At 45.9% G+C, this 71057-nt stretch overlaps 6 long non-coding RNA genes across 8 annotated transcripts in view; all 6 read right to left on the reverse strand.

Moving 5' to 3' along the window:
* Window positions 1-13487: 13487 nt before the first annotated feature.
* On the reverse strand, window positions 13488-16104 carry LOC148378408 (uncharacterized). The gene is made up of 3 exons (XR_015855894.1): window positions 15669-16104; window positions 15244-15487; window positions 13488-13679 (listed from the first exon to the last, which is right to left on the reverse strand). It is a non-coding gene; the product is annotated as an uncharacterized LOC148378408 (long non-coding RNA).
* A 9871-nt stretch (window positions 16105-25975) lies between these two features.
* On the reverse strand, window positions 25976-34795 carry LOC148378409 (uncharacterized). The gene is made up of 4 exons (XR_015855910.1): window positions 34717-34795; window positions 32784-32872; window positions 26330-26359; window positions 25976-26139 (listed from the first exon to the last, which is right to left on the reverse strand). It is a non-coding gene; the product is annotated as an uncharacterized LOC148378409 (long non-coding RNA).
* A 2118-nt stretch (window positions 34796-36913) lies between these two features.
* On the reverse strand, window positions 36914-39448 carry LOC148378410 (uncharacterized). Its single transcript, XR_015855892.1, has 3 exons — window positions 39014-39448; window positions 38589-38832; window positions 36914-37024 (listed from the first exon to the last, which is right to left on the reverse strand). It is a non-coding gene; the product is annotated as an uncharacterized LOC148378410 (long non-coding RNA).
* Window positions 39449-49321: 9873 nt separating this feature from the next.
* Window positions 49322-56489, reverse strand: LOC148378411 (uncharacterized). The gene is made up of 4 exons (XR_015855904.1): window positions 56123-56489; window positions 54190-54278; window positions 49676-49705; window positions 49322-49485 (listed from the first exon to the last, which is right to left on the reverse strand). It is a non-coding gene; the product is annotated as an uncharacterized LOC148378411 (long non-coding RNA).
* Window positions 56490-57891: 1402 nt separating this feature from the next.
* Window positions 57892-60842, reverse strand: LOC148378412 (uncharacterized). 3 transcript variants are annotated; one of them, XR_015855903.1, is made up of 4 exons: window positions 60428-60842; window positions 60204-60246; window positions 60003-60080; window positions 57892-58438 (listed from the first exon to the last, which is right to left on the reverse strand). It is a non-coding gene; the product is annotated as an uncharacterized LOC148378412 (long non-coding RNA). The 3 variants fall into 3 exon arrangements; XR_015855902.1 differs by lacking the exon at window positions 60204-60246 and having other exon boundaries at window positions 60428-60832; XR_015855901.1 differs by lacking the exon at window positions 60428-60842 and having other exon boundaries at window positions 60204-60412.
* Window positions 60843-70749: 9907 nt separating this feature from the next.
* LOC148378413 (uncharacterized) overlaps window positions 70750-71057 on the reverse strand; it is an 8960-nt gene continuing 8652 nt past the window's right edge. Inside the window, exon 4 of the long non-coding RNA XR_015855909.1 lies at window positions 70750-70913. This is a non-coding gene — a long non-coding RNA (uncharacterized LOC148378413). The remainder of the gene's footprint in view (window positions 70914-71057) is intronic.

A 71057-nucleotide genomic window follows, 5' to 3' on the forward strand; every position in this document is an offset into this window, starting at 1 on the left:
CTTCAAAACTGCATCACGCAACATAGCGTGACCGAGACGGCCGTTATCCACCTGCGTGAAGTTATTTGGTGAAATGAATGAGATGTTTAAGACACCATCGTTCTGTCTCTATGTAGATGAAGGTAAATAATCGATTGCTGAAGGTCCAAAGGTGTTGTGATAAACAAATAAACATATTAGTGATTAGTGACATATTTGTGATAAACATATTAGGCAGGATAATCACATATGTTAACGTGACTGCCCACACTGTATTTATTTATGGTTATTTGTTAAATCGAGTACTGTTAGACATGAAATAGGAAGTGTTTAACATAAATGGAAGACGAAAGGGGTACTCACCATTGTAGCTCCTGCTGGTCAATGATACGAGCCTCTTCTTGCAGTGGAAAACATACAGCCAACAAACACCGTGGAACCTAAAGGAATGAAATTAAACATTAACATTTAGCCTCAACCAACATTCACAGATACAACGCAACGCAAACTACACAAACGTAAATCTTTTTAAACACAATGAGTTGTACTTACCGTGTACGCTCTAGACGGTCCACTTGCAAGCGGAAAATAAAGATATTTCTGTTGATAATCGTCGTGTTTGTATCCGGTGTCTCGCTCAAGGCCATTGCGCCCACAGATTTGAATTTTGGCGAGAGTTCAGCCTATTGACGTCATTTCCGCGGTGTAATACCCGCATATCTGAAACGGCAAAGTTAAGAGTAGAGTTAAATAAAGTTTTTAGTCAACGCAATAATTTACAACCGTTGACCAGTCGAAATAATCGTCGAAATTTGGCGTCTGTGGCTGGAAGCAGACGCCGAGTTCGACATTCCTCCCAAACGCCACACTCCCTCGCTTTTCAGGGCTAAAAAAAAACAGTTGTAATTACCTTGTACGCTCTAGACGGTCAAGTTGCAAGCTGAAAACAAAAATATTTGCCTTGTTAGTCATCGTGTTACTAACAGCTGTGTCTTGTTTGCCAGAACTGCCGCTTTCCTACTTCCTGTTGCAAGCCACGCCCACGGATTATAATTTTGCCGTGAGTTCCGCCTATTGACGTCATGTCCGCGTCACATGACTGCGACGTAATATTATCTAAAACTGTTTGTGCGGTATTGTGTTGTTCTGTGCGGTATTGTGTTATTCTGTGCGGCGTCGTGTTGTTCTGTGCGGCGTCGTGTTGTTCAGTGCGACGTCGTGTTGTTCAGTGCGGCATGGTGTTGTTCAGTGCGGCATGGTGTTGTTCAGTGCGGCATGGTGTTGTTCAGTGCGGCATAATGTTGTTCAGTGCGGCATAATGTTGTTCAGTGCGGCATGGTGTTGTTCAGTGCGGCATGGTGTTGTTCAGTGCGGCATGGTGTTGTTCAGTGCGGCATAATGTTGTTCAGTGCGCCATAATGTTGTTCAGTGCGGCATGGTGTTGTTCAGTGCGGGATGGTGTTGTTCAGTGCAGGATGGTGTTGTTCAGTGCGGCATGGTGTTGTTCAATGCGGCATGGTGTTGTTCAGTGCGGGATGGTGTTGTTCAGTGCGGCATGGTGTTGTTCAATGCGGCATGGTGTTGTTCAGTGCGGGATGGTGTTGTTCAGTGCAGGATGGTGTTGTTCAGTGCGGCATGGTGTTGTTCAGTGCGGAATGGTGTTGTTCAGTGCGGCATGGTGTTGTTCAGTGCGGCATGGTGTTGTTCAGTGCAGGATGGTGTTGTTCAATGCGGGATCGTGTTGTTCAGTGCGGCATGGTGTTGTTCAGTGCGGCATGGTGTTGTTCAGTGCGGCATAATGTTGTTCAGTGCGGCATGGTGTTGTTCAGTGCGGCATGGTGTTGTTCAGTGCGGCATGGTGTTGTTCAGTGCGGCATGGTGTTGTTCAGTGCGGCATAATGTTGTCCAGTGCGCCATAATGTTGTTCAGTGCGGCATGGTGTTGTTTAGTGCGGGATGGTGTTGTTCAGTGCAGGATGGTGTTGTTCAGTGCGGCATGGTGTTGTTCAATGCGGCATGGTGTTGTTCAGTGCGGGATGGTGTTGTTCAGTGCGGCATGGTGTTGTTCAGTGCGGCATAATGTTGTTCAGTGCGGCATGGTGTTGTTCAGTGCAGCATGGTGTTGTTCAGTGCGGCATGGTGTTGTTCAGTGCGGCATGGTGTTGTTCAGTGCGGAATGGTGTTGTTCAGTGCGGCATGGTGTTGTTCAGTGCGGGATGGTGTTGTTCAATGCGGGATCGTGTTGTTCAGTGCGGGGTGGTGTTGTTCAGTGCAGGATGGTGTTGTTGAGTGCAGGATGGTGTTGTTCAGTGCGGCATGGTGTTGTTCAATGCAGGATCGTGTTGTTCAGTGCAGCATAATGTTGTTCAGTGCAGCATGGTGTTGTTCAGTGCGGCATGGTGTTGTTCAATGCGGCATGGTGTTGTTCAGTGCGGGATGGTGTTGTTCAGTGCGGCATGGTGTTTTTCAGTGCGGCATAATGTTGTTCAGTGCGGCATGGTGTTGTTCAGTGCGGCATGGTGTTGTTCAGTGCGGCATGGTGTTGTTCAGTGCGGCATGGTGTTGTTCAGTGCAGGATCGTGTTGTTCAATGCAGCATAATGTTGTTCAGTGCAGCATGGTGTTGTTCAGTGCGGCATGGTGTTGTTCAATGCGGCATGGTGTTGTTCACTGCGGGATGGTGTTGTTCAATGCGGGATCGTGTTGTTCAGTGCGGCATAATGTTGTTCAGTGCAGCATAATGTTGTTCAGTGCGGCATGGTGTTGTTCAGTGCGGCATGGTGTTGTTCAGTGCGGCATGGTGTTGTTCAGTGCAGGATGGTGTTGTTCAGTGCGGCATGGTGTTGTTTAATGCGGCATGGTGTTGTTCAGTGCGGGATGGTGTTGTTCAGTGCAGGATGGTGTCGTTCAGTGCGGCATGGTGTTGTTCAGTGCGGAATGGTGTTGTTCAGTGCGGCATGGTGTTGTTCAGTGCGGCATGGTGTTGTTCAGTGCAGGATGGTGTTGTTCAATGCGGGATCGTGTTGTTCAGTGCGGCATGGTGTTGTTCAGTGCGGCATGGTGTTGTTCAGTGCGGCATAATGTTGTTCAGTGCGGCATGGTGTTGTTCAGTGCGGCATGGTGTTGTTCAGTGCGGCATGGTGTTGTTCAGTGCGGCATAATGTTGTCCAGTGCGCCATAATGTTGTTCAGTGCGGCATGGTGTTGTTTAGTGCGGGATGGTGTTGTTCAGTGCGGGATGGTGTTGTTCAGTGCAGGATGGTGTTGTTCAGTGCGGCATGGTGTTGTTCAATGCGGCATGGTGTTGTTCAGTGCGGGATGGTGTTGTTCAGTGCGGCATGGTGTTGTTCAGTGCGGCATAATGTTGTTCAGTGCGGCATGGTGTTGTTCAGTGCGGCATGGTGTTGTTCAGTGCGGCATGGTGTTGTTCAGTGCGGCATGGTGTTGTTCAGTGCGGAATGGTGTTGTTCAGTGCGGCATGGTGTTGTTCAGTGCGGGATGGTGTTCAATGCGGGATCGTGTTGTTCAGTGCGGGGTGGTGTTGTTCAGTGCAGGATGGTGTTGTTCAGTGCAGGATGGTGTTGTTCAGTGCGGCATGGTGTTGTTCAATGCAGGATCGTGTTGTTCAGTGCAGCATAATGTTGTTCAGTGCAGCATGGTGTTGTTCAGTGCGGCATGGTGTTGTTCAATGCGGCATGGTGTTGTTCAGTGCGGGATGGTGTTGTTCAGTGCGGCATGGTGTTTTTCAGTGCGGCATAATGTTGTTCAGTGCGGCATGGTGTTGTTCAGTGCGGCATGGTGTTGTTCAGTGCGACATAATGTTGTTCAGTGCGGCATAATGTTGTTCAGTGCGGCATGGTGTTGTTCAGTGCGGCATGGTGTTGTTCAGTGCGGCATGGTGTTGTTCAGTGCGGCATGGTGTTGTTCAGTGCGGCATGGTGTTGTTCAGTGCAGGATGGTGTTGTTCAATGCGGCATGGTGTTGTTCAGTGCGGGATGGTGTTGTTCAGTGCAGGATGGTGTTGTTCAGTGCGGCATGGTGTTGTTCAGTGCGGCATGGTGTTGTTCAGTGCAGCGTAATGTTGTTCAGTGCGGCATGGTGTTGTTCAGTGCGGAATGGTGTTGTTCAGTGCGGCATGGTGTTGTTCAGTGCAGGATGGTGTTGTTCAGTGCGGCATGGTGTTGCTCAGTGCGGCATGGTGTTGTTCAGTGCGGGATGGTGTTGTTCATTGCGGCATGGTGTTGTTCAGTGCGGCATGGTGTTGTTCAGTGCGGCATGGTGTTGTTCAGTGCGGCATAATGTTGTTCAGTGCGCCATAATGTTGTTCAGTGCGGCATGGTGTTGTTCAGTGCGGGATGGTGTTGTTCAGTGCAGGATGGTGTTGTTCAGTGCGGCATGGTGTTGTTCAGTGCGGCATAATGTTGTTCAGTGCGGCATAATGTTGTTCAGTGCGGCATAATGTTGTTCAGTGCGGGATGGTGTTGTTCACTGCGGCATGGTGTTGTTCAGTGCGGCATGGTGTTGTTCAGTGCGGCATGGTGTTGTTCAGTGCGGGATGGTGTTGTTCAGTGCAGGATGGTGTTGTTCAGTGCGGCATGGTGTTGTTCAGTGCGGCATGGTGTTGTTCATTTCGGCATAATGTTGTTCAGTGCGGCATAATGTTGTTTAGTGCGGCATGGTGTTGTTCAGTGCGGGATGGTGTTGTTCAGTGCGTTATAATGTTGTTCAGTGCGGCATGGTGTTGTTCAGTGCGGCATGGTGTTGTTCAGTGCGGCATGGTGTTGTTCAGTGCGGCATAATGTTGTTCAGTGCGGCATAATGTTGTTCAGTGCGGCATGGTGTTGTTCAGTGCGGGATGGTGTTGTTCAGTGCGGGATGGTGTTGTTCAGTGCGGCATGGTGTTCAATGCGGAATGGTGTTGTTCAGTGCAGGATGGTGTTGTTCAGTGCGGCATGGTGTTGTTCAGTGCGGCATAATGTTGTTCAGTGCGGCATGGTGTTGTTCAGTGCGGCATGGTGTTGTTCAGTGCGGCATGGTGTTGTTCAGTGCGGCATAATGTTGTTCAGTGCGGCATGGTGTTGGTCAGTGCGGCATGGTGTTGTTCAGTGCGGCATAATGTTCAGTGCGGCATAATGTTGTTCAGTGCGGCATGGTGTTGTTCAGTGCGGGATGGTGTTGTTCAGTGCAGGATGGTGTTGTTCAGTGCGGCATGGTGTTCAGTGCGGGATGGTGTCTTTCAGTGCGGCATGGTGTCGTTCAGTGCGGCATGGTGTCTTTCAGTGCGGCATGGTGTCGTTCAGTGAGGCATGGTGTTGTTCAGTGCGGCATGGTGTTGTTTAGTGCGGCATGGTGTTGTTCAGTGCGGGATGGTGTTGTTCAGTGTGGCATGGTGTTCAGTGCGGCATGGTGTTGTTCAGTGCGGTATCCTGTTGTTCAGTGCGGTATCGTGTTTCTCAGTGCGGTATCGTGTTGTTCAGTGCAGTATCGTTGTGTTGTTCGTATTGTGTTTAACACTTAGCCTCTAACACTTAGCCTCTAACACTTAGCCTCTAGCATCTAGAAGGTAAATAAATAGGAAGGAAGGACTCACCGGTGACGTCTTCGCCCACGTCCAAGCGTTGTACTTTGTATTTTCATCCTTCTGACAGTGGAAAACATAGCCAACAAACACCGTGGAACCTAAACGAATGAAAGAAAACTATCATTTGGCCACAACCAACATTCACAGATACAACACAATGTGACGTGCGGGGTTGAGGTTAAAGGTTGAGTGAAGGGCCCTCGTTTTAAACTACTTTTTTGAAAAGGATTGGGAACAAGTAAGACGTATTTAATTTATTTAATGGGAAGTAGTAAGAGCTATTGAATTTAATCTATGTATTATATTCTATTGTATTGTATTCTGTTGTATTCTTTTGGATTGTATTCACACTAACCCCACTAAAACTTCAGCCCACAAAAACTCGCCTCTGGCGCCTAGCCTCTGGCACTTAGCCTCTAACACTTAGCCTTTAACACTTAGCCTTTAACACTTAGCCTTTAACACTTAGCCTAGAAGGTGAATAAATAGGGTTAAAGGTTGAGTGAAGGGACCTCGTTTTAAACTACTTTTTTGTAAAGGAGTGGGAACAAGTAAGACGTATTTAATTTATTTAATGGGAAGTAGTAAGACTTATTAAATTTATTTAATCTACTTTTCTTCCCAGGCAAAATTTGATGTGCTGCAATTCCAAATTTCCAAAGTGAATGAAGGAATGAAGTCCTTTAAATTATGATTTTGTATAAATACTAGGCATTAACACAAAATCGACGGCACAAAATGGGCAGACTTTACTTGTTTGAAAAGGACTGGTTACAAGACAGACTTTTTTAATTTATTTAATGGGAAGAAGACTTATTTAGTTTAATTGATCTATTTTTGTTCCCTGGCAAAATTCGATTTGCTGCAATTCCAAATTTCCAAAGTGAATGAAGGAAAGAAGTCGTTTAAATTATGATTTTGTTTAAATACTAGGCATAGACACAAAATCTACGGCACAAAATGGGCAGACTTTACTTGTTTGAAGAGGACTGGTTACAAGACAGACTTTTCTGATTTATTTAATGGGAAGAAGACTTATTTAGTTTATTTAATCTATTTTTGTTCCCTGGCAAAATTGGATTTGCTGAAATTGTATTTTGCCAAATCTTGCCTTGAGACCTGATAGGAAGTATTAAACGCTTAGTTAAATCAATACAAGTTGGTAATAAGAGCGAGTAATGTTGGTTGAACCGATGAATGAAGGTTGAAAGCAATTTAAATTATGACTTTGTATAAATACTAGATATTAACAGAACATCTACTGCGCGAAATGGGCAGAGTTTACTTGTTTGAGAAGGAGTGGCTTATTCAAAACTAAGATTTATTTAATCTGTTTGTTCCCAGGCAAAATTGGATGTGATGCAATTCCAAATTTCACCACATGATGGTGCCCAATTTTGACTTCATAGGACATATTAAACACTTAGCTTGTTATTATGTTCAAGGTAATCAGATTTGTTTATTATTCTAATGGCCTCTTCAAAACTATTCTGGATTACTACTTTGGATCTATTCTACATTACTTGGCAACAACATACTCTGTAACAGATTAGGCAGTATAATCATATCTGTTAACTTGAGAGTGCCCACACTCAATCTACTTATCGTGATGTGTTAAATCAATTACTGTTAGACATTATTTGTCTGATAATCTACCAAATCTTTGAATTGAAGAATTTGTGATTTAATTAATAGCTTGTTGTTATGTTAAGGGTAATCAGACTTGTATATAATTCTAATGGCCTTCTTTTGAAAACTATTCTGAATTACAACTTTGGATCTTATATTACTTTGCAACAATCTACTCCGTGACAGATTAGGCAGTATAATCACATATGTTAACTTCAGTGCCCACACTGTATTTATTTATGGTTATTTGTTAAATCAAGTACTGTTAGACATGAAATAGGAAGTGTTTAACATAAATGTTATGGCTACTCACCATTGTAGCTCGCTCCTGGTCAATGATACGAGCCTCTTCTTGCAGTGGAAAACTTGCAGCCAACAAACACCGTGGAACCTAAAGGAATGAAATTAAACATTAACATTTCGCCTCGACCAATTTTCACACGTACAACGCAACGCGGCTACACTTCTGCTATTACAAACGTAAATCTCCTTAAACACAATGAGTGTTACTTACCGTGTACGCTCTAGACGGTCCAGTTGCAAGCAGAAAATAAAGATATTTCTGTTGATAATCGTCGCTGCTCAGTGGCTCACGGCCATCGCGCCAACAGATTTGAATTTTGGCGGAGGTTCGGGCAATTACGTCATATCCACGGCACATGACTGCGACGTAATACCCGCTTATCTGAAACGGCAGTTAAAAGTAGAGTTACATCAAGTTTTCTTGGAACCTAAACGAATGAAAGAAAACTATCATTTGGCCACAACCAACATTCACAGATACAACACAACGTGCGGGGTTGGGGTTAAAGATTGAGTGAAGGGCCCTCGTTTTAAACTACTGTTTTGAAAAGGAGTGGGAACAAGTAAGACGTATTTAATTTATTTAATGGGAAGTAGTAAGACTTATTAAATTTATTTAATCTACTTTTCTTCCCAGGCAAAATTTGATGTGCTGCAATTCCAAATTTCCAAAGTGAATGAAGGAATGAAGTCCTTTAAATTATGATTTTGTATAAATACTAGGCATTAACACAAAATCGACGGCACAAAATGGGCAGACTTTACTTGTTTGAAAAGGACTGGTTACAAGACAGACTTTTTTAATTTATTTAATGGGAAGAAGACTTATTTAGTTTAATTGATCTATTTTTGTTCCCTGCCAAAATTCGATTTGCTGCAATTCCAAATTTCCAAAGTGAATGAAGGAAAGAAGTCGTTTAAATTATGATTTTGTTTAAATACTAGGCATAGACACAAAATCTACGGCACAAAATGGGCAGACTTTACTTGTTTGAAGAGGACTGGTTACAAGACAGACTTTTCTGATTTATTTAATGGGAAGAGGACTTATTTAGTTTATTTAATCTATTTTTGTTCCCTGCCAAAATTCGATTTGCTGAAATTGTATTTTGCCAAATCTCGATTTGAGACCTGATAGGAAGTATTAAACGCTTAGTTAAATCAATACAAGTTGGTAATAAGAGCGAGTAATGTTGGTTGAACCGATGAATGAAGGTTGAAAGCAATTTAAATTATGACTTTGTATAAATACTAGATATTAACAGAACATCTACTGCGCAAAATGGGCAGAGTTTACTTGTTTGAGAAGGAGTGGCTTATTCAAAACTAAGATTTATGTAATCTGTTTGTTCCCAGGCAAAATTGGATGTGATGCAATTCCAAATTTCACCACATGATGGTGCCCAATTTTGACTTCATAGGACATATTAAACACTTAGCTTGTTATTATGTTCAAGGTAATCAGATTTGTTTATCATTCTAATGGCCTCTTCAAAACTATTCTGGATTACTACTTTGGATCTATTCTACATTACTTGGCAACAACATACTCTGTAACAGATTAGGCAGTATAATCACATATGTTAACTTGAGAGTGCCCACACTCAATCTACTTATCGTGATGTGTTAAATCAATTACTGTTAGACATTATTTGTCTGATAATCTACCAAATCTTTGAATTGAAGAATTTGTGATTTAATTAATAGCTTGTTCAGGGTAATCAGACTTGTATATAATTCTAATGGCCTTCTTTTGAAAACTATTCTGAATTACAACTTTGGATCTTATATTACTTTGCAACAATCTACTCCGTGACAGATTAGGCAGTATAATCACATATGTTAACTTCAGTGCCCACACTGTATTTATTTATGGTTATTTGTTAAATCAAGTACTGTTAGACATGAAATAGGAAGTGTTTAACATAAATGTTATGGCTACTCACCATTGTAGCTCGCTCCTGGTCAATGATACGAGCCTCTTCTTGCAGTGGAAAACTTGCAGCCAACAAACACCGTGGAACCTAAAGGAATGAAATTAAACATTAACATTTCGCCTCGACCAATTTTCACACGTACAACGCAACGCGGCTACACTTCTGCTATTACAAACGTAAATCTCCTTAAACACAATGAGTGTTACTTACCGTGTACGCTCTAGACGGTCCAGTTGCAAGCAGAAAATAAAGATATTTCTGTTGATAATCGTCGCTGCTCAGTGGCTCACGGCCATCGCGCCAACAGATTTGAATTTTGGCGGAGGTTCGGGCAATTACGTCATATCCGCGGCATTTGACTGCGACGTAATACCCGCTTATCTGAAACGGCAGTTAAAAGTAGAGTTACATCAAGTTTTCTTGGAACCTAAACGAATGAAAGAAAACTATCATTTGGCCACAACCAACATTCACAGATACAACACAACGTGCGGGGTTGAGGTTAAAGATTGAGTGAAGGGCCCTCGTTTTAAACTACTGTTTTGTAAAGGAGTGGGAACAAGTAAGACGTATTTAATTTATTTAATGGGAAGTAGTAAGACTTATTAAATTTATTTAATCTACTTTTCTTCCCAGGCAAAATTTGATGTGCTGCAATTCCAAATTTCCAAAGTGAATGAAGGAATGAAGTCCTTTAAATTATGATTTTGTATAAATACTAGGCATTAACACAAAATCGACGGCACAAAATGGGCAGACTTTACTTGTTTGAAAAGGACTGGTTACAAGACAGACTTTTTTAATTTATTTAATGGGAAGAAGACTTATTTAGTTTAATTGATCTATTTTTGTTCCCTGCCAAAATTCGATTTGCTGCAATTCCAAATTTCCAAAGTGAATGAAGGAAAGAAGTCGTTTAAATTATGATTTTGTTTAAATACTAGGCATAGACACAAAATCTACGGCACAAAATGGGCAGACTTTACTTGTTTGAAGAGGACTGGTTACAAGACAGACTTTTCTGATTTATTTAATGGGAAGAGGACTTATTTAGTTTATTTAATCTATTTTTGTTCCCTGCCAAAATTCGATTTGCTGAAATTGTATTTTGCCAAATCTCGATTTGAGACCTGATAGGAAGTATTAAACGCTTAGTTAAATCAATACAAGTTGGTAATAAGAGCGAGTAATGTTGGTTGAACCGATGAATGAAGGTTGAAAGCAATTTAAATTATGACTTTGTATAAATACTAGATATTAACAGAACATCTACTGCGCAAAATGGGCAGAGTTTACTTGTTTGAGAAGGAGTGGCTTATTCAAAACTAAGATTTATGTAATCTGTTTGTTCCCAGGCAAAATTGGATGTGATGCAATTCCAAATTTCACCACATGATGGTGCCCAATTTTGACTTCATAGGACATATTAAACACTTAGCTTGTTATTATGTTCAAGGTAATCAGATTTGTTTATCATTCTAATGGCCTCTTCAAAACTATTCTGGATTACTACTTTGGATCTATTCTACATTACTTGGCAACAACATACTCTGTAACAGATTAGGCAGTATAATCACATATGTTAACTTGAGAGTGCCCACACTCAATCTACTTATCGTGATGTGTTAAATCAATTACTGTTAGACATTATTTGTCTGATAATCTACCAAATCTTTGAATTGAAGAATTTGTGATTTAATTAATAGCTTGTTCAGGGTAATCAGACTTGTATATAATTCTAATGGCCTTCTTTTGAAAACTATTCTGAATTACAACTTTGGATCTTATATTACTTTGCAACAATCTACTCCGTGACAGATTAGGCAGTATAATCACATATGTTAACTTCAGTGCCCACACTGTATTTATTTATGGTTATTTGTTAAATCAAGTACTGTTAGACATGAAATAGGAAGTGTTTAACATAAATGTTATGGCTACTCACCATTGTAGCTCGCTCCTGGTCAATGATACGAGCCTCTTCTTGCAGTGGAAAACTTGCAGCCAACAAACACCGTGGAACCTAAAGGAATGAAATTAAACATTAACATTTCGCCTCGACCAATTTTCACACGTACAACGCAACGCGGCTACACTTCTGCTATTACAAACGTAAATCTCCTTAAACACAATGAGTGTTACTTACCGTGTACGCTCTAGACGGTCCAGTTGCAAGCAGAAAATAAAGATATTTCTGTTGATAATCGTCGCTGCTCAGTGGCTCACGGCCATCGCGCCAACAGATTTGAATTTTGGCGGAGGTTCGGGCAATTACGTCATATCCGCGGCATTTGACTGCGACGTAATACCCGCTTATCTGAAACGGCAGTTAAAAGTAGAGTTACATCAAGTTTTCTTGGAACCTAAACGAATGAAAGAAAACTATCATTTGGCCACAACCAACATTCACAGATACAACACAACGTGCGGGGTTGAGGTTAAAGATTGAGTGAAGGGCCCTCGTTTTAAACTACTGTTTTGAAAAGGAGTGGGAACAAGTAAGACGTATTTAATTTATTTAATGGGAAGTAGTAAGACTTATTAAATTTATTTAATCTACTTTTCTTCCCAGGCAAAATTTGATGTGCTGCAATTCCAAATTTCCAAAGTGAATGAAGGAATGAAGTCCTTTAAATTATGATTTTGTATAAATACTAGGCATTAACACAAAATCGACGGCACAAAATGGGCAGACTTTACTTGTTTGAAAAGGACTGGTTACAAGACAGACTTTTTTAATTTATTTAATGGGAAGAAGACTTATTTAGTTTAATTGATCTATTTTTGTTCCCTGCCAAAATTCGATTTGCTGCAATTCCAAATTTCCAAAGTGAATGAAGGAAAGAAGTCGTTTAAATTATGATTTTGTTTAAATACTAGGCATAGACACAAAATCTACGGCACAAAATGGGCAGACTTTACTTGTTTGAAGAGGACTGGTTACAAGACAGACTTTTCTGATTTATTTAATGGGAAGAGGACTTATTTAGTTTATTTAATCTATTTTTGTTCCCTGGCAAAATTGGATTTGCTGAAATTGTATTTTGCCAAATCTCGATTTGAGACCTGATAGGAAGTATTAAACGCTTAGTTAAATCAATACAAGTTGGTAATAAGAGCGAGTAATGTTGGTTGAACCGATGAATGAAGGTTGAAAGCAATTTAAATTATGACTTTGTATAAATACTAGATATTAACAGAACATCTACTGCGCAAAATGGGCAGAGTTTACTTGTTTGAGAAGGAGTGGCTTATTCAAAACTAAGATTTATGTAATCTGTTTGTTCCCAGGCAAAATTGGATGTGATGCAATTCCAAATTTCACCACATGATGGTGCCCAATTTTGACTTCATAGGACATATTAAACACTTAGCTTGTTATTATGTTCAAGGTAATCAGATTTGTTTATCATTCTAATGGCCTCTTCAAAACTATTCTGGATTACTACTTTGGATCTATTCTACATTACTTGGCAACAACATACTCTGTAACAGATTAGGCAGTATAATCACATATGTTAACTTGAGAGTGCCCACACTCAATCTACTTATCGTGATGTGTTAAATCAATTACTGTTAGACATTATTTGTCTGATAATCTACCAAATCTTTGAATTGAAGAATTTGTGATTTAATTAATAGCTTGTTCAGGGTAATCAGACTTGTATATAATTCTAATGGCCTTCTTTTGAAAACTATTCTGAATTACAACTTTGGATCTTATATTACTTTGCAACAATCTACTCCGTGACAGATTAGGCAGTATAATCACATATGTTAACTTCAGTGCCCACACTGTATTTATTTATGGTTATTTGTTAAATCAAGTACTGTTAGACATGAAATAGGAAGTGTTTAACATAAATGTTATGGCTACTCACCATTGTAGCTCGCTCCTGGTCAATGATACGAGCCTCTTCTTGCAGTGGAAAACTTGCAGCCAACAAACACCGTGGAACCTAAAGGAATGAAATTAAACATTAACATTTCGCCTCGACCAATTTTCACACGTACAACGCAACGCGGCTACACTTCTGCTATTACAAACGTAAATCTCCTTAAACACAATGAGTGTTACTTACCGTGTACGCTCTAGACGGTCCAGTTGCAAGCAGAAAATAAAGATATTTCTGTTGATAATCGTCGCTGCTCAGTGGCTCACGGCCATCGCGCCAACAGATTTGAATTTTGGCGGAGGTTCGGGCAATTACGTCATATCCGCGGCATTTGACTGCGACGTAATACCCGCTTATCTGAAACGGCAGTTAAAAGTAGAGTTACATCAAGTTTTCTTGGAACCTAAACGAATGAAAGAAAACTATCATTTGGCCACAACCAACATTCACAGATACAACACAACGTGCGGGGTTGAGGTTAAAGATTGAGTGAAGGGCCCTCGTTTTAAACTACTGTTTTGAAAAGGAGTGGGAACAAGTAAGACGTATTTAATTTATTTAATGGGAAGTAGTAAGACTTATTAAATTTATTTAATCTACTTTTCTTCCCAGGCAAAATTTGATGTGCTGCAATTCCAAATTTCCAAAGTGAATGAAGGAATGAAGTCCTTTAAATTATGATTTTGTATAAATACTAGGCATTAACACAAAATCGACGGCACAAAATGGGCAGACTTTACTTGTTTGAAAAGGACTGGTTACAAGACAGACTTTTTTAATTTATTTAATGGGAAGAAGACTTATTTAGTTTAATTGATCTATTTTTGTTCCCTGCCAAAATTCGATTTGCTGCAATTCCAAATTTCCAAAGTGAATGAAGGAAAGAAGTCGTTTAAATTATGATTTTGTTTAAATACTAGGCATAGACACAAAATCTACGGCACAAAATGGGCAGACTTTACTTGTTTGAAGAGGACTGGTTACAAGACAGACTTTTCTGATTTATTTAATGGGAAGAGGACTTATTTAGTTTATTTAATCTATTTTTGTTCCCTGGCAAAATTGGATTTGCTGAAATTGTATTTTGCCAAATCTCGATTTGAGACCTGATAGGAAGTATTAAACGCTTAGTTAAATCAATACAAGTTGGTAATAAGAGCGAGTAATGTTGGTTGAACCGATGAATGAAGGTTGAAAGCAATTTAAATTATGACTTTGTATAAATACTAGATATTAACAGAACATCTACTGCGCAAAATGGGCAGAGTTTACTTGTTTGAGAAGGAGTGGCTTATTCAAAACTAAGATTTATGTAATCTGTTTGTTCCCAGGCAAAATTGGATGTGATGCAATTCCAAATTTCACCACATGATGGTGCCCAATTTTGACTTCATAGGACACATTAAACACTTAGCTTGTTATTATGTTCAAGGTAATCAGATTTGTTTATTATTCTAATGGCCTCTTCAAAACTATTCTGGATTACTACTTTGGATCTATTCTACATTACTTGGCAACAACATACTCTGTAACAGATTAGGCAGTATAATCACATATGTTAACTTGAGAGTGCCCACACTCAATCTACTTATCGTGATGTGTTAAATCAATTACTGTTAGACATTATTTGTCTGATAATCTACCAAATCTTTGAATTGAAGAATTTGTGATTTAATTAATAGCTTGTTCAGGGTAATCAGACTTGTATATAATTCTAATGGCCTTCTTTTGAAAACTATTCTGAATTACAACTTTGGATCTTATATTACTTTGCAACAATCTACTCGGTGACAGATTAGGCAGTATAATCACATATGTTAACTTCAGTGCCCACACTGTATTTATTTATGGTTATTTGTTAAATCAAGTACTGTTAGACATGAAATAGGAAGTGTTTAACATAAATGTTATGGCTACTCACCATTGTAGCTCGCTCCTGGTCAATGATATGAGCCTCTTCTTGCAGTGGAAAACTTGCAGCCAACAAACACCGTGGAACCTAAAGGAATGAAATTAAACATTAACATTTCGCCCGGACCAACATTCACACGTACAACGCAACGCGGCTACACTTCTGCTATTACAAACGTAAATCTCCTTAAACACAACGAGTGTTACTTACCGTGTACGCTCTAGGCAAAATTGGATGTGATGCAATTCCAAATCTATCTGAAACGGCAGTTAAAAGTAGAGTTACATCAAGTTTTCTTTTTTAATCAACACAATCATTTACAACCGTTGACCAGAAAGAATCGTCGAAATTCGACGTCCCCCACAAACGCCACGCTCACTCGCTTTTCAGGGCAACAAAAGTACTTCTTTTTAAAAACGATGAGTTGTACTTACCGTGTACGCTCTGGACGGTCCAGTTGCAAGCAGAAAATAAAAATATTTCTCTTGTTAGTCGTATGTTACCATCCGCTGTGTCTTTGTCAACATCGCCGCCATTTTCCTACTTCCTGCTGCGAGCCACGCCCACGGATTTAAATTTGGGCGGAAGCTCTTTCCATTGGCGTCGTTTTCGCGTATAGCAAATCCGATTGGTTGGGAAGGGGGCACGGTTATGCAGCCGAGGAGTCCTGTGATCGGTGGGATGTAAAGTAGGCGTCGACGTCACGTCCGCGTCACGTGACCACGACGTGGCAGACGTCAAATAGCAACCGCTGTTTTGTTTAGTAGACTTACAGTTGTTATGCATTGACATAATGGCGCACACACCAAATAGATTTAAATAAATTAAATAATTCTTCTGCCCACTCTCTTTTAAACAAGTTAACTCTCCCCGCGGATTTGAATTCCGGCGAAAGTTACGCCCATCGACGTCACGTATGTCACGTGACCACGACGTGGCAGATGTCATATAGCAACCGCTGTTTTGTTTAGTAGATTTACAGTTGTTATGCATTGGCATAATGGTGTGCACTCAAAATAGATTTAAATAAATTAAATATTTCTTCTGCCTACTCCCTTTTAAACAAGTTAACTCTGCCCACGTCCATTGACGTCTTGTCTGCGTCACGTGACCACGACGTAGCGACGTCATATAGTAACCGCTGTTTTGACCAGTAGACTTAGTTATTATGCGTTGACATAATGGCGCACTGGTTAGCATGGCCACCTCTTAAGCATGATGATGCGGGTTCGACGCCTGATCAATGTTAGCATGGAGTGAGCTGAAGTGCATGGCGCTGAAGATTTGAATCTTTGAAATGCGCTGAGGTCTGACATATCAGGCAGAATGGTTTGCCATCACGTTCAACAAAAAATAGAAACTTTCCCACTCTGATTAAAACGTCCTGTGTTCATCTACGTATTTTCGTTTTGCTGTGCATCTTTTCCCTGCCATTTCGAGAGCCCAATTGACACTCATAGTTTAAAGAAATGTGTTTGCCCATCCTACTTTGTGGAATTTCACCACATGCGCTTTTGACCAAAATACCAAATTGAACTCAAGTGAAGCCAACACGCACAACCCCCCCCCACACACACACACACACACAAATGTTGATATGAACATAAAAGAGCCGCATGCGGTTCGGGAGTTGCGGCTTGGCCAAACCTGTACTATACAACTTTATTTGTATAAAATTTTCACAACAGCTGTCACACAAACAAAGCGGGAAAAACCGAAGACGTGCGTGTTCCGCCCACGCTGGATTTATTTGCACCTTTGAAAAGACACCGTATTGCCGCAGATGTGGCAAAGAGTACTTTTGGGCATCTGAGACGGAAGGATGTCCAAAGCATCACGTCACCTGCTCTGGTAGGCATGGTGGTGGGACGTTGAGGTCAACCGCTTTGGGGTTGGCTGACTCTTTGATCGCAGGATGCCACACACTTGAAGACAGAAGCAGAAAAGCAGAGCTAAATGCAAAATGTACTCACCGGTGACTCCAATTTTTTTCCCCCCTGAAGAAACAGCTGGACGGGTGGCCCCGGCTGGCCAGTGGGACTCTTGTTATTCTGACCCTTTTTAGTGCGCGTTTGGGGCAACAACCGTTTTTTGTGGCGCTCTCTTCTGGTTCAAAAGTGCCCTGCATGTGAATTTGCTTTTCCTGCCTTCTGATTGGATGAGCGCCGGTGTGACGCGGTGCCTCTGTCACCGTGGCGGGGGGTATACGTTGGCATCGGAGCGTCTGCCAACGTCTGAGACCGGCTGGCAGTGTATCGGAGGTGTCGAGTGCGGTGCCGCTGGAGCTCACTCACCAGCTGGTGTTAGGGCCACAGAATGAAGGCCAAGGAGAAGAATAGAAAGAGAAACAGAAACTTCTCCTCCAATTGTTTGATTTGTCTCTTCTGAGCTTCGATGAATTCTTTCAGCTCTTTGTTCCTCTAGGACGGACAAATGGAAAGTGGCATTCAAAAGCCAGTAAGCGTGCAAGTAAGTGCCGGGCTGGCTTTGGGCCCTTACCTGTTGCGCGCTGTGCAGCAGATCCATTCTCTCTTGGAGGATGCAAGCGTCGCGCTCCCTCAACTCGCACATCAGGGCTCGCTTCCATTGGTCCACGGCGCTCCTAAGCTCTTCTCTCTGATCCGCCGTCAGCACGTCATTCACGCCAGCGTGGCTGGCTTTTTCGCCGTCCGTGGCGGGGCAGTCCCGCTGCGGTAGCGCCTCGTACAACATGGCCTCCAGCTCCAGGATCCTCTGGGCCGCAATCCTCGTCCATCAGTGGTCCGGCGGGAGATTTGAGGGCGGCTTACCTTATGAGCCTGGTCCATGGAACACTTCCTGAAGTCCAACTCTTCATCCAGGTAGCCCTTCTGCTTGCAGAACATATCCTAGCACAGCTCAAGGTCAGAATTGTTGGGGCACATTGCCGGAGTTCCCCTTGGCTGATGTCGCGTGTCTGTCTACCTTCTCACTTTCAATGTCCAACATCTTCTGTTGAAGTGCTGACTTGGTCACTTTGATGTATTCTAACCACTGAGGAAAGGCTGCTGTCACATAAGCAGAATGCGAGAGCGTGCGTGGACGTGCGCGTTACCTTCTCGGCTAGGGTGAGAAGGGTCCTGGCGTGAATCACGACCACCTGCTCCTCGTTGGTGAGATTCTGCAAGAGCCCAAAGGCACAGCGTCAACAAGCTTCTTTCAGCGCAAAGCCTTCCAAAAGTCACATTTGAGCCGCCGAGTCTCGTGGAGTGCGAACATAAGGAGTTCGACATACACTTACGGCGTTATAGCCCAGGATGTCCAGCTTCTTCATCAGATCACTGATGACGATGTCCGGGGGAAAGGCGCAAGGAGCAATGTAAGGTGTTCTGGGACCTCGGGTTAAGGTTAGGGTTGCGAGGGACGCCTTACGTACGCTCACGCCCTCGGCCTCGCAGTAGATCTGCAAAGGGCTGAGGCCGTCTGGGAAACGGACTTGCAGAAACTTCAAGACGGGGGAGCGCCACTCCCTCTCCTGAAAGGCAGAGGCATGCATCCGTCCGTCCGTCCGTCCGTCCGTCCGTCACATCTCTGGCCTCAACACGCTTGTGCGAGTCTTCCCACCTCCAGCTCCAGGATGCGGAACTCAAGCAGTTCGTTTTGGTCTCGGATATCCTGGATGTGCTCTTTCAGACGCGCTTCTTCCGCCTCCATCCGCCTGACCTGAAAAGACAGTCAGACCTCATCTGCGGGGCTTCCCGACAGGTGTGACGCCAAGCGACTCCGCCCAGCGCCTTTCTTTCCGTCACCTTTTCGGCCAACTGCTGATTGCTCTGACGCAGCAGCTGCTTCTCCTCCACCCACTTGACATTCTAGAAGAGACAAACGCGTGGACAGCTTTGGAATGTTGTGTCATTTTCATCCACAAATTCTTTGGTTGACTGGAAAATGACATTTGCTTTTCTCCGCATTTTCCCAGCCACGTTCGGGGGGGGGGGGGGGGGGGGGGGGTTGGTCCAGTAATGCCAGACGGATGAGTGACTGAAGAATGTAGCTATTTTGTCTGAGAAAAAGGTGTGCTCATTGATGAGCTTACCTGTCCTTGTTGCTTCAGCGCTGACTCCAGATCTGCTACTCTGCTTTGATAGTGACCCATTTCTACCATCAGCTTTTCTCTGGTCTGAAAGGAGGAGGAGGGAGGCTCCTCCTCCTCCTTTCAGACTAGAGAACACCCGAGGCTGGGTGAGAACGGGGAGGCTGCGACCCGGCCGGGGGTTGCGGGAAGGGGCGCCACCTTGATCTCCTTCTCGGCGTCGTAGTCCCCTTTCGCTGGTCTGGGCTAGCAGAGCGTAGGCTCGTTGCAGCGCTTGATATTCTTGCGTCAGCTGGCGGTAGCGAAGCTCCGCCTCTTCATGCACACACCAATGCAACACAGCACTAGTACCAGAATCAGTCAGACCGGCGACAAAGCACCCGCGACGCAAAGACGAGTCCGATTCCAGGCTGAAGAGGAATGTTTGGTGCCAATACGCTGGCAGAAATGGCGGGCTACCTCTTCGGGTTCCGTGTCGGGGGTTCTGTCGGTGTGAAAAGACAAGGACGATCCGTCCGAGTCCACCAACACGTCTTCGTCGTAGCCGTAAAATGTTTCGATGACCTGCGGGCGCGGAAGCAAACATCTCTCTGAACAAACTGAAGCGACACCTCACGATGAATCGACGAGAGGAACGATAGCGAGAAAAAGGCCATTTCATCTTGCGCAACACCAAGCAGCCGCAAACAAACAGACTCACCTTGCAGGACCTCACGCTTTGTTCCTCCTCAGAGATTCTCGACGTCGGTATCGTAGCAGCAAATCTCTCTCCTGTCGACACAAATAATCCGCCTTTGAGATTCTTTGGATGCAAAGGGAACGAACGGCTCCGGCGCAGAAACAAACGCGACTCACAATGACATTTCTGACATGAGCTCCTGTCTCCAGAGCCTGAAAAACACGTCACCGGCGATGATTGGAGGGACGCTCGTCTTTTCCAAAAGTGACAACTACAGGGTGTGTCAGGGTTTTCCAGATTATCTTTATCGTATCATTGTGTTGCTTTGACTTTGACTGCGACCTGTAATAAATAATATTATTTATCCCTTATTTATCCCTATCGCTTATCCCTTCCTACACAAAGTCGTAAAACACCCCTTGCTATGTTTTGACTAGAGGTCAAGGGCTTCCTCTATTCAATCCACTCTTACACCCACCCTGTTTCTCTTAATTAAAATGCTCGTGCAGGAGCCGAGAGTCAGACTTCATTCGTACAACGGATGGACTCTCCACCTGCAGGTGTCCAAAAGAACTTACTTGTCTCCCGTGTGGTTCTTGCAAAATAAGTTGGAGCGAGCGCAACTCTAACAGGGTGCATTTTGCCACTAGCTGCCTACGGACAATGACGTCGCGCTCGCGGCTCATGGTTGACGGGCTGAGCAGCCGGGCAAGTCCGTCGTTTTCAGCGCACAGCGAGTGGCAAAGGCGCTGACAAAACGGGAGCTTTGAGCTGCTGAAAACGGCAAAACAAGTCTAAAGCGTGTTCAAACGCGTGCGCACAATGCTCCTGCTTGAAAGGTCGGAATTTAAGGGGCCAATTTTTTGGATGGCGGCCGCCGGCCAAGCTTTGGACGGAAAAGGTTTCCTGGCGACAGCGAGCGAGCGCGGCGCTGCCGTACGTGCACCGAGTCGCCTGCCTGAAGACCTTGGACAAGTCGTCGATGATGTGCCGCTGCTCCACAACTTGAAGGAACTCCATTTCACCGTCCTGCTGGCCGCAACCGCGGTCCAGGTCATTGAGCGAACTAGGCCTTCTCTGTGGAACACAAATGCAGTGGACTCTGTTGGCACGCCGCCGTTGTCCGCGTCGACTTACCAAGCTTGCCATCTCCTCGTTCTCCTGGGTGACAAAGCGCACTTTGTTTTCAAGGCGACACAGCACCAGCGAGAGTTCTTCATTCTTCCTGCTCAGGCGTTTGTTTTTGTACAGGAGTGGCAGAAACTGGCTTTCTGTTTCTCTCAGTCGCTTTAGCTGCAAGCATGAAGTGCGGGATGTGAAAGACGCACAACACGCGGGCCAGAACGTATCCATTCCTTTTGCATCGGTTTGAACGGAATCGTGGCTTTGGCTCCCAATAAAAGACATCTACCAGGCAACCGACTCGCCGCGCCGCTCAACTAATAAGCAAGCGCAATGGGTGCCTCGCTGGATGGCGCGCATCAAACGTAGCGCAAACCTTCAAGCGTGCCGTCAATAAATTACCAGTTCATTGCGCTCTTCAGAAAGCAGGGCGTTTCGATCCTCCAGTTTCCTGATGACTGCGCTGAGCTCAGCGATTTTCAGATGAAACCGTCGCGTGTCCCGATCCTCCTGAGACTGAAAACGCCCCGCAACACACACACACAAGCACTCGTTCAAAGTTCAAAACTGTTTTTGTGCTACCTTCCTCCAGCAACGAACTAAGTCATGCGTACTGCAAGTGTGTGATGAGGTGGCTTACGCAATGAAGAGGATTGCTAGTAGCGGCGTTGACCCCACTTCCAGGGTAGTTTAGGCCCGCCCTTTGGGAATCCCTCAGGGCAGCGATCTGCTGCTCGGCAGCCTGAGTCTGCAGCTGAAGGCGGTGGACGTGGCCGGCCCCAGGGCTTCATCCAAAACACTAACCGCTCTGTCTTTCAGCTTGATCTCATCCGTCTGGATGTACAAACGGGGAGCGCTCAGGCAGGCGGGCAAACTCATTTGCCAGAATTGTGACAAAAACAAAGAGAGCAACCGGCCAATTTTGTTCTTGAATCGACTAGAACACCTTTGCTGTGACAAAAGCGAAGCGAGCAACCGGACATTTTCTTCTTGTGAAATAGAATAGAATAGAATGCCTTAGGTGTCATTGCACTGCAGGTATACAACGAAATTGGGAACATAGTCACGCACCGCGCATCTGATCAGTCCTACCAGTCGGCGGATCTCCCTCTCGCAGTCTCTCTTGGTTCGGCTCAGCTCCTCCCGATGCTGGTGATGAGCCGATCGGAGCTCGGCCGCTCGGGACTGCCAGGCCTGCTGGGCCGCTGCCAGGGCTTCTTCCGCGCTCCTGGTGGAGGCGACACCGCTCGGTCTCCCGACACCGCCGCGTCTCCTCCACCTCCGCCAGCAAAGCGCCCCCCCTCCTCACCTGAGCAGACATTGCGCCACACCGGGCCGTTGAGACCGCAACGGAGCGCCGCGACGCTTACTGGGGACAAGCTACACAATACGGTAGCGGCCGCATCGAAGCCCGACGTGGCGTGCGGATAGTCAGACACGGATAGAGCGGATCACCTTGTCCATGGAGCCGTCCCTCGGGCTGAGGACCAAGGCATTCAGTCGCTGGATCTCTCCATCTTTGATTTTGATCACTCTCATCAGCTCCATTTCATGCTGCCGCAGTAATGTCTCCCTGGTAATGGCTAACTCTTTCTGCTTCTCCTCATGGAGTTTGCTTTTGAGTTCCGTCATGGCGGCGGTGGCACGGTGGTGCTCCGCCCGCAGGTCCTGACTTCTCTCTCTCTCCAGACAGCTGACCTGACATGACTTAGACTTAGACAAACTTTATTGTCATCTTGTCTGCACATGGTGCATACAAAACGAAATTCCGTTGCATACGTCTTACAACAAAGTAGTGATATTGCAGTTGAATAGAAGTAACATACCCTATGAAAATATATATATATACATATATACTATATATATATATATATATATATATATATATATTAAAAATAAGTATAAAGTGCAGCAGTGATAATTATGCAATAGTGCAAGTAGGCAAAACAGTATTCAAGAGTGTGCAGAGGAATGCTAAACCATGTATTAAACTTCTATTTAAAGGGTTTATACAAGTTCAGTAAAGTTGGTAGTGCGAGATAGTGCAAGATAGAGGTCCGTAGTGTCATAAAGTACAGTTCTGTGAATGTGTGATGCAGAGTTCAGTTTAGAGCTCAACAGTTCTAGTGTTCAACAGTCTGATGACAGCAGGGAAAAAGCTGTTGCAGAACCTGGTGGACCTGCAGCGGATGCTGCAAACCTCTTCCCAGAGGGCAGCAGGGAGAACAGTCCATGGTGGGGGTGTGATGGGTCATTGATGATGTTACGGGCACGGGACATGCAGCGCTGAGATGAAATGTCCTGAATGGAGGGAAGAGGAGCCCCTATGATCCTCTCTGCTGTCCTCACCACTCTCCTCACGTTCTTCCAATCGGAGGCGGTGCAGCCTCCACACCACACAGAGAGACAGCTTGTCAGAATGCTCTCTATGGTGCTCCTGTAGAACGTCCTCATGATGGGTGGGGGCAGGTGGGCTCTCCTCATCCTCCGCAGGAAGTACAAGCGCTTCTGTGCCCTCTTGACCAGTGCCGTAGTGTTCATAGTCCAGGTGAGGTCTTCTGTGATGTGGACCCCCAGGAATTTGGTGGTGCTGACCACCTCCACAGCTGAGCTGTTGATGATCAGTGGAGCGTGGTGAGGCTGTTTTTTCCTGAAGTCGACGATGATCTCCTTCATCTTCTCCTCATTCAGGATCAGGCTGTTTTCTCTGCACCAGCCCACCAGCTGCTCCACCTCCTCTCTGTAGTCCAGGTCGTTGTTGTCTCTGATGAGCCCCACCACCGTTGTGTCGTCTGCTGACTTCACGATGTGATTGGTGGTGAACCTGAGGACGCAGTCGTGTGTCATCAGGGTGCACAGCAGGGGGCTCAGGACGCAGCCCTGAAGGGAGCCTGTGCTGAGGGTGATGACATCAGAGGTGTTCTGTCCGACCCGGACTGACTGAGGTCTGTTGGTGAGGAAGTCTAGCAGCCAGTTGCGAAGGGGGGTGTTGAAGCCCAGGTGTTCCAATTTTCCTACCAGATGCTGTGGGATGATGGTGTTAAACGCTGAGCTGAAGTCCAGGAACAGCCTCCGCACATGGGTGTTCTTCTCCTCCAGGTGAGCCAGGCTCAGGTGAAGAACGGAGGAGATGGCGTCCTGAGTGGAGCGGTTTTGCCGGTCGGCAAACTGGAACGGGTCAAATAATAGGGGGAGTCTGGAAACGATGTGACCTTTAAGCAGCCTTTCGAAGCACTTCATCATAACCGGAGTCAGTGCAACAGGCCGGTAATCATTAAATGAGGTGATTTGAGGTTTCTTCGGCACCGGAATGATGGAGGCAGTCTTAAAGCACGCCGGCACTGTGGCTTGGCCCAGCGAGGTGTTAAAAATGTCTGTGATGACCCCAGCCAGATGACTTGCACATTCCCTGAACACACGCCCAGGAATGTTGTCGGGGCCAGGGGCCTTACAGGGGTTGACTCTCCTCAGGGTCTTCAACACATCGGCGGAGTCAAGGCAGAGTACCTCCTCTTCCTGATGGGGGACAGTTTTAACTGCTGGAGTGCCGTTTAGTGCCTCGAACCTCCCAAAGAAGTTATTTAGACCATTTAGAAAGTCAGCATCAACTACACCCACCGGGGGGGGGGGAGGGTGAGTTGTAGTCTGTAATCGCCCGTATGCCTTGCCACATACTCCTGATGTTTTTGACGTCGTGGAAACGATCCTGAAATTTTCGACTGCGGTCTCGCTTCGCTATCCTGATGGCACGGTTCAAGTTGGCTCTCGCTGTCCTCAGTGTCTCCTTGTCGCCAGACTTGAAGGCAGAGTTCCGCGCTCGTAGCGTTTGACGTACCTCCTCAGTCATCCAGGGTCGTTGGTTGCCCCGGGTGATGATATTCTTAGTGGTGCTGACGTCCTCGGTGCATTTGTTGATGTAGGCTGACACAGTCATGGCACACGCATGTCTAATCTACATCGGGAAAACTGGGAGGGAGGGAGGGAGGCAGGCAGGGAGGCAGGCAGGGAGGCAGGCAGGGAGGCAGGCAGTGTCTGTCTGTTGAGGTTTTCACCTTGTTCTTCTCCTGCTGAAGTTCTAACTGGACGTCCATCAGTTTGGTTCTCAGCTCGTCATTGGCGGCCTGAAGGGCGTCCGTTCGCTCCGCCTTGGCCCGCCCTGCCGGAGCTCGTTTGGACATCTCTTACTCGAGTCTCGCCCGGTCGTCAGTCAGAGATCACAACATTTGTACCTGGAGAGCACAAACGCAGCGCTGTTTTCCACTGGCTTCGAACTCAACTTCAATCGGTACCGTAACTTACAACATCATAAACATAGAACTAGCTTGACTTAGTCATTGAATAAATGCATTTGGTTCTTCAAAACTGCATCACGCAACATAGCGTGACCGAGACGGCCGTTATCCACCTGCGTGAAGTTATTTGGTGAAATGAATGAGATGTTTAAGACACCATCGTTCTGTCTCTATGTAGATGAAGGTAAATAATCGATTGCTGAAGGTCCAAAGGTGTTGTGATAAACAAATAAACATATTAGTGATTAGTGACATATTTGTGATAAACATATTAGGCAGGATAATCACATATGTTAACGTGACTGCCCACACTGTATTTATTTATGGTTATTTGTTAAATCGAGTACTGTTAGACATGAAATAGGAAGTGTTTAACATAAATGGAAGACGAAAGGGGTACTCACCATTGTAGCTCCTGCTGGTCAATGATACGAGCCTCTTCTTGCAGTGGAAAACATACAGCCAACAAACACCGTGGAACCTAAAGGAATGAAATTAAACATTAACATTTAGCCTCAACCAACATTCACAGATACAACGCAACGCAAACTACACAAACGTAAATCTTTTTAAACACAATGAGTTGTACTTACCGTGTACGCTCTAGACGGTCCACTTGCAAGCGGAAAATAAAGATATTTCTGTTGATAATCGTCGTGTTTGTATCCGGTGTCTCGCTCAAGGCCATTGCGCCCACAGATTTGAATTTTGGCGAGAGTTCAGCCTATTGACGTCATTTCCGCGGTGTAATACCCGCATATCTGAAACGGCAAAGTTAAGAGTAGAGTTAAATAAAGTTTTTAGTCAACGCAATAATTTACAACCGTTGACCAGTCGAAATAATCGTCGAAATTTGGCGTCTGTGGCTGGAAGCAGACGCCGAGTTCGACATTCCTCCCAAACGCCACACTCCCTCGCTTTTCAGGGCTAAAAAAAAACAGTTGTAATTACCTTGTACGCTCTAGACGGTCAAGTTGCAAGCTGAAAACAAAAATATTTGCCTTGTTAGTCATCGTGTTACTAACAGCTGTGTCTTGTTTGCCAGAACTGCCGCTTTCCTACTTCCTGTTGCAAGCCACGCCCACGGATTATAATTTTGCCGTGAGTTCCGCCTATTGACGTCATGTCCGCGTCACATGACTGCGACGTAATATTATCTAAAACTGTTTGTGCGGTATTGTGTTGTTCTGTGCGGTATTGTGTTATTCTGTGCGGCGTCGTGTTGTTCTGTGCGGCGTCGTGTTGTTCAGTGCGACGTCGTGTTGTTCAGTGCGGCATGGTGTTGTTCAGTGCGGCATGGTGTTGTTCAGTGCGGCATGGTGTTGTTCAGTGCGGCATAATGTTGTTCAGTGCGGCATGGTGTTGTTCAGTGCGGCATGGTGTTGTTCAGTGCGGCATGGTGTTGTTCAGTGCGGCATAATGTTGTTCAGTGCGCCATAATGTTGTTCAGTGCGGCATGGTGTTGTTCAGTGCGGGATGGTGTTGTTCAGTGCAGGATGGTGTTGTTCAGTGCGGCATGGTGTTGTTCAATGCGGCATGGTGTTGTTCAGTGCGGGATGGTGTTGTTCAGTGCGGCATGGTGTTGTTCAATGCGGCATGGTGTTGTTCAGTGCGGGATGGTGTTGTTCAGTGCAGGATGGTGTTGTTCAGTGCGGCATGGTGTTGTTCAGTGCGGAATGGTGTTGTTCAGTGCGGCATGGTGTTGTTCAGTGCGGCATGGTGTTGTTCAGTGCAGGATGGTGTTGTTCAATGCGGGATCGTGTTGTTCAGTGCGGCATGGTGTTGTTCAGTGCGGCATGGTGTTGTTCAGTGCGGCATAATGTTGTTCAGTGCGGCATGGTGTTGTTCAGTGCGGCAGGGTGTTGTTCAGTGCGGCATGGTGTTGTTCAGTGCGGCATGGTGTTGTTCAGTGCGGCATAATGTTGTCCAGTGCGCCATAATGTTGTTCAGTGCGGCATGGTGTTGTTTAGTGCGGGATGGTGTTGTTCAGTGCAGGATGGTGTTGTTCAGTGCGGCATGGTGTTGTTCAATGCGGCATGGTGTTGTTCAGTGCGGGATGGTGTTGTTCAGTGCGGCATGGTGTTGTTCAGTGCGGCATAATGTTGTTCAGTGCGGCATGGTGTTGTTCAGTGCGGCATGGTGTTGTTCAGTGCGGCATGGTGTTGTTCAGTGAGGCATGGTGTTGTTCAGTGCGGAATGGTGTTGTTCAGTGCGGCATGGTGTTGTTCAGTGCGGGATGGTGTTGTTCAATGCGGGATCGTGTTGTTCAGTGCGGGGTGGTGTTGTTCAGTGCAGGATGGTGTTGTTCAGTGCAGGATGGTGTTGTTCAGTGCGGCATGGTGTTGTTCAATGCAGGATCGTGTTGTTCAGTGCAGCATAATGTTGTTCAGTGCAGCATGGTGTTGTTCAGTGCGGCATGGTGTTGTTCAATGCGGCATGGTGTTGTTCAGTGCGGGATGGTGTTGTTCAGTGCGGCATGGTGTTTTTCAGTGCGGCATAATGTTGTTCAGTGCGGCATGGTGTTGTTCAGTGCGGCATGGTGTTGTTCAGTGCAGGATGGTGTTGTTCAGTGCGGCATGGTGTTGTTCAATGCAGGATCGTGTTGTTCAGTGCAGCATAATGTTGTTCAGTGCAGCATGGTGTTGTTCAGTGCGGCATGGTGTTGTTCAATGCGGCATGGTGTTGTTCACTGCGGGATGGTGTTGTTCAATGCGGGATCGTGTTGTTCAGTGCGGCATAATGTTGTTCAGTGCAGCATGGTGTTGTTCAGTGCGGCATGGTGTTGTTCAGTGCGACATAATGTTGTTTAGTGCGGCATAATGTTGTTCAGTGCGGCATAATGTTGTTCAGTGCGGCATGGTGTTGTTCAGTGCGGCATGGTGTTGTTCAGTGCGGCATGGTGTTGTTCAGTGCAGGATGGTGTTGTTCAGTGCGGCATGGTGTTGTTTAATGCGGCATGGTGTTGTTCAGTGCGGGATGGTGTTGTTCAGTGCAGGATGGTGTCGTTCAGTGCGGCATGGTGTTGTTCAGTGCGGAATGGTGTTGTTCAGTGCGGCATGGTGTTGTTCAGTGCGGCATGGTGTTGTTCAGTGCAGGATGGTGTTGTTCAATGCGGGATCGTGTTGTTCAGTGCGGCATGGTGTTGTTCAGTGCGGCATGGTGTTGTTCAGTGCGGCATAATGTTGTTCAGTGCGGCATGGTGTTGTTCAGTGCGGCATGGTGTTGTTCAGTGCGGCATGGTGTTGTTCAGTGCGGCATGGTGTTGTTCAGTGCGGCATAATGTTGTCCAGTGCGCCATAATGTTGTTCAGTGCGGCATGGTGTTGTTTAGTGCGGGATGGTGTTGTTCAGTGCAGGATGGTGTTGTTCAGTGCGGCATGGTGTTGTTCAATGCGGCATGGTGTTGTTCAGTGCGGGATGGTGTTGTTCAGTGCGGCATGGTGTTGTTCAGTGCGGCATAATGTTGTTCAGTGCGGCATGGTGTTGTTCAGTGCGGCATGGTGTTGTTCAGTGCGGCATGGTGTTGTTCAGTGCGGCATGGTGTTGTTCAGTGCGGAATGGTGTTGTTCAGTGCGGCATGGTGTTGTTCAGTGCGGGATGGTGTTCAATGCGGGATCGTGTTGTTCAGTGCGGGGTGGTGTTGTTCAGTGCAGGATGGTGTTGTTCAGTGCAGGATGGTGTTGTTCAGTGCGGCATGGTGTTGTTCAATGCAGGATCGTGTTGTTCAGTGCAGCATAATGTTGTTCAGTGCAGCATGGTGTTGTTCAGTGCGGCATGGTGTTGTTCAATGCGGCATGGTGTTGTTCAGTGCGGGATGGTGTTGTTCAGTGCGGCATGGTGTTTTTCAGTGCGGCATAATGTTGTTCAGTGCGGCATGGTGTTGTTCAGTGCGGCATGGTGTTGTTCAGTGCGACATAATGTTGTTCAGTGCGGCATAATGTTGTTCAGTGCGGCATGGTGTTGTTCAGTGCGGCATGGTGTTGTTCAGTGCGGCATGGTGTTGTTCAGTGCGGCATGGTGTTGTTCAGTGCAGGATGGTGTTGTTCAGTGCAGGATGGTGTTGTTCAATGCGGCATGGTGTTGTTCAGTGCGGGATGGTGTTGTTCAGTGCAGGATGGTGTTGTTCAGTGCGGCATGGTGTTGTTCAGTGCGGAATGGTGTTGTTCAGTGCGGCATGGTGTTGTTCAGTGCGGCATGGTGTTGTTCAGTGCAGGATGGTGTTATTCAATGCGGGATGGTGTTGTTCAGTGCGGGATGGTGTTGTTCAGTGCAGGATGGTGTTGTTCAGTGCGGCATGGTGTTGTTCAATGCGGCATGGTGTTGTTCAGTGCAGGATGGTGTTGTTCAGTGCGGCATGGTGTTGTTCAATGCGGCATGGTGTTGTTCAATGCGGCATGGTGTTGTTCAGTGCGGCATGGTGTTGTTCAGTGCGGCATGGTGTTGTTCAGTGCAGCGTAATGTTGTTCAGTGCGGCATGGTGTTGTTCAGTGCGGAATGGTGTTGTTCAGTGCAGGATGGTGTTGTTCAGTGCGGCATGGTGTTGTTCAGTGCGGCATAATGTTGTCCAGTGCGCCATAATGTTGTTCAGTGCGGCATAATGTTGTTCAGTGCGGCATGGTGTTGTTCAGTGCGGCATGGTGTTGTTCAGTGCGGCATGGTGTTGTTCAGTGCGGCATGGTGTTGTTCAGTGCGGCATAATGTTGTCCAGTGCGCCATAATGTTGTTCAGTGCGGCATGGTGTTGTTTAGTGCGGGATGGTGTTGTTCAGTGCAGGATGGTGTTGTTCAGTGCGGCATGGTGTTGTTCAATGCGGCATGGTGTTGTTCAGTGCGGGATGGTGTTGTTCAGTGCGGCATGGTGTTGTTCAGTGCGGCATAATGTTGTTCAGTGCGGCATGGTGTTGTTCAGTGCGGCATGGTGTTGTTCAGTGCGGCATGGTGTTGTTCAGTGCGGCATGGTGTTGTTCAGTGCGGAATGGTGTTGTTCAGTGCGGCATGGTGTTGTTCAGTGCGGGATGGTGTTCAATGCGGGATCGTGTTGTTCAGTGCGGGGTGGTGTTGTTCAGTGCAGGATGGTGTTGTTCAGTGCAGGATGGTGTTGTTCAGTGCGGCATGGTGTTGTTCAATGCAGGATCGTGTTGTTCAGTGCAGCATAATGTTGTTCAGTGCAGCATGGTGTTGTTCAGTGCGGCATGGTGTTGTTCAATGCGGCATGGTGTTGTTCAGTGCGGGATGGTGTTGTTCAGTGCGGCATGGTGTTTTTCAGTGCGGCATAATGTTGTTCAGTGCGGCATGGTGTTGTTCAGTGCGGCATGGTGTTGTTCAGTGCGACATAATGTTGTTCAGTGCGGCATAATGTTGTTCAGTGCGGCATGGTGTTGTTCAGTGCGGCATGGTGTTGTTCAGTGCGGCATGGTGTTGTTCAGTGCGGCATGGTGTTGTTCAGTGCAGGATGGTGTTGTTCAGTGCAGGATGGTGTTGTTCAATGCGGCATGGTGTTGTTCAGTGCGGGATGGTGTTGTTCAGTGCAGGATGGTGTTGTTCAGTGCGGCATGGTGTTGTTCAGTGCGGAATGGTGTTGTTCAGTGCGGCATGGTGTTGTTCAGTGCGGCATGGTGTTGTTCAGTGCAGGATGGTGTTGTTCAATGCGGGATGGTGTTGTTCAGTGCGGGATGGTGTTGTTCAGTGCAGGATGGTGTTGTTCAGTGCGGCATGGTGTTGTTCAATGCGGCATGGTGTTGTTCAGTGCAGGATGGTGTTGTTCAGTGCGGCATGGTGTTGTTCAATGCGGCATGGTGTTGTTCAATGCGGCATGGTGTTGTTCAGTGCGGCATGGTGTTGTTCAGTGCGGCATGGTGTTGTTCAGTGCAGCGTAATGTTGTTCAGTGCGGCATGGTGTTGTTCAGTGCGGAATGGTGTTGTTCAGTGCGGCATGGTGTTGTTCAGTGCAGGATGGTGTTGTTCAGTGCGGCATGGTGTTGCTCAGTGCGGCATGGTGTTGTTCAGTGCGGGATGGTGTTGTTCATTGCGGCATGGTGTTGTTCAGTGCGGCATGGTGTTGTTCAGTGCGGCATGGTGTTGTTCAGTGCGGCATAATGTTGTTCAGTGCGCCATAATGTTGTTCAGTGCGGCATGGTGTTGTTCAGTGCGGGATGGTGTTGTTCAGTGCAGGATGGTGTTGTTCAGTGCGGCATGGTGTTGTTCAGTGCGGCATAATGTTGTTTAGTGCGGCATAATGTTGTTCAGTGCGGCATAATGTTGTTCAGTGCGGGATGGTGTTGTTCATTGCGGCATGGTGTTGTTCAGTGCGGCATGGTGTTGTTCAGTGCGGCATGGTGTTGTTCAGTGCGGGATGGTGTTGTTCAGTGCAGGATGGTGTTGTTCAGTGCGGCATGGTGTTGTTCAGTGCGGCATGGTGTTGTTCATTTCGGCATAATGTTGTTCAGTGCGGCATAATGTTGTTTAGTGCGGCATGGTGTTGTTCAGTGCGGGATGGCGTTGTTCAGTGCGTTATAATGTTGTTCAGTGCGGCATGGTGTTGTTCAGTGCGGCATGGTGTTGTTCAGTGCGGCATGGTGTTGTTCAGTGCGGCATAATGTTGTTCAGTGCGGCATAATGTTGTTCAGTGCGGCATGGTGTTGTTCAGTGCGGGATGGTGTTGTTCAGTGCGGGATGGTGTTGTTCAGTGCGGCATGGTGTTGTTCAGTGCGGCATGGTGTTCAATGCGGAATGGTGTTGTTCAGTGCAGGATGGTGTTGTTCAGTGCGGCATGGTGTTGTTCAGTGCGGCATAATGTTGTTCAGTGCGGCATGGTGTTGTTCAGTGCGGCATGGTGTTGTTCAGTGCGGCATGGTGTTGTTCAGTGCGGCATAATGTTGTTCAGTGCGGCATGGTGTTGTTCAGTGCGGCATGGTGTTGTTCAATGCGGCATAATGTTCAGTGCGGCATAATGTTGTTCAGTGCGGCATGGTGTTGTTCAGTGCGGGATGGTGTTGTTCAGTGCAGGATGGTGTTGTTCAGTGCGGCATGGTGTTCAGTGCGGGATGGTGTCTTTCAGTGCGGCATGGTGTCGTTCAGTGCGGCATGGTGTCTTTCAGTGCGGCATGGTGTCGTTCAGTGAGGCATGGTGTTGTTCAGTGCGGCATGGTGTTGTTTAGTGCGGCATGGTGTTGTTCAGTGCGGGATGGTGTTGTTCAGTGTGGCATGGTGTTCAGTGCGGCATGGTGTTGTTCAGTGCGGTATCGTGCTGTTCAGTGCGGTATCGTGTTTCTCAGTGCGGTATCGTGTTGTTCAGTGCAGTATCGTTGTGTTGTTCGTATTGTGTTTAACACTTAGCCTCTAACACTTAGCCTCTAACACTTAGCCTCTAGCATCTAGAAGGTAAATAAATAGGAAGGAAGGACTCACCGGTGACGTCTTCGCCCACGTCCAAGCGTTGTACTTTGTATTTTCATCCTTCTGACAGTGGAAAACATAGCCAACAAACACCGTGGAACCTAAACGAATGAAAGAAAACTATCATTTGGCCACAACCAACATTCACAGATACAACACAATGTGACGTGCGGGGTTGAGGTTAAAGGTTGAGTGAAGGGCCCTCGTTTTAAACTACTTTTTTGAAAAGGATTGGGAACAAGTAAGACGTATTTAATTTATTTAATGGGAAGTAGTAAGAGCTATTGAATTTAATCTATGTATTATATTCTATTGTATTGTATTCTGTTGTATTCTTTTGGATTGTATTCACACTAACCCCACTAAAACTTCAGCCCACAAAAACTCGCCTCTGGCGCCTAGCCTCTGGCACTTAGCCTCTAACACTTAGCCTTTAACACTTAGCCTTTAACACTTAGCCTTTAACACTTAGCCTAGAAGGTGAATAAATAGGGTTAAAGGTTGAGTGAAGGGACCTCGTTTTAAACTACTTTTTTGTAAAGGAGTGGGAACAAGTAAGACGTATTTAATTTATTTAATGGGAAGTAGTAAGACTTATTAAATTTATTTAATCTACTTTTCTTCCCAGGCAAAATTTGATGTGCTGCAATTCCAAATTTCCAAAGTGAATGAAGGAATGAAGTCCTTTAAATTATGATTTTGTATAAATACTAGGCATTAACACAAAATCGACGGCACAAAATGGGCAGACTTTACTTGTTTGAAAAGGACTGGTTACAAGACAGACTTTTTTAATTTATTTAATGGGAAGAAGACTTATTTAGTTTAATTGATCTATTTTTGTTCCCTGGCAAAATTCGATTTGCTGCAATTCCAAATTTCCAAAGTGAATGAAGGAAAGAAGTCGTTTAAATTATGATTTTGTTTAAATACTAGGCATAGACACAAAATCTACGGCACAAAATGGGCAGACTTTACTTGTTTGAAGAGGACTGGTTACAAGACAGACTTTTCTGATTTATTTAATGGGAAGAAGACTTATTTAGTTTATTTAATCTATTTTTGTTCCCTGGCAAAATTGGATTTGCTGAAATTGTATTTTGCCAAATCTTGCCTTGAGACCTGATAGGAAGTATTAAACGCTTAGTTAAATCAATACAAGTTGGTAATAAGAGCGAGTAATGTTGGTTGAACCGATGAATGAAGGTTGAAAGCAATTTAAATTATGACTTTGTATAAATACTAGATATTAACAGAACATCTACTGCGCGAAATGGGCAGAGTTTACTTGTTTGAGAAGGAGTGGCTTATTCAAAACTAAGATTTATTTAATCTGTTTGTTCCCAGGCAAAATTGGATGTGATGCAATTCCAAATTTCACCACATGATGGTGCCCAATTTTGACTTCATAGGACATATTAAACACTTAGCTTGTTATTATGTTCAAGGTAATCAGATTTGTTTATTATTCTAATGGCCTCTTCAAAACTATTCTGGATTACTACTTTGGATCTATTCTACATTACTTGGCAACAACATACTCTGTAACAGATTAGGCAGTATAATCATATCTGTTAACTTGAGAGTGCCCACACTCAATCTACTTATCGTGATGTGTTAAATCAATTACTGTTAGACATTATTTGTCTGATAATCTACCAAATCTTTGAATTGAAGAATTTGTGATTTAATTAATAGCTTGTTGTTATAGTAAGGGTAATCAGACTTGTATATAATTCTAATGGCCTTCTTTTGAAAACTATTCTGAATTACAACTTTGGATCTTATATTACTTTGCAACAATCTACTCCGTGACAGATTAGGCAGTATAATCACATATGTTAACTTCAGTGCCCACACTGTATTTATTTATGGTTATTTGTTAAATCAAGTACTGTTAGACATGAAATAGGAAGTGTTTAACATAAATGTTATGGCTACTCACCATTGTAGCTCGCTCCTGGTCAATGATACGAGCCTCTTCTTGCAGTGGAAAACTTGCAGCCAACAAACACCGTGGAACCTAAAGGAATGAAATTAAACATTAACATTTCGCCTCGACCAATTTTCACACGTACAACGCAACGCGGCTACACTTCTGCTATTACAAACGTAAATCTCCTTAACCACAATGAGTGTTACTTACCGTGTACGCTCTAGACGGTCCAGTTGCAAGCAGAAAATAAAGATATTTCTGTTGATAATCGTCGCTGCTCAGTGGCTCACGGCCATCGCGCCAACAGATTTGAATTTTGGCGGAGGTTCGGGCAATTACGTCATATCCACGGCACATGACTGCGACGTAATACCCGCTTATCTGAAACGGCAGTTAAAAGTAGAGTTACATCAAGTTTTCTTGGAACCTAAACGAATGAAAGAAAACTATCATTTGGCCACAACCAACATTCACAGATACAACACAACGTGCGGGGTTGGGGTTAAAGATTGAGTGAAGGGCCCTCGTTTTAAACTACTGTTTTGAAAAGGAGTGGGAACAAGTAAGACGTATTTAATTTATTTAATGGGAAGTAGTAAGACTTATTAAATTTATTTAATCTACTTTTCTTCCCAGGCAAAATTTGATGTGCTGCAATTCCAAATTTCCAAAGTGAATGAAGGAATGAAGTCCTTTAAATTATGATTTTGTATAAATACTAGGCATTAACACAAAATCGACGGCACAAAATGGGCAGACTTTACTTGTTTGAAAAGGACTGGTTACAAGACAGACTTTTTTAATTTATTTAATGGGAAGAAGACTTATTTAGTTTAATTGATCTATTTTTGTTCCCTGCCAAAATTCGATTTGCTGCAATTCCAAATTTCCAAAGTGAATGAAGGAAAGAAGTCGTTTAAATTATGATTTTGTTTAAATACTAGGCATAGACACAAAATCTACAGCACAAAATGGGCAGACTTTACTTGTTTGAAGAGGACTGGTTACAAGACAGACTTTTCTGATTTATTTAATGGGAAGAGGACTTATTTAGTTTATTTAATCTATTTTTGTTCCCTGGCAAAATTGGATTTGCTGAAATTGTATTTTGCCAAATCTCGATTTGAGACCTGATAGGAAGTATTAAACGCTTAGTTAAATCAATACAAGTTGGTAATAAGAGCGAGTAATGTTGGTTGAACCGATGAATGAAGGTTGAAAGCAATTTAAATTATGACTTTGTATAAATACTAGATATTAACAGAACATCTACTGCGCAAAATGGGCAGAGTTTACTTGTTTGAGAAGGAGTGGCTTATTCAAAACTAAGATTTATGTAATCTGTTTGTTCCCAGGCAAAATTGGATGTGATGCAATTCCAAATTTCACCACATAATGGTGCCCAATTTTGACTTCATAGGACATATTAAACACTTAGCTTGTTATTATGTTCAAGGTAATCAGATTTGTTTATCATTCTAATGGCCTCTTCAAAACTATTCTGGATTACTACTTTGGATCTATTCTACATTACTTGGCAACAACATACTCTGTAACAGATTAGGCAGTATAATCACATATGTTAACTTGAGAGTGCCCACACTCAATCTACTTATCGTGATGTGTTAAATCAATTACTGTTAGACATTATTTGTCTGATAATCTACCAAATCTTTGAATTGAAGAATTTGTGATTTAATTAATAGCTTGTTCAGGGTAATCAGACTTGTATATAATTCTAATGGCCTTCTTTTGAAAACTATTCTGAATTACAACTTTGGATCTTATATTACTTTGCAACAATCTACTCCGTGACAGATTAGGCAGTATAATCACATATGTTAACTTCAGTGCCCACACTGTATTTATTTATGGTTATTTGTTAAATCAAGTACTGTTAGACATGAAATAGGAAGTGTTTAACATAAATGTTATGGCTACTCACCATTGTAGCTCGCTCCTGGTCAATGATACGAGCCTCTTCTTGCAGTGGAAAACTTGCAGCCAACAAACACCGTGGAACCTAAAGGAATGAAATTAAACATTAACATTTCGCCTCGACCAATTTTCACACGTACAACGCAACGCGGCTACACTTCTGCTATTACAAACGTAAATCTCCTTAAACACAATGAGTGTTACTTACCGTGTACGCTCTAGACGGTCCAGTTGCAAGCAGAAAATAAAGATATTTCTGTTGATAATCGTCGCTGCTCAGTGGCTCACGGCCATCGCGCCAACAGATTTGAATTTTGGCGGAGGTTCGGGCAATTACGTCATATCCGCGGCATTTGACTGCGACGTAATACCCGCTTATCTGAAACGGCAGTTAAAAGTAGAGTTACATCAAGTTTTCTTGGAACCTAAACGAATGAAAGAAAACTATCATCTGGCCACAACCAACATTCACAGATACAACACAACGTGCGGGGTTGAGGTTAAAGATTGAGTGAAGGGCCCTCGTTTTAAACTACTGTTTTGAAAAGGAGTGGGAACAAGTAAGACGTATTTAATTTATTTAATGGGAAGTAGTAAGACTTATTAAATTTATTTAATCTACTTTTCTTCCCAGGCAAAATTTGATGTGCTGCAATTCCAAATTTCCAAAGTGAATGAAGGAATGAAGTCCTTTAAATTATGATTTTGTATAAATACTAGGCATTAACACAAAATCGACGGCACAAAATGGGCAGACTTTACTTGTTTGAAAAGGACTGGTTACAAGACAGACTTTTTTAATTTATTTAATGGGAAGAAGACTTATTTAGTTTAATTGATCTATTTTTGTTCCCTGCCAAAATTCGATTTGCTGCAATTCCAAATTTCCAAAGTGAATGAAGGAAAGAAGTCGTTTAAATTATGATTTTGTTTAAATACTAGGCATAGACACAAAATCTACGGCACAAAATGGGCAGACTTTACTTGTTTGAAGAGGACTGGTTACAAGACAGACTTTTCTGATTTATTTAATGGGAAGAGGACTTATTTAGTTTATTTAATCTATTTTTGTTCCCTGGCAAAATTGGATTTGCTGAAATTGTATTTTGCCAAATCTCGATTTGAGACCTGATAGGAAGTATTAAACGCTTAGTTAAATCAATACAAGTTGGTAATAAGAGCGAGTAATGTTGGTTGAACCGATGAATGAAGGTTGAAAGCAATTTAAATTATGACTTTGTATAAATACTAGATATTAACAGAACATCTACTGCGCAAAATGGGCAGAGTTTACTTGTTTGAGAAGGAGTGGCTTATTCAAAACTAAGATTTATGTAATCTGTTTGTTCCCAGGCAAAATTGGATGTGATGCAATTCCAAATTTCACCACATGATGGTGCCCAATTTTGACTTCATAGGACATATTAAACACTTAGCTTGTTATTATGTTCAAGGTAATCAGATTTGTTTATCATTCTAATGGCCTCTTCAAAACTATTCTGGATTACTACTTTGGATCTATTCTACATTACTTGGCAACAACATACTCTGTAACAGATTAGGCAGTATAATCACATATGTTAACTTGAGAGTGCCCACACTCAATCTACTTATCGTGATGTGTTAAATCAATTACTGTTAGACATTATTTGTCTGATAATCTACCAAATCTTTGAATTGAAGAATTTGTGATTTAATTAATAGCTTGTTCAGGGTAATCAGACTTGTATATAATTCTAATGGCCTTCTTTTGAAAACTATTCTGAATTACAACTTTGGATCTTATATTACTTTGCAACAATCTACTCGGTGACAGATTAGGCAGTATAATCACATATGTTAACTTCAGTGCCCACACTGTATTTATTTATGGTTATTTGTTAAATCAAGTACTGTTAGACATGAAATAGGAAGTGTTTAACATAAATGTTATGGCTACTCACCATTGTAGCTCGCTCCTGGTCAATGATATGAGCCTCTTCTTGCAGTGGAAAACTTGCAGCCAACAAACACCGTGGAACCTAAAGGAATGAAATTAAACATTAACATTTCGCCCGGACCAACATTCACACGTACAACGCAACGCGGCTACACTTCTGCTATTACAAACGTAAATCTCCTTAAACACAACGAGTGTTACTTACCGTGTACGCTCTAGGCAAAATTGGATGTGATGCAATTCCAAATCTATCTGAAACGGCAGTTAAAAGTAGAGTTACATCAAGTTTTCTTTTTTAATCAACACAATCATTTACAACCGTTGACCAGAAAGAATCGTCGAAATTCGACGTCCCCCACAAACGCCACGCTCACTCGCTTTTCAGGGCAACAAAAGTACTTCTTTTTAAAAACGATGAGTTGTACTTACCGTGTACGCTCTGGACGGTCCAGTTGCAAGCAGAAAATAAAAATATTTCTCTTGTTAGTCGTATGTTACCATCCGCTGTGTCTTTGTCAACATCGCCGCCATTTTCCTACTTCCTGCTGCGAGCCACGCCCACGGATTTAAATTTGGGCGGAAGCTCTTTCCATTGGCGTCGTTTTCGCGTATAGCAAATCCGATTGGTTGGGAAGGGGGCACGGTTATGCAGCCGAGGAGTCCTGTGATCGGTGGGATGTAAAGTAGGCGTCGACGTCACGTCCGCGTCACGTGACCACGACGTGGCAGACGTCAAATAGCAACCGCTGTTTTGTTTAGTAGACTTACAGTTGTTATGCATTGACATAATGGCGCACACACCAAATAGATTTAAATAAATTAAATAATTCTTCTGCCCACTCTCTTTTAAACAAGTTAACTCTCCCCGCGGATTTGAATTCCGGCGAAAGTTACGCCCATCGACGTCACGTATGTCACGTGACCACGACGTGGCAGATGTCATATAGCAACCGCTGTTTTGTTTAGTAGATTTACAGTTGTTATGCATTGGCATAATGGTGTGCACTCAAAATAGATTTAAATAAATTAAATATTTCTTCTGCCTACTCCCTTTTAAACAAGTTAACTCTGCCCACGTCCATTGACGTCTTGTCTGCGTCACGTGACCACGACGTAGCGACGTCATATAGTAACCGCTGTTTTGACCAGTAGACTTAGTTATTATGCGTTGACATAATGGCGCACTGGTTAGCATGGCCACCTCTTAAGCATGATGATGCGGGTTCGACGCCTGATCAATGTTAGCATGGAGTGAGCTGAAGTGCATGGCGCTGAAGATTTGAATCTTTGAAATGCGCTGAGGTCTGACATATCAGGCAGAATGGTTTGCCATCACGTTCAACAAAAAATAGAAACTTTCCCACTCTGATTAAAACGTCCTGTGTTCATCTACGTATTTTCGTTTTGCTGTGCATCTTTTCCCTGCCATTTCGAGAGCCCAATTGACACTCATAGTTTAAAGAAATGTGTTTGCCCATCCTACTTTGTGGAATTTCACCACATGCGCTTTTGACCAAAATACCAAATTGAACTCAAGTGAAGCCAACACGCACAACACCCCCCCCCCCCCCCACACACACACACAAATGTTGATATGAACATAAAAGAGCCGCATGCGGTTCGGGAGTTGCGGCTTGGCCAAACCTGTACTATACAACTTTATTTGTATAAAATTTTCACAACAGCTGTCACACAAACAAAGCGGGAAAAACCGAAGACGTGCGTGTTCCGCCCACGCTGGATTTATTTGCACCTTTGAAAAGACACCGTATTGCCGCAGATGTGGCAAAGAGTACTTTTGGGCATCTGAGACGGAAGGATGTCCAAAGCATCACGTCACCTGCTCTGGTAGGCATGGTGGTGGGACGTTGAGGTCAACCGCTTTGGGGTTGGCTGACTCTTTGATCGCAGGATGCCACACACTTGAAGACAGAAGCAGAAAAGCAGAGCTAAATGCAAAATGTACTCACCGGTGACTCCAATTTTTTTCCCCCCTGAAGAAACAGCTGGACGGGTGGCCCCGGCTGGCCAGTGGGACTCTTGTTATTCTGACCCTTTTTAGTGCGCGTTTGGGGCAACAACCGTTTTTTGTGGCGCTCTCTTCTGGTTCAAAAGTGCCCTGCATGTGAATTTGCTTTTCCTGCCTTCTGATTGGATGAGCGCCGGTGTGACGCGGTGCCTCTGTCACCGTGGCGGGGGGTATACGTTGGCATCGGAGCGTCTGCCAACGTCTGAGACCGGCTGGCAGTGTATCGGAGGTGTCGAGTGCGGTGCCGCTGGAGCTCACTCACCAGCTGGTGTTAGGGCCACAGAATGAAGGCCAAGGAGAAGAATAGAAAGAGAAACAGAAACTTCTCCTCCAATTGTTTGATTTGTCTCTTCTGAGCTTCGATGAATTCTTTCAGCTCTTTGTTCCTCTAGGACGGACAAATGGAAAGTGGCATTCAAAAGCCAGTAAGCGTGCAAGTAAGTGCAGGGCTGGCTTTGGGCCCTTACCTGTTGCGCGCTGTGCAGCAGATCCATTCTCTCTTGGAGGATGCAAGCGTCGCGCTCCCTCAACTCGCACATCAGGGCTCGCTTCCATTGGTCCACGGCGCTCCTAAGCTCTTCTCTCTGATCCGCCGTCAGCACGTCATTCACGCCAGCGTGGCTGGCTTTTTCGCCGTCCGTGGCGGGGCAGTCCCGCTGCGGTAGCGCCTCGTACAACATGGCCTCCAGCTCCAGGATCCTCTGGGCCGCAATCCTCGTCCATCAGTGGTCCGGCGGGAGATTTGAGGGCGGCTTACCTTATGAGCCTGGTCCATGGAACACTTCCTGAAGTCCAACTCTTCATCCAGGTAGCCCTTCTGCTTGCAGAACATATCCTAGCACAGCTCAAGGTCAGAATTGTTGGGGCACATTGCCGGAGTTCCCCTTGGCTGATGTCGCGTGTCTGTCTACCTTCTCACTTTCAATGTCCAACATCTTCTGTTGAAGTGCTGACTTGGTCACTTTGATGTATTCTAACCACTGAGGAAAGGCTGCTGTCACATAAGCAGAATGCGAGAGCGTGCGTGGACGTGCGCGTTACCTTCTCGGCTAGGGTGAGAAGGGTCCTGGCGTGAATCACGACCACCTGCTCCTCGTTGGTGAGATTCTGCAAGAGCCCAAAGGCACAGCGTCAACAAGCTTCTTTCAGCGCAAAGCCTTCCAAAAGTCACATTTGAGCCGCCGAGTCTCGTGGAGTGCGAACATAAGGAGTTCGACATACACTTACGGCGTTATAGCCCAGGATGTCCAGCTTCTTCATCAGATCACTGATGACGATGTCCGGGGGAAAGGCGCAAGGAGCAATGTAAGGTGTTCTGGGACCTCGGGTTAAGGTTAGGGTTGCGAGGGACGCCTTACGTACGCTCACGCCCTCGGCCTCGCAGTAGATCTGCAAAGGGCTGAGGCCGTCTGGGAAACGGACTTGCAGAAACTTCAAGACGGGGGAGCGCCACTCCCTCTCCTGAAAGGCAGAGGCATGCATCCGTCCGTCCGTCCGTCCGTCCGTCCGTCACATCTCTGGCCTCAACACGCTTGTGCGAGTCTTCCCACCTCCAGCTCCAGGATGCGGAACTCAAGCAGTTCGTTTTGGTCTCGGATATCCTGGATGTGCTCTTTCAGACGCGCTTCTTCCGCCTCCATCCGCCTGACCTGAAAAGACAGTCAGACCTCATCTGCGGGGCTTCCCGACAGGTGTGACGCCAAGCGACTCCGCCCAGCGCCTTTCTTTCCGTCACCTTTTCGGCCAACTGCTGATTGCTCTGACGCAGCAGCTGCTTCTCCTCCACCCACTTGACATTCTAGAAGAGACAAACGCGTGGACAGCTTTGGAATGTTGTGTCATTTTCATCCACAAATTCTTTGGTTGACTGGAAAATGACATTTGCTTTTCTCCGCATTTTCCCAGCCACGTTCGGGGGGGGGGGGGGGGGGGGGGGTTGGTGTCAGTAATGCCAGACGGATGAGTGACTGAAGAATGTAGCTATTTTGTCTGAGAAAAAGGTGTGCTCATTGATGAGCTTACCTGTCCTTGTTGCTTCAGCGCTGACTCCAGATCTGCTACTCTGCTTTGATAGTGACCCATTTCTACCATCAGCTTTTCTCTGGTCTGAAAGGAGGAGGAGGGAGGCTCCTCCTCCTCCTTTCAGACCAGAGAACACCCGAGGCTGGGTGAGAACGGGGAGGCTGCGACCCGGCCGGGGGTTGCGGGAAGGGGCGCCACCTTGATCTCCTTCTCGGCGTCGTAGTCCCCTTTCGCTGGTCTGGGCTAGCAGAGCGTAGGCTCGTTGCAGCGCTTGATATTCTTGCGTCAGCTGGCGGTAGCGAAGCTCCGCCTCTTCATGCACACACCAATGCAACACAGCACTAGTACCAGAATCAGTCAGACCGGCGACAAAGCACCCGCGACGCAAAGACGAGTCCGATTCCAGGCTGAAGAGGAATGTTTGGTGCCAATACGCTGGCAGAAATGGCGGGCTACCTCTTCGGGTTCCGTGTCGGGGGTTCTGTCGGTGTGAAAAGACAAGGACGATCCGTCCGAGTCCACCAACACGTCTTCGTCGTAGCCGTAAAATGTTTCGATGACCTGCGGGCGCGGAAGCAAACATCTCTCTGAACAAACTGAAGCGACACCTCACGATGAATCGACGAGAGGAACGATAGCGAGAAAAAGGCCATTTCATCTTGCGCAACACCAAGCAGCCGCAAACAAACAGACTCACCTTGCAGGACCTCACGCTTTGTTCCTCCTCAGAGATTCTCGACGTCGGTATCGTAGCATCAAATCTCTCTCCTGTCGACACAAATAATCCGCCTTTGAGATTCTTTGGATGCAAAGGGAACGAACGGCTCCGGCGCAGAAACAAACGCGACTCACAATGACATTTCTGACATGAGCTCCTGTCTCCAGAGCCTGAAAAACACGTCACCGGCGATGATTGGAGGGACGCTCGTCTTTTCCAAAAGTGACAACTACAGGGTGTGTCAGGGTTTTCCAGATTATCTTTATCGTATCATTGTGTTGCTTTGACTTTGACTGCGACCTGTAATAAATAATATTATTTATCCCTTATTTATCCCTATCGCTTATCCCTTCCTACACAAAGTCGTAAAACACCCCTTGCTATGTTTTGACTAGAGGTCAAGGGCTTCCTCTATTCAATCCACTCTTACACCCACCCTGTTTCTCTTAATTAAAATGCTCGTGCAGGAGCCGAGAGTCAGACTTCATTCGTACAACGGATGGACTCTCCACCTGCAGGTGTCCAAAAGAACTTACTTGTCTCCCGTGTGGTTCTTGCAAAATAAGTTGGAGCGAGCGCAACTCTAACAGGGTGCGTTTTGCCACTAGCTGCCTACGGACAATGACGTCGCGCTCGCGGCTCATGGTTGACGGGCTGAGCAGCCGGGCAAGTCCGTCGTTTTCAGCGCACAGCGAGTGGCAAAGGCGCTGACAAAACGGGAGCTTTGAGCTGCTGAAAACGGCAAAACAAGTCTAAAGCGTGTTCAAACGCGTGCGCACAATGCTCCTGCTTGAAAGGTCGGAATTTAAGGGGCCAATTTTTTGGATGGCGGCCGCCGGCCAAGCTTTGGACGGAAAAGGTTTCCTGGCGACAGCGAGCGAGCGCGGCGCTGCCGTACGTGCACCGAGTCGCCTGCCTGAAGACCTTGGACAAGTCGTCGATGATGTGCCGCTGCTCCACAACTTGAAGGAACTCCATTTCACCGTCCTGCTGGCCGCAACCGCGGTCCAGGTCATTGAGCGAACTAGGCCTTCTCTGTGGAACACAAATGCAGTGGACTCTGTTGGCACGCCGCCGTTGTCCGCGTCGACTTACCAAGCTTGCCATCTCCTCGTTCTCCTGGGTGACAAAGCGCACTTTGTTTTCAAGGCGACACAGCACCAGCGAGAGTTCTTCATTCTTCCTGCTCAGGCGTTTGTTTTTGTACAGGAGTGGCAGAAACTGGCTTTCTGTTTCTCTCAGTCGCTTTAGCTGCAAGCATGAAGTGCGGGATGTGAAAGACGCACAACACGCGGGCCAGAACGTATCCATTCCTTTTGCATCGGTTTGAACGGAATCGTGGCTTTGGCTCCCAATAAAAGACATCTACCAGGCAACCGACTCGCCGCGCCGCTCAACTAATAAGCAAGCGCAATGGGTGCCTCGCTGGATGGCGCGCATCAAACGTAGCGCAAACCTTCAAGCGTGCCGTCAATAAATTACCAGTTCATTGCGCTCTTCAGAAAGCAGGGCGTTTCGATCCTCCAGTTTCCTGATGACTGCGCTGAGCTCAGCGATTTTCAGATGAAACCGTCGCGTGTCCCGATCCTCCTGAGACTGAAAACGCCCCGCAACACACACACACAAGCACTCGTTCAAAGTTCAAAACTGTTTTTGTGCTACCTTCCTCCAGCAACGAACTAAGTCATGCGTACTGCAAGTGTGTGATGAGGTGGCTTACGCAATGAAGAGGATTGCTAGTAGCGGCGTTGACCCCACTTCCAGGGTAGTTTAGGCCCGCCCTTTGGGAATCCCTCAGGGCAGCGATCTGCTGCTCGGCAGCCTGAGTCTGCAGCTGAAGGCGGTGGACGTGGCCGGCCCCAGGGCTTCATCCAAAACACTAACCGCTCTGTCTTTCAGCTTGATCTCATCCGTCTGGATGTACAAACGGGGAGCGCTCAGGCAGGCGGGCAAACTCATTTGCCAGAATTGTGACAAAAACAAAGAGAGCAACCGGCCAATTTTTTTCTTGAATCGACTAGAACACCTTTGCTGTGACAAAAGCGAAGCGAGCAACCGGACATTTTCTTCTTGTGAAATAGAATAGAATAGAATGCCTTAGGTGTCATTGCACTGCAGGTATACAACGAAATTGGGAACATAGCCACGCACCGCGCATCTGATCAGTCCTACCAGTCGGCGGATCTCCCTCTCGCAGTCTCTCTTGGTTCGGCTCAGCTCCTCCCGATGCTGGTGATGAGCCGATCGGAGCTCGGCCGCTCGGGACTGCCAGGCCTGCTGGGCCGCTGCCAGGGCTTCTTCCGCGCTCCTGGTGGAGGCGACACCGCTCGGTCTCCCGACACCGCCGCGTCTCCTCCACCTCCGCCAGCAAAGCGCCCCGCCTCCTCACCTGAGCAGACATTGCGCCACACCGGGCCGTTGAGACCGCAACGGAGCGCCGCGACGCTTACTGGGGACAAGCTACACAATACGGTAGCGGCCGCATCGAAGCCCGACGTGGCGTGCGGATAGTCAGACACGGATAGAGCGGATCACCTTGTCCATGGAGCCGTCCCTCAGGCTGAGGACCAAGGCATTCAGTCGCTGGATCTCTCCATCTTTGATTTTGATCACTCTCATCAGCTCCATTTCATGCTGCCGCAGTAATGTCTCCCTGGTAATGGCTAACTCTTTCTGCTTCTCCTCATGGAGTTTGCTTTTGAGTTCCGTCATGGCGGCGGTGGCACGGTGGTGCTCCGCCCGCAGGTCCTGACTTCTCTCTCTCTCCAGACAGCTGACCTGACATGACTTAGACTTAGACTTAGACAAACTTTATTGTCATCTTGTCTGCACATGGTGCATACAAAACGAAATTCCGTTGCATACGTCTTACAACAAAGTAGTGATATTGCAGTTGAATAGAAGTAACATACCCTATGAAAATATATATATATACATATATACTATATATATATATATATATATATATATATATTAAAAATAAGTATAAAGTGCAGCAGTGATAATTATGCAATAGTGCAAGTAGGCAAAACAGTATTCAAGAGTGTGCAGAGGAATGCTAAACCATGTATTAAACTTCTATTTAAAGGGTTTATACAAGTTCAGTAAAGTTGGTAGTGCGAGATAGTGCAAGATAGAGGTCCGTAGTGTCATAAAGTACAGTTCTGTGAATGTGTGATGCAGAGTTCAGTTTAGAGCTCAACAGTTCTAGTGTTCAACAGTCTGATGACAGCAGGGAAAAAGCTGTTGCAGAACCTGGTGGACCTGCAGCGGATGCTGCAAACCTCTTCCCAGAGGGCAGCAGGGAGAACAGTCCATGGTGGGGGTGTGATGGGTCATTGATGATGTTACGGGCACGGGACATGCAGCGCTGAGATGAAATGTCCTGAATGGAGGGAAGAGGAGCCCCTATGATCCTCTCTGCTGTCCTCACCACTCTCCTCACGTTCTTCCAATCGGAGGCGGTGCAGCCTCCACACCACACAGAGAGACAGCTTGTCAGAATGCTCTCTATGGTGCTCCTGTAGAACGTCCTCATGATGGGTGGGGGCAGGTGGGCTCTCCTCATCCTCCGCAGGAAGTACAAGCGCTTCTGTGCCCTCTTGACCAGTGCCGTAGTGTTCATAGTCCAGGTGAGGTCTTCTGTGATGTGGACCCCCAGGAATTTGGTGGTGCTGACCACCTCCACAGCTGAGCTGTTGATGATCAGTGGAGCGTGGTGAGGCTGTTTTTTCCTGAAGTCGACGATGATCTCCTTCATCTTCTCCTCATTCAGGATCAGGCTGTTTTCTCTGCACCAGCCCACCAGCTGCTCCACCTCCTCTCTGTAGTCCAGGTCGTTGTTGTCTCTGATGAGCCCCACCACCGTTGTGTCGTCTGCTGACTTCACGATGTGATTGGTGGTGAACCTGAGGACGCAGTCGTGTGTCATCAGGGTGCACAGCAGGGGGCTCAGGACGCAGCCCTGAAGGGAGCCTGTGCTGAGGGTGATGACATCAGAGGTGTTCTGTCCGACCCGGACTGACTGAGGTCTGTTGGTGAGGAAGTCTAGCAGCCAGTTGCGAAGGGGGGTGTTGAAGCCCAGGTGTTCCAATTTTCCTACCAGATGCTGTGGGATGATGGTGTTAAACGCTGAGCTGAAGTCCAGGAACAGCCTCCGCACATGGGTGTTCTTCTCCTCCAGGTGAGCCAGGCTCAGGTGAAGAACGGAGGAGATGGCGTCCTGAGTGGAGCGGTTTTGCCGGTCGGCAAACTGGAACGGGTCAAATAATAGGGGGAGTCTGGAAACGATGTGACCTTTAAGCAGCCTTTCGAAGCACTTCATCATAACCGGAGTCAGTGCAACAGGCCGGTAATCATTAAATGAGGTGATTTGAGGTTTCTTCGGCACCGGAATGATGGAGGCAGTCTTAAAGCACGCCGGCACTGTGGCTTGGCCCAGCGAGGTGTTAAAAATGTCTGTGATGACCCCAGCCAGATGACTTGCACATTCCCTGAACACACGCCCAGGAATGTTGTCGGGGCCAGGGGCCTTACAGGGGTTGACTCTCCTCAGGGTCTTCAACACATCGGCGGAGTCAAGGCAGAGTACCTCCTCTTCCTGATGGGGGACAGTTTTAACTGCTGGAGTGCCGTTTAGTGCCTCGAACCTCCCAAAGAAGTTATTTAGACCATTTAGAAAGTCAGCATCAACTACACCCACCGGGGGGGGGGAGGGTGAGTTGTAGTCTGTAATCGCCCGTATGCCTTGCCACATACTCCTGATGTTTTTGACGTCGTGGAAACGATCCTGAAATTTTCGACTGCGGTCTCGCTTCGCTATCCTGATGGCACGGTTCAAGTTGGCTCTCGCTGTCCTCAGTGTCTCCTTGTCGCCAGACTTGAAGGCAGAGTTCCGCGCTCGTAGCGTTTGACGTACCTCCTCAGTCATCCAGGGTCGTTGGTTGCCCCGGGTGATGATATTCTTAGTGGTGCTGACGTCCTCGGTGCATTTGTTGATGTAGGCTGACACAGTCATGGCACACGCATGTCTAATCTACATCGGGAAAACTGGGAGGGAGGGAGGCAGGCAGGGAGGCAGGCAGGGAGGCAGGCAGGGAGGCAGGCAGTGTCTGTCTGTTGAGGTTTTCACCTTGTTCTTCTCCTGCTGAAGTTCTAACTGGACGTCCATCAGTTTGGTTCTCAGCTCGTCATTGGCGGCCTGAAGGGCGTCCGTTCGCTCCGCCTTGGCCCGCCCTGCCGGAGCTCGTTTGGACATCTCTTACTCGAGTCTCGCCCGGTCGTCAGTCAGAGATCACAACATTTGTACCTGGAGAGCACAAACGCAGCGCTGTTTTCCACTGGCTTCGAACTCAACTTCAATCGGTACCGTAACTTACAACATCATAAACATAGAACTAGCTTGACTTAGTCATTGAATAAATGCATTTGGTTCTTCAAAACTGCATCACGCAACATAGCGTGACCGAGACGGCCGTTATCCACCTGCGTGAAGTTATTTGGTGAAATGAATGAGATGTTTAAGACACCATCGTTCTGTCTCTATGTAGATGAAGGTAAATAATCGATTGCTGAAGGTCCAAAGGTGTTGTGATAAACAAATAAACATATTAGTGATTAGTGACATATTTGTGATAAACATATTAGGCAGGATAATCACATATGTTAACGTGACTGCCCACACTGTATTTATTTATGGTTATTTGTTAAATCGAGTACTGTTAGACATGAAATAGGAAGTGTTTAACATAAATGGAAGACGAAAGGGGTACTCACCATTGTAGCTCCTGCTGGTCAATGATACGAGCCTCTTCTTGCAGTGGAAAACATACAGCCAACAAACACCGTGGAACCTAAAGGAATGAAATTAAACATTAACATTTAGCCTCAACCAACATTCACAGATACAACGCAACGCAAACTACACAAACGTAAATCTTTTTAAACACAATGAGTTGTACTTACCGTGTACGCTCTAGACGGTCCACTTGCAAGCGGAAAATAAAGATATTTCTGTTGATAATCGTCGTGTTTGTATCCGGTGTCTCGCTCAAGGCCATTGCGCCCACAGATTTGAATTTTGGCGAGAGTTCAGCCTATTGACGTCATTTCCGCGGTGTAATACCCGCATATCTGAAACGGCAAAGTTAAGAGTAGAGTTAAATAAAGTTTTTAGTCAACGCAATAATTTACAACCGTTGACCAGTCGAAATAATCGTCGAAATTTGGCGTCTGTGGCTGGAAGCAGACGCCGAGTTCGACATTCCTCCCAAACGCCACACTCCCTCGCTTTTCAGGGCTAAAAAAAAACAGTTGTAATTACCTTGTACGCTCTAGACGGTCAAGTTGCAAGCTGAAAACAAAAATATTTGCCTTGTTAGTCATCGTGTTACTAACAGCTGTGTCTTGTTTGCCAGAACTGCCGCTTTCCTACTTCCTGTTGCAAGCCACGCCCACGGATTATAATTTTGCCGTGAGTTCCGCCTATTGACGTCATGTCCGCGTCACATGACTGCGACGTAATATTATCTAAAACTGTTTGTGCGGTATTGTGTTGTTCTGTGCGGTATTGTGTTATTCTGTGCGGCGTCGTGTTGTTCTGTGCGGCGTCGTGTTGTTCAGTGCGACGTCGTGTTGTTCAGTGCGGCATGGTGTTGTTCAGTGCGGCATGGTGTTGTTCAGTGCGGCATGGTGTTGTTCAGTGCGGCATAATGTTGTTCAGTGCGGCATAATGTTGTTCAGTGCGGCATGGTGTTGTTCAGTGCGGCATGGTGTTGTTCAGTGCGGCATGGTGTTGTTCAGTGCGGCATAATGTTGTTCAGTGCGCCATAATGTTGTTCAGTGCGGCATGGTGTTGTTCAGTGCGGGATGGTGTTGTTCAGTGCAGGATGGTGTTGTTCAGTGCGGCATGGTGTTGTTCAATGCGGCATGGTGTTGTTCAGTGCGGGATGGTGTTGTTCAGTGCGGCATGGTGTTGTTCAATGCGGCATGGTGTTGTTCAGTGCGGGATGGTGTTGTTCAGTGCAGGATGGTGTTGTTCAGTGCGGCATGGTGTTGTTCAGTGCGGAATGGTGTTGTTCAGTGCGGCATGGTGTTGTTCAGTGCGGCATGGTGTTGTTCAGTGCAGGATGGTGTTGTTCAATGCGGGATCGTGTTGTTCAGTGCGGCATGGTGTTGTTCAGTGCGGCATGGTGTTGTTCAGTGCGGCATAATGTTGTTCAGTGCGGCATGGTGTTGTTCAGTGCGGCATGGTGTTGTTCAGTGCGGCATGGTGTTGTTCAGTGCGGCATGGTGTTGTTCAGTGCGGCATAATGTTGTCCAGTGCGCCATAATGTTGTTCAGTGCGGCATGGTGTTGTTTAGTGCGGGATGGTGTTGTTCAGTGCAGGATGGTGTTGTTCAGTGCGGCATGGTGTTGTTCAATGCGGCATGGTGTTGTTCAGTGCGGGATGGTGTTGTTCAGTGCGGCATGGTGTTGTTCAGTGCGGCATAATGTTGTTCAGTGCGGCATGGTGTTGTTCAGTGCGGCATGGTGTTGTTCAGTGCGGCATGGTGTTGTTCAGTGCGGCATGGTGTTGTTCAGTGCGGAATGGTGTTGTTCAGTGCGGCATGGTGTTGTTCAGTGCGGGATGGTGTTGTTCAATGCGGGATCGTGTTGTTCAGTGCGGGGTGGTGTTGTTCAGTGCAGGATGGTGTTGTTCAGTGCAGGATGGTGTTGTTCAGTGCGGCATGGTGTTGTTCAATGCAGGATCGTGTTGTTCAGTGCAGCATAATGTTGTTCAGTGCAGCATGGTGTTGTTCAGTGCGGCATGGTGTTGTTCAATGCGGCATGGTGTTGTTCAGTGCGGGATGGTGTTGTTCAGTGCGGCATGGTGTTCAATGCGGAATGGTGTTGTTCAGTGCAGGATGGTGTTGTTCAGTGCGGCATGGTGTTGTTCAGTGCGGCATAATGTTGTTCAGTGCGGCATGGTGTTGTTCAGTGCGGCATGGTGTTGTTCAGTGCGGCATGGTGTTGTTCAGTGCGGCATGGTGTTGTTCAGTGCGGCATAATGTTGTTCAGTGCGGCATGGTGTTGTTCAGTGCGGCATGGTGTTGTTCAGTGCGGCATGGTGTTGTTCAGTGCGGCATGGTGTTGTTCAGTGCGGCATAATGTTGTCCAGTGCGCCATAATGTTGTTCAGTGCGGCATGGTGTTGTTTAGTGCGGGATGGTGTTGTTCAGTGCAGGATGGTGTTGTTCAGTGCGGCATGGTGTTGTTCAATGCGGCATGGTGTTGTTCAGTGCGGGATGGTGTTGTTCAGTGCGGCATGGTGTTGTTCAGTGCGGCATAATGTTGTTCAGTGCGGCATGGTGTTGTTCAGTGCGGCATGGTGTTGTTCAGTGCAGCATGGTGTTGTTCAGTGCGGCATGGTGTTGTTCAGTGCGGAATGGTGTTGTTCAGTGCGGCATGGTGTTGTTCAGTGCGGGATGGTGTTCAATGCGGGATCGTGTTGTTCAGTGCGGGGTGGTGTTGTTCAGTGCAGGATGGTGTTGTTCAGTGCAGGATGGTGTTGTTCAGTGCGGCATGGTGTTGTTCAATGCAGGATCGTGTTGTTCAGTGCAGCATAATGTTGTTCAGTGCAGCATGGTGTTGTTCAGTGCGGCATGGTGTTGTTCAATGCGGCATGGTGTTGTTCAGTGCGGGATGGTGTTGTTCAGTGCGGCATGGTGTTTTTCAGTGCGGCATAATGTTGTTCAGTGCGGCATGGTGTTGTTCAGTGCGGCATGGTGTTGTTCAGTGCGACATAATGTTGTTCAGTGCGGCATAATGTTGTTCAGTGCGGCATGGTGTTGTTCAGTGCGGCATGGTGTTGTTCAGTGCGGCATGGTGTTGTTCAGTGCGGCATGGTGTTGTTCAGTGCAGGATGGTGTTGTTCAGTGCAGGATGGTGTTGTTCAATGCGGCATGGTGTTGTTCAGTGCGGGATGGTGTTGTTCAGTGCAGGATGGTGTTGTTCAGTGCGGCATGGTGTTGTTCAGTGCGGAATGGTGTTGTTCAGTGCGGCATGGTGTTGTTCAGTGCGGCATGGTGTTGTTCAGTGCAGGATGGTGTTGTTCAATGCGGGATGGTGTTGTTCAGTGCGGGATGGTGTTGTTCAGTGCAGGATGGTGTTGTTCAGTGCGGCATGGTGTTGTTCAATGCGGCATGGTGTTGTTCAGTGCAGGATGGTGTTGTTCAGTGCGGCATGGTGTTGTTCAATGCGGCATGGTGTTGTTCAATGCGGCATGGTGTTGTTCAGTGCGGCATGGTGTTGTTCAGTGCGGCATGGTGTTGTTCAGTGCAGCGTAATGTTGTTCAGTGCGGCATGGTGTTGTTCAGTGCGGAATGGTGTTGTTCAGTGCGGCATGGTGTTGTTCAGTGCAGGATGGTGTTGTTCAGTGCGGCATGGTGTTGCTCAGTGCGGCATGGTGTTGTTCAGTGCGGGATGGTGTTGTTCATTGCGGCATGGTGTTGTTCAGTGCGGCATGGTGTTGTTCAGTGCGGCATGGTGTTGTTCAGTGCGGCATAATGTTGTTCAGTGCGCCATAATGTTGTTCAGTGCGGCATGGTGTTGTTCAGTGCGGGATGGTGTTGTTCAGTGCAGGATGGTGTTGTTCAGTGCGGCATGGTGTTGTTCAGTGCGGCATAATGTTGTTCAGTGCGGCATAATGTTGTTCAGTGCGGCATAATGTTGTTCAGTGCGGGATGGTGTTGTTCATTGCGGCATGGTGTTGTTCAGTGCGGCATGGTGTTGTTCAGTGCGGCATGGTGTTGTTCAGTGCGGGATGGTGTTGTTCAGTGCAGGATGGTGTTGTTCAGTGCGGCATGGTGTTGTTCAGTGCAGCATGGTGTTGTTCATTTCGGCATAATGTTGTTCAGTGCGGCATAATGTTGTTTAGTGCGGCATGGTGTTGTTCAGTGCGGGATGGTGTTGTTCAGTGCGTTATAATGTTGTTCAGTGCGGCATGGTGTTGTTCAGTGCGGCATGGTGTTGTTCAGTGCGGCATGGTGTTGTTCAGTGCGGCATAATGTTGTTCAGTGCGGCATAATGTTGTTCAGTGCGGCATGGTGTTGTTCAGTGCGGGATGGTGTTGTTCAGTGCGGGATGGTGTTGTTCAGTGCGGCATGGTGTTCAATGCGGAATGGTGTTGTTCAGTGCAGGATGGTGTTGTTCAGTGCGGCATGGTGTTGTTCAGTGCGGCATAATGTTGTTCAGTGCGGCATGGTGTTGTTCAGTGCGGCATGGTGTTGTTCAGTGCGGCATGGTGTTGTTCAGTGCGGCATAATGTTGTTCAGTGCGGCATGGTGTTGTTCAGTGCGGCATGGTGTTGTTCAGTGCGGCATAATGTTCAGTGCGGCATAATGTTGTTCAGTGCGGCATGGTGTTGTTCAGTGCGGGATGGTGTTGTTCAGTGCAGGATGGTGTTGTTCAGTGCGGCATGGTGTTCAGTGCGGGATGGTGTCTTTCAGTGCGGCATGGTGTCGTTCAGTGCGGCATGGTGTCTTTCAGTGCGGCATGGTGTCGTTCAGTGAGGCATGGTGTTGTTCAGTGCGGCATGGTGTTGTTTAGTGCGGCATGGTGTTGTTCAGTGCGGGATGGTGTTGTTCAGTGTGGCATGGTGTTCAGTGCGGCATGGTGTTGTTCAGTGCGGTATCGTGTTGTTCAGTGCGGTATCGTGTTTCTCAGTGCGGTATCGTGTTGTTCAGTGCAGTATCGTTGTGTTGTTCGTATTGTGTTTAACACTTAGCCTCTAACACTTAGCCTCTAACACTTAGCCTCTAGCATCTAGAAGGTAAATAAATAGGAAGGAAGGACTCACCGGTGACGTCTTCGCCCACGTCCAAGCGTTGTACTTTGTATTTTCATCCTTCTGACAGTGGAAAACATAGCCAACAAACACCGTGGAACCTAAACGAATGAAAGAAAACTATCATTTGGCCACAACCAACATTCACAGATACAACACAATGTGACGTGCGGGGTTGAGGTTAAAGGTTGAGTGAAGGGCCCTCGTTTTAAACTACTTTTTTGAAAAGGATTGGGAACAAGTAAGACGTATTTAATTTATTTAATGGGAAGTAGTAAGAGCTATTGAATTTAATCTATGTATTATATTCTATTGTATTGTATTCTGTTGTATTCTTTTGGATTGTATTCACACTAACCCCACTAAAACTTCAGCCCACAAAAACTCGCCTCTGGCGCCTAGCCTCTGGCACTTAGCCTCTAACACTTAGCCTTTAACACTTAGCCTTTAACACTTAGCCTTTAACACTTAGCCTAGAAGGTGAATAAATAGGGTTAAAGGTTGAGTGAAGGGACCTCGTTTTAAACTACTTTTTTGTAAAGGAGTGGGAACAAGTAAGACGTATTTAATTTATTTAATGGGAAGTAGTAAGACTTATTAAATTTATTTAATCTACTTTTCTTCCCAGGCAAAATTTGATGTGCTGCAATTCCAAATTTCCAAAGTGAATGAAGGAATGAAGTCCTTTAAATTATGATTTTGTATAAATACTAGGCATTAACACAAAATCGACGGCACAAAATGGGCAGACTTTACTTGTTTGAAAAGGACTGGTTACAAGACAGACTTTTTTAATTTATTTAATGGGAAGAAGACTTATTTAGTTTAATTGATCTATTTTTGTTCCCTGGCAAAATTCGATTTGCTGCAATTCCAAATTTCATAAGTGAATGAAGGAAAGAAGTCGTTTAAATTATGATTTTGTTTAAATACTAGGCATAGACACAAAATCTACGGCACAAAATGGGCAGACTTTACTTGTTTGAAGAGGACTGGTTACAAGACAGACTTTTCTGATTTATTTAATGGGAAGAAGACTTATTTAGTTTATTTAATCTATTTTTGTTCCCTGGCAAAATTGGATTTGCTGAAATTGTATTTTGCCAAATCTTGCCTTGAGACCTGATAGGAAGTATTAAACGCTTAGTTAAATCAATACAAGTTGGTAATAAGAGCGAGTAATGTTGGTTGAACCGATGAATGAAGGTTGAAAGCAATTTAAATTATGACTTTGTATAAATACTAGATATTAACAGAACATCTACTGCGCGAAATGGGCAGAGTTTACTTGTTTGAGAAGGAGTGGCTTATTCAAAACTAAGATTTATTTAATCTGTTTGTTCCCAGGCAAAATTGGATGTGATGCAATTCCAAATTTCACCACATGATGGTGCCCAATTTTGACTTCATAGGACATATTAAACACTTAGCTTGTTATTATGTTCAAGGTAATCAGATTTGTTTATTATTCTAATGGCCTCTTCAAAACTATTCTGGATTACTACTTTGGATCTATTCTACATTACTTGGCAACAACATACTCTGTAACAGATTAGGCAGTATAATCATATCTGTTAACTTGAGAGTGCCCACACTCAATCTACTTATCGTGATGTGTTAAATCAATTACTGTTAGACATTATTTGTCTGATAATCTACCAAATCTTTGAATTGAAGAATTTGTGATTTAATTAATAGCTTGTTGTTATGTTAAGGGTAATCAGACTTGTATATAATTCTAATGGCCTTCTTTTGAAAACTATTCTGAATTACAACTTTGGATCTTATATTACTTTGCAACAATCTACTCCGTGACAGATTAGGCAGTATAATCACATATGTTAACTTCAGTGCCCACACTGTATTTATTTATGGTTATTTGTTAAATCAAGTACTGTTAGACATGAAATAGGAAGTGTTTAACATAAATGTTATGGCTACTCACCATTGTAGCTCGCTCCTGGTCAATGATACGAGCCTCTTCTTGCAGTGGAAAACTTGCAGCCAACAAACACCGTGGAACCTAAAGGAATGAAATTAAACATTAACATTTCGCCTCGACCAATTTTCACACGTACAACGCAACGCGGCTACACTTCTGCTATTACAAACGTAAATCTCCTTAAACACAATGAGTGTTACTTACCGTGTACGCTCTAGACGGTCCAGTTGCAAGCAGAAAATAAAGATATTTCTGTTGATAATCGTCGCTGCTCAGTGGCTCACGGCCATCGCGCCAACAGATTTGAATTTTGGCGGAGGTTCGGGCAATTACGTCATATCCACGGCACATGACTGCGACGTAATACCCGCTTATCTGAAACGGCAGTTAAAAGTAGAGTTACATCAAGTTTTCTTGGAACCTAAACGAATGAAAGAAAACTATCATTTGGCCACAACCAACATTCACAGATACAACACAACGTGCGGGGTTGGGGTTAAAGATTGAGTGAAGGGCCCTCGTTTTAAACTACTGTTTTGAAAAGGAGTGGGAACAAGTAAGACGTATTTAATTTATTTAATGGGAAGTAGTAAGACTTATTAAATTTATTTAATCTACTTTTCTTCCCAGGCAAAATTTGATGTGCTGCAATTCCAAATTTCCAAAGTGAATGAAGGAATGAAGTCCTTTAAATTATGATTTTGTATAAATACTAGGCATTAACACAAAATCGACGGCACAAAATGGGCAGACTTTACTTGTTTGAAAAGGACTGGTTACAAGACAGACTTTTTTAATTTATTTAATGGGAAGAAGACTTATTTAGTTTAATTGATCTATTTTTGTTCCCTGCCAAAATTCGATTTGCTGCAATTCCAAATTTCCAAAGTGAATGAAGGAAAGAAGTCGTTTAAATTATGATTTTGTTTAAATACTAGGCATAGACACAAAATCTACGGCACAAAATGGGCAGACTTTACTTGTTTGAAGAGGACTGGTTACAAGACAGACTTTTCTGATTTATTTAATGGGAAGAGGACTTATTTAGTTTATTTAATCTATTTTTGTTCCCTGGCAAAATTGGATTTGCTGAAATTGTATTTTGCCAAATCTCGATTTGAGACCTGATAGGAAGTATTAAACGCTTAGTTAAATCAATACAAGTTGGTAATAAGAGCGAGTAATGTTGGTTGAACCGATGAATGAAGGTTGAAAGCAATTTAAATTATGACTTTGTATAAATACTAGATATTAACAGAACATCTACTGCGCAAAATGGGCAGAGTTTACTTGTTTGAGAAGGAGTGGCTTATTCAAAACTAAGATTTATGTAATCTGTTTGTTCCCAGGCAAAATTGGATGTGATGCAATTCCAAATTTCACCACATGATGGTGCCCAATTTTGACTTCATAGGACATATTAAACACTTAGCTTGTTATTATGTTCAAGGTAATCAGATTTGTTTATCATTCTAATGGCCTCTTCAAAACTATTCTGGATTACTACTTTGGATCTATTCTACATTACTTGGCAACAACATACTCTGTAACAGATTAGGCAGTATAATCACATATGTTAACTTGAGAGTGCCCACACTCAATCTACTTATCGTGATGTGTTAAATCAATTACTGTTAGACATTATTTGTCTGATAATCTACCAAATCTTTGAATTGAAGAATTTGTGATTTAATTAATAGCTTGTTGTTATGTTAAGGGTAATCAGACTTGTATATAATTCTAATGGCCTTCTTTTGAAAACTATTCTGAATTACAACTTTGGATCTTATATTACTTTGCAACAATCTACTCCGTGACAGATTAGGCAGTATAATCACATATGTTAACTTCAGTGCCCACACTGTATTTATTTATGGTTATTTGTTAAATCAAGTACTGTTAGACATGAAATAGGAAGTGTTTAACATAAATGTTATGGCTACTCACCATTGTAGCTCGCTCCTGGTCAATGATACGAGCCTCTTCTTGCAGTGGAAAACTTGCAGCCAACAAACACCGTGGAACCTAAAGGAATGAAATTAAACATTAACATTTCGCCTCGACCAATTTTCACACGTACAACGCAACGCGGCTACACTTCTGCTATTACAAACGTAAATCTCCTTAAACACAATGAGTGTTACTTACCGTGTACGCTCTAGACGGTCCAGTTGCAAGCAGAAAATAAAGATATTTCTGTTGATAATCGTCGCTGCTCAGTGGCTCACGGCCATCGCGCCAACAGATTTGAATTTTGGCGGAGGTTCAGGCAATTACGTCATATCCGCGGCATTTGACTGCGACGTAATACCCGCTTATCTGAAACGGCAGTTAAAAGTAGAGTTACATCAAGTTTTCTTGGAACCTAAACGAATGAAAGAAAACTATCATTTGGCCACAACCAACATTCACAGATACAACACAACGTGCGGGGTTGAGGTTAAAGATTGAGTGAAGGGCCCTCGTTTTAAACTACTGTTTTGAAAAGGAGTGGGAACAAGTAAGACGTATTTAATTTATTTAATGGGAAGTAGTAAGACTTATTAAATTTATTTAATCTACTTTTCTTCCCAGGCAAAATTTGATGTGCTGCAATTCCAAATTTCCAAAGTGAATGAAGGAATGAAGTCCTTTAAATTATGATTTTGTATAAATACTAGGCATTAACACAAAATCGACGGCACAAAATGGGCAGACTTTACTTGTTTGAAAAGGACTGGTTACAAGACAGACTTTTTTAATTTATTTAATGGGAAGAAGACTTATTTAGTTTAATTGATCTATTTTTGTTCCCTGCCAAAATTCGATTTGCTGCAATTCCAAATTTCCAAAGTGAATGAAGGAAAGAAGTCGTTTAAATTATGATTTTGTTTAAATACTAGGCATAGACACAAAATCTACGGCACAAAATGGGCAGACTTTACTTGTTTGAAGAGGACTGGTTACAAGACAGACTTTTCTGATTTATTTAATGGGAAGAGGACTTATTTAGTTTATTTAATCTATTTTTGTTCCCTGGCAAAATTGGATTTGCTGAAATTGTATTTTGCCAAATCTCGATTTGAGACCTGATAGGAAGTATTAAACGCTTAGTTAAATCAATACAAGTTGGTAATAAGAGCGAGTAATGTTGGTTGAACCGATGAATGAAGGTTGAAAGCAATTTAAATTATGACTTTGTATAAATACTAGATATTAACAGAACATCTACTGCGCAAAATGGGCAGAGTTTACTTGTTTGAGAAGGAGTGGCTTATTCAAAACTAAGATTTATGTAATCTGTTTGTTCCCAGGCAAAATTGGATGTGATGCAATTCCAAATTTCACCACATGATGGTGCCCAATTTTGACTTCATAGGACATATTAAACACTTAGCTTGTTATTATGTTCAAGGTAATCAGATTTGTTTATCATTCTAATGGCCTCTTCAAAACTATTCTGGATTACTACTTTGGATCTATTCTACATTACTTGGCAACAACATACTCTGTAACAGATTAGGCAGTATAATCACATATGTTAACTTGAGAGTGCCCACACTCAATCTACTTATCGTGATGTGTTAAATCAATTACTGTTAGACATTATTTGTCTGATAATCTACCAAATCTTTGAATTGAAGAATTTGTGATTTAATTAATAGCTTGTTCAGGGTAATCAGACTTGTATATAATTCTAATGGCCTTCTTTTGAAAACTATTCTGAATTACAACTTTGGATCTTATATTACTTTGCAACAATCTACTCGGTGACAGATTAGGCAGTATAATCACATATGTTAACTTCAGTGCCCACACTGTATTTATTTATGGTTATTTGTTAAATCAAGTACTGTTAGACATGAAATAGGAAGTGTTTAACATAAATGTTATGGCTACTCACCATTGTAGCTCGCTCCTGGTCAATGATATGAGCCTCTTCTTGCAGTGGAAAACTTGCAGCCAACAAACACCGTGGAACCTAAAGGAATGAAATTAAACATTAACATTTCGCCCGGACCAACATTCACACGTACAACGCAACGCGGCTACACTTCTGCTATTACAAACGTAAATCTCCTTAAACACAACGAGTGTTACTTACCGTGTACGCTCTAGGCAAAATTGGATGTGATGCAATTCCAAATCTATCTGAAACGGCAGTTAAAAGTAGAGTTACATCAAGTTTTCTTTTTTAATCAACACAATCATTTACAACCGTTGACCAGAAAGAATCGTCGAAATTCGACGTCCCCCACAAACGCCACGCTCACTCGCTTTTCAGGGCAACAAAAGTACTTCTTTTTAAAAACGATGAGTTGTACTTACCGTGTACGCTCTGGACGGTCCAGTTGCAAGCAGAAAATAAAAATATTTCTCTTGTTAGTCGTATGTTACCATCCGCTGTGTCTTTGTCAACATCGCCGCCATTTTCCTACTTCCTGCTGCGAGCCACGCCCACGGATTTAAATTTGGGCGGAAGCTCTTTCCATTGGCGTCGTTTTCGCGTATAGCAAATCCGATTGGTTGGGAAGGGGGCACGGTTATGCAGCCGAGGAGTCCTGTGATCGGTGGGATGTAAAGTAGGCGTCGACGTCACGTCCGCGTCACGTGACCACGACGTGGCAGACGTCAAATAGCAACCGCTGTTTTGTTTAGTAGACTTACAGTTGTTATGCATTGACATAATGGCGCACACACCAAATAGATTTAAATAAATTAAATAATTCTTCTGCCCACTCTCTTTTAAACAAGTTAACTCTCCCCGCGGATTTGAATTCCGGCGAAAGTTACGCCCATCGACGTCACGTATGTCACGTGACCACGACGTGGCAGATGTCATATAGCAACCGCTGTTTTGTTTAGTAGATTTACAGTTGTTATGCATTGGCATAATGGTGTGCACTCAAAATAGATTTAAATAAATTAAATATTTCTTCTGCCTACTCCCTTTTAAACAAGTTAACTCTGCCCACGTCCATTGACGTCTTGTCTGCGTCACGTGACCACGACGTAGCGACGTCATATAGTAACCGCTGTTTTGACCAGTAGACTTAGTTATTATGCGTTGACATAATGGCGCACTGGTTAGCATGGCCACCTCTTAAGCATGATGATGCGGGTTCGACGCCTGATCAATGTTAGCATGGAGTGAGCTGAAGTGCATGGCGCTGAAGATTTGAATCTTTGAAATGCGCTGAGGTCTGACATATCAGGCAGAATGGTTTGCCATCACGTTCAACAAAAAATAGAAACTTTCCCACTCTGATTAAAACGTCCTGTGTTCATCTACGTATTTTCGTTTTGCTGTGCATCTTTTCCCTGCCATTTCGAGAGCCCAATTGACACTCATAGTTTAAAGAAATGTGTTTGCCCATCCTACTTTGTGGAATTTCACCACATGCGCTTTTGACCAAAATACCAAATTGAACTCAAGTGAAGCCAACACGCACAACCCCCCCCCCCCCCCCCCCCACACACACACACACACACACACAAATGTTGATATGAACATAAAAGAGCCGCATGCGGTTCGGGAGTTGCGGCTTGGCCAAACCTGTACTATACAACTTTATTTGTATAAAATTTTCACAACAGCTGTCACACAAACAAAGCGGGAAAAACCGAAGACGTGCGTGTTCCGCCCACGCTGGATTTATTTGCACCTTTGAAAAGACACCGTATTGCCGCAGATGTGGCAAAGAGTACTTTTGGGCATCTGAGACGGAAGGATGTCCAAAGCATCACGTCACCTGCTCTGGTAGGCATGGTGGTGGGACGTTGAGGTCAACCGCTTTGGGGTTGGCTGACTCTTTGATCGCAGGATGCCACACACTTGAAGACAGAAGCAGAAAAGCAGAGCTAAATGCAAAATGTACTCACCGGTGACTCCAATTTTTTTCCCCCCTGAAGAAACAGCTGGACGGGTGGCCCCGGCTGGCCAGTGGGACTCTTGTTATTCTGACCCTTTTTAGTGCGCGTTTGGGGCAACAACCGTTTTTTGTGGCGCTCTCTTCTGGTTCAAAAGTGCCCTGCATGTGAATTTGCTTTTCCTGCCTTCTGATTGGATGAGCGCCGGTGTGACGCGGTGCCTCTGTCACCGTGGCGGGGGGTATACGTTGGCATCGGAGCGTCTGCCAACGTCTGAGACCGGCTGGCAGTGTATCGGAGGTGTCGAGTGCGGTGCCGCTGGAGCTCACTCACCAGCTGGTGTTAGGGCCACAGAATGAAGGCCAAGGAGAAGAATAGAAAGAGAAACAGAAACTTCTCCTCCAATTGTTTGATTTGTCTCTTCTGAGCTTCGATGAATTCTTTCAGCTCTTTGTTCCTCTAGGACGGACAAATGGAAAGTGGCATTCAAAAGCCAGTAAGCGTGCAAGTAAGTGCTGGGCTGGCTTTGGGCCCTTACCTGTTGCGCGCTGTGCAGCAGATCCATTCTCTCTTGGAGGATGCAAGCGTCGCGCTCCCTCAACTCGCACATCAGGGCTCGCTTCCATTGGTCCACGGCGCTCCTAAGCTCTTCTCTCTGATCCGCCGTCAGCACGTCATTCACGCCAGCGTGGCTGGCTTTTTCGCCGTCCGTGGCGGGGCAGTCCCGCTGCGGTAGCGCCTCGTACAACATGGCCTCCAGCTCCAGGATCCTCTGGGCCGCAATCCTCGTCCATCAGTGGTCCGGCGGGAGATTTGAGGGCGGCTTACCTTATGAGCCTGGTCCATGGAACACTTCCTGAAGTCCAACTCTTCATCCAGGTAGCCCTTCTGCTTGCAGAACATATCCTAGCACAGCTCAAGGTCAGAATTGTTGGGGCACATTGCCGGAGTTCCCCTTGGCTGATGTCGCGTGTCTGTCTACCTTCTCACTTTCAATGTCCAACATCTTCTGTTGAAGTGCTGACTTGGTCACTTTGATGTATTCTAACCACTGAGGAAAGGCTGCTGTCACATAAGCAGAATGCGAGAGCGTGCGTGGACGTGCGCGTTACCTTCTCGGCTAGGGTGAGAAGGGTCCTGGCGTGAATCACGACCACCTGCTCCTCGTTGGTGAGATTCTGCAAGAGCCCAAAGGCACAGCGTCAACAAGCTTCTTTCAGCGCAAAGCCTTCCAAAAGTCACATTTGAGCCGCCGAGTCTCGTGGAGTGCGAACATAAGGAGTTCGACATACACTTACGGCGTTATAGCCCAGGATGTCCAGCTTCTTCATCAGATCACTGATGACGATGTCCGGGGGAAAGGCGCAAGGAGCAATGTAAGGTGTTCTGGGACCTCGGGTTAAGGTTAGGGTTGCGAGGGACGCCTTACGTACGCTCACGCCCTCGGCCTCGCAGTAGATCTGCAAAGGGCTGAGGCCGTCTGGGAAACGGACTTGCAGAAACTTCAAGACGGGGGAGCGCCACTCCCTCTCCTGAAAGGCAGAGGCATGCATCCGTCCGTCCGTCCGTCCGTCCGTCCGTCACATCTCTGGCCTCAACACGCTTGTGCGAGTCTTCCCACCTCCAGCTCCAGGATGCGGAACTCAAGCAGTTCGTTTTGGTCTCGGATATCCTGGATGTGCTCTTTCAGACGCGCTTCTTCCGCCTCCATCCGCCTGACCTGAAAAGACAGTCAGACCTCATCTGCGGGGCTTCCCGACAGGTGTGACGCCAAGCGACTCCGCCCAGCGCCTTTCTTTCCGTCACCTTTTCGGCCAACTGCTGATTGCTCTGACGCAGCAGCTGCTTCTCCTCCACCCACTTGACATTCTAGAAGAGACAAACGCGTGGACAGCTTTGGAATGTTGTGTCATTTTCATCCACAAATTCTTTGGTTGACTGGAAAATGACATTTGCTTTTCTCCGCATTTTCCCAGCCACGTTCGGGAGGGGGGGGGGGGGGGGGGGGGGTTGGTCCAGTAATGCCAGACGGATGAGTGACTGAAGAATGTAGCTATTTTGTCTGAGAAAAAGGTGTGCTCATTGATGAGCTTACCTGTCCTTGTTGCTTCAGCGCTGACTCCAGATCTGCTACTCTGCTTTGATAGTGACCCATTTCTACCATCAGCTTTTCTCTGGTCTGAAAGGAGGAGGAGGGAGGCTCCTCCTCCTCCTTTCAGACCAGAGAACACCCGAGGCTGGGTGAGAACGGGGAGGCTGCGACCCGGCCGGGGGTTGCGGGAAGGGGCGCCACCTTGATCTCCTTCTCGGCGTCGTAGTCCCCTTTCGCTGGTCTGGGCTAGCAGAGCGTAGGCTCGTTGCAGCGCTTGATATTCTTGCGTCAGCTGGCGGTAGCGAAGCTCCGCCTCTTCATGCACACACCAATGCAACACAGCACTAGTACCAGAATCAGTCAGACCGGCGACAAAGCACCCGCGACGCAAAGACGAGTCCGATTCCAGGCTGAAGAGGAATGTTTGGTGCCAATACGCTGGCAGAAATGGCGGGCTACCTCTTCGGGTTCCGTGTCGGGGGTTCTGTCGGTGTGAAAAGACAAGGACGATCCGTCCGAGTCCACCAACACGTCTTCGTCGTAGCCGTAAAATGTTTCGATGACCTGCGGGCGCGGAAGCAAACATCTCTCTGAACAAACTGAAGCGACACCTCACGATGAATCGACGAGAGGAACGATAGCGAGAAAAAGGCCATTTCATCTTGCGCAACACCAAGCAGCCGCAAACAAACAGACTCACCTTGCAGGACCTCACGCTTTGTTCCTCCTCAGAGATTCTCGACGTCGGTATCGTAGCAGCAAATCTCTCTCCTGTCGACACAAATAATCCGCCTTTGAGATTCTTTGGATGCAAAGGGAACGAACGGCTCCGGCGCAGAAACAAACGCGACTCACAATGACATTTCTGACATGAGCTCCTGTCTCCAGAGCCTGAAAAACACGTCACCGGCGATGATTGGAGGGACGCTCGTCTTTTCCAAAAGTGACAACTACAGGGTGTGTCAGGGTTTTCCAGATTATCTTTATCGTATCATTGTGTTGCTTTGACTTTGACTGCGACCTGTAATAAATAATATTATTTATCCCTTATTTATCCCTATCGCTTATCCCTTCCTACACAAAGTCGTAAAACACCCCTTGCTATGTTTTGACTAGAGGTCAAGGGCTTCCTCTATTCAATCCACTCTTACACCCACCCTGTTTCTCTTAATTAAAATGCTCGTGCAGGAGCCGAGAGTCAGACTTCATTCGTACAACGGATGGACTCTCCACCTGCAGGTGTCCAAAAGAACTTACTTGTCTCCCGTGTGGTTCTTGCAAAATAAGTTGGAGCGAGCGCAACTCTAACAGGGTGCATTTTGCCACTAGCTGCCTACGGACAATGACGTCGCGCTCGCGGCTCATGGTTGACGGGCTGAGCAGCCGGGCAAGTCCGTCGTTTTCAGCGCACAGCGAGTGGCAAAGGCGCTGACAAAACGGGAGCTTTGAGCTGCTGAAAACGGCAAAACAAGTCTAAAGCGTGTTCAAACGCGTGCGCACAATGCTCCTGCTTGAAAGGTCGGAATTTAAGGGGCCAATTTTTTGGATGGCGGCCGCCGGCCAAGCTTTGGACGGAAAAGGTTTCCTGGCGACAGCGAGCGAGCGCGGCGCTGCCGTACGTGCACCGAGTCGCCTGCCTGAAGACCTTGGACAAGTCGTCGATGATGTGCCGCTGCTCCACAACTTGAAGGAACTCCATTTCACCGTCCTGCTGGCCGCAACCGCGGTCCAGGTCATTGAGCGAACTAGGCCTTCTCTGTGGAACACAAATGCAGTGGACTCTGTTGGCACGCCGCCGTTGTCCGCGTCGACTTACCAAGCTTGCCATCTCCTCGTTCTCCTGGGTGACAAAGCGCACTTTGTTTTCAAGGCGACACAGCACCAGCGAGAGTTCTTCATTCTTCCTGCTCAGGCGTTTGTTTTTGTACAGGAGTGGCAGAAACTGGCTTTCTGTTTCTCTCAGTCGCTTTAGCTGCAAGCATGAAGTGCGGGATGTGAAAGACGCACAACACGCGGGCCAGAACGTATCCATTCCTTTTGCATCGGTTTGAACGGAATCGTGGCTTTGGCTCCCAATAAAAGACATCTACCAGGCAACCGACTCGCCGCGCCGCTCAACTAATAAGCAAGCGCAATGGGTGCCTCGCTGGATGGCGCGCATCAAACGTAGCGCAAACCTTCAAGCGTGCCGTCAATAAATTACCAGTTCATTGCGCTCTTCAGAAAGCAGGGCGTTTCGATCCTCCAGTTTCCTGATGACTGCGCTGAGCTCAGCGATTTTCAGATGAAACCGTCGCGTGTCCCGATCCTCCTGAGACTGAAAACGCCCCGCAACACACACACACAAGCACTCGTTCAAAGTTCAAAACTGTTTTTGTGCTACCTTCCTCCAGCAACGAACTAAGTCATGCGTACTGCAAGTGTGTGATGAGGTGGCTTACGCAATGAAGAGGATTGCTAGTAGCGGCGTTGACCCCACTTCCAGGGTAGTTTAGGCCCGCCCTTTGGGAATCCCTCAGGGCAGCGATCTGCTGCTCGGCAGCCTGAGTCTGCAGCTGAAGGCGGTGGACGTGGCCGGCCCCAGGGCTTCATCCAAAACACTAACCGCTCTGTCTTTCAGCTTGATCTCATCCGTCTGGATGTACAAACGGGGAGCGCTCAGGCAGGCGGGCAAACTCATTTGCCAGAATTGTGACAAAAACAAAGAGAGCAACCGGCCAATTTTTTTCTTGAATCGACTAGAACACCTTTGCTGTGACAAAAGCGAAGCGAGCAACCGGACATTTTCTTCTTGTGAAATAGAATAGAATAGAATGCCTTAGGTGTCATTGCACTGCAGGTATACAACGAAATTGGGAACATAGCCACGCACCGCGCATCTGATCAGTCCTACCAGTCGGCGGATCTCCCTCTCGCAGTCTCTCTTGGTTCGGCTCAGCTCCTCCCGATGCTGGTGATGAGCCGATCGGAGCTCGGCCGCTCGGGACTGCCAGGCCTGCTGGGCCGCTGCCAGGGCTTCTTCCGCGCTCCTGGTGGAGGCGACACCGCTCGGTCTCCCGACACCGCCGCGTCTCCTCCACCTCCGCCAGCAAAGCGCCCCCCCTCCTCACCTGAGCAGACATTGCGCCACACCGGGCCGTTGAGACCGCAACGGAGCGCCGCGACGCTTACTGGGGACAAGCTACACAATACGGTAGCGGCCGCATCGAAGCCCGACGTGGCGTGCGGATAGTCAGACACGGATAGAGCGGATCACCTTGTCCATGGAGCCGTCCCTCGGGCTGAGGACCAAGGCATTCAGTCGCTGGATCTCTCCATCTTTGATTTTGATCACTCTCATCAGCTCCATTTCATGCTGCCGCAGTAATGTCTCCCTGGTAATGGCTAACTCTTTCTGCTTCTCCTCATGGAGTTTGCTTTTGAGTTCCGTCATGGCGGCGGTGGCACGGTGGTGCTCCGCCCGCAGGTCCTGACTTCTCTCTCTCTCCAGACAGCTGACCTGACATGACTTAGACTTAGACAAACTTTATTGTCATCTTGTCTGCACATGGTGCATACAAAACGAAATTCCGTTGCATACGTCTTACAACAAAGTAGTGATATTGCAGTTGAATAGAAGTAACATACCCTATGAAAATATATATATATACATATATACTATATATATATATATATATATATATATATATTAAAAATAAGTATAAAGTGCAGCAGTGATAATTATGCAATAGTGCAAGTAGGCAAAACAGTATTCAAGAGTGTGCAGAGGAATGCTAAACCATGTATTAAACTTCTATTTAAAGGGTTTATACAAGTTCAGTAAAGTTGGTAGTGCGAGATAGTGCAAGATAGAGGTCCGTAGTGTCATAAAGTACAGTTCTGTGAATGTGTGATGCAGAGTTCAGTTTAGAGCTCAACAGTTCTAGTGTTCAACAGTCTGATGACAGCAGGGAAAAAGCTGTTGCAGAACCTGGTGGACCTGCAGCGGATGCTGCAAACCTCTTCCCAGAGGGCAGCAGGGAGAACAGTCCATGGTGGGGGTGTGATGGGTCATTGATGATGTTACGGGCACGGGACATGCAGCGCTGAGATGAAATGTCCTGAATGGAGGGAAGAGGAGCCCCTATGATCCTCTCTGCTGTCCTCACCACTCTCCTCACGTTCTTCCAATCGGAGGCGGTGCAGCCTCCACACCACACAGAGAGACAGCTTGTCAGAATGCTCTCTATGGTGCTCCTGTAGAACGTCCTCATGATGGGTGGGGGCAGGTGGGCTCTCCTCATCCTCCGCAGGAAGTACAAGCGCTTCTGTGCCCTCTTGACCAGTGCCGTAGTGTTCATAGTCCAGGTGAGGTCTTCTGTGATGTGGACCCCCAGGAATTTGGTGGTGCTGACCACCTCCACAGCTGAGCTGTTGATGATCAGTGGAGCGTGGTGAGGCTGTTTTTTCCTGAAGTCGACGATGATCTCCTTCATCTTCTCCTCATTCAGGATCAGGCTGTTTTCTCTGCACCAGCCCACCAGCTGCTCCACCTCCTCTCTGTAGTCCAGGTCGTTGTTGTCTCTGATGAGCCCCACCACCGTTGTGTCGTCTGCTGACTTCACGATGTGATTGGTGGTGAACCTGAGGACGCAGTCGTGTGTCATCAGGGTGCACAGCAGGGGGCTCAGGACGCAGCCCTGAAGGGAGCCTGTGCTGAGGGTGATGACATCAGAGGTGTTCTGTCCGACCCGGACTGACTGAGGTCTGTTGGTGAGGAAGTCTAGCAGCCAGTTGCGAAGGGGGGTGTTGAAGCCCAGGTGTTCCAATTTTCCTACCAGATGCTGTGGGATGATGGTGTTAAACGCTGAGCTGAAGTCCAGGAACAGCCTCCGCACATGGGTGTTCTTCTCCTCCAGGTGAGCCAGGCTCAGGTGAAGAACGGAGGAGATGGCGTCCTGAGTGGAGCGGTTTTGCCGGTCGGCAAACTGGAACGGGTCAAATAATAGGGGGAGTCTGGAAACGATGTGACCTTTAAGCAGCCTTTCGAAGCACTTCATCATAACCGGAGTCAGTGCAACAGGCCGGTAATCATTAAATGAGGTGATTTGAGGTTTCTTCGGCACCGGAATGATGGAGGCAGTCTTAAAGCACGCCGGCACTGTGGCTTGGCCCAGCGAGGTGTTAAAAATGTCTGTGATGACCCCAGCCAGATGACTTGCACATTCCCTGAACACACGCCCAGGAATGTTGTCGGGGCCAGGGGCCTTACAGGGGTTGACTCTCCTCAGGGTCTTCAACACATCGGCGGAGTCAAGGCAGAGTACCTCCTCTTCCTGATGGGGGACAGTTTTAACTGCTGGAGTGCCGTTTAGTGCCTCGAACCTCCCAAAGAAGTTATTTAGACCATTTAGAAAGTCAGCATCAACTACACCCACCGGGGGGGGGGGAGGGTGAGTTGTAGTCTGTAATCGCCCGTATGCCTTGCCACATACTCCTGATGTTTTTGACGTCGTGGAAACGATCCTGAAATTTTCGACTGCGGTCTCGCTTCGCTATCCTGATGGCACGGTTCAAGTTGGCTCTCGCTGTCCTCAGTGTCTCCTTGTCGCCAGACTTGAAGGCAGAGTTCCGCGCTCGTAGCGTTTGACGTACCTCCTCAGTCATCCAGGGTCGTTGGTTGCCCCGGGTGATGATATTCTTAGTGGTGCTGACGTCCTCGGTGCATTTGTTGATGTAGGCTGACACAGTCATGGCACACGCATGTCTAATCTACATCGGGAAAACTGGGAGGGAGGGAGGGAGGCAGGCAGGGAGGCAGGCAGGGAGGCAGGCAGGGAGGCAGGCAGTGTCTGTCTGTTGAGGTTTTCACCTTGTTCTTCTCCTGCTGAAGTTCTAACTGGACGTCCATCAGTTTGGTTCTCAGCTCGTCATTGGCGGCCTGAAGGGCGTCCGTTCGCTCCGCCTTGGCCCGCCCTGCCGGAGCTCGTTTGGACATCTCTTACTCGAGTCTCGCCCGGTCGTCAGTCAGAGATCACAACATTTGTACCTGGAGAGCACAAACGCAGCGCTGTTTTCCACTGGCTTCGAACTCAACTTCAATCGGTACCGTAACTTACAACATCATAAACATAGAACTAGCTTGACTTAGTCATTGAATAAATGCATTTGGTTCTTCAAAACTGCATCACGCAACATAGCGTGACCGAGACGGCCGTTATCCACCTGCGTGAAGTTATTTGGTGAAATGAATGAGATGTTTAAGACACCATCGTTCTGTCTCTATGTAGATGAAGGTAAATAATCGATTGCTGAAGGTCCAAAGGTGTTGTGATAAACAAATAAACATATTAGTGATTAGTGACATATTTGTGATAAACATATTAGGCAGGATAATCACATATGTTAACGTGACTGCCCACACTGTATTTATTTATGGTTATTTGTTAAATCGAGTACTGTTAGACATGAAATAGGAAGTGTTTAACATAAATGGAAGACGAAAGGGGTACTCACCATTGTAGCTCCTGCTGGTCAATGATACGAGCCTCTTCTTGCAGTGGAAAACATACAGCCAACAAACACCGTGGAACCTAAAGGAATGAAATTAAACATTAACATTTAGCCTCAACCAACATTCACAGATACAACGCAACGCAAACTACACAAACGTAAATCTTTTTAAACACAATGAGTTGTACTTACCGTGTACGCTCTAGACGGTCCACTTGCAAGCGGAAAATAAAGATATTTCTGTTGATAATCGTCGTGTTTGTATCCGGTGTCTCGCTCAAGGCCATTGCGCCCACAGATTTGAATTTTGGCGAGAGTTCAGCCTATTGACGTCATTTCCGCGGTGTAATACCCGCATATCTGAAACGGCAAAGTTAAGAGTAGAGTTAAATAAAGTTTTTAGTCAACGCAATAATTTACAACCGTTGACCAGTCGAAATAATCGTCGAAATTTGGCGTCTGTGGCTGGAAGCAGACGCCGAGTTCGACATTCCTCCCAAACGC

The sequence above is a fragment of the Syngnathus floridae genome, unplaced genomic scaffold, assembly GCF_059516105.1.
Source record: "Syngnathus floridae isolate MCC-2025c unplaced genomic scaffold, RoL_Sflo_1.0 HiC_scaffold_46, whole genome shotgun sequence".
NCBI classification, from domain to species: domain Eukaryota; kingdom Metazoa; phylum Chordata; class Actinopteri; order Syngnathiformes; family Syngnathidae; genus Syngnathus; species Syngnathus floridae.